This window comes from Apodemus sylvaticus, chromosome X (assembly GCF_947179515.1).
Source record: "Apodemus sylvaticus chromosome X, mApoSyl1.1, whole genome shotgun sequence".
Classification (NCBI taxonomy): domain Eukaryota; kingdom Metazoa; phylum Chordata; class Mammalia; order Rodentia; family Muridae; genus Apodemus; species Apodemus sylvaticus.
In genome coordinates this window covers 93,331,650-93,403,738 of record NC_067495.1, presented here as the reverse complement: position 1 = coordinate 93,403,738, position 72,089 = coordinate 93,331,650, and positions in this window count along the sequence as shown.

Below are 72,089 nucleotides of genomic sequence, written 5' to 3'. Positions count from 1 at the left end.
CTTCAAGTATGTCCTTCATGTGTTCCTGTACTAGCATCATGACCAGTGATTTTAAATCCAAATCTTGTTTTACTGGTGTGATGGGGTATCCAGAACATGCTGGTAAAGGAGAATTGGGTTCAGATGTTGCCATATTGCCTTGATTTCTGTTAGTGACATTCCTGTGTTTGCCTTTTGCCATCTAGGTCTCACTGGTGTTAGTTGGTCTTGTCAATGCTAGACTCACCAGTGCAAGCTGCCCCTTCCCAGTTGGCCTCTGGTGCACAGCTTACCTCCTACACTGCCTGGAGACAGGGTGCTTTTGCCTAGGCTGTTCAGATCCCGAAGCAGACACCTGAGGGCTCCTGCTAGGGCCTGCTGGATTCACCGGAGCACACCGACTTCTCCCTGCTGGCCGCCCGGAAGCCCCTCTTGCCTCTTGCAGGACCTGGAGATGTGGTGTTGCTGCCCAGGCTGATCTGGATCCGGAAACGGAGAGAACTAAGGGCTTCTGACAGAGGCCTCAGGACTCTAACCTAAGCTCCCTGCCACAGGAGCAAGCCTTGTTGTGAGCTCCCAGACTGCCTCTGGGTGCACACCAGGTCTCCCGCACTTCCTGGAGACCGAGTGCCTTGGCCCAGGCTGTTCAGTTCCCAAAGCAGGCAACTGAAGGCTCCTGCTGGGACCCGCTGGATTCACCAGAGCACACGGACTTCTCCCCGCTGGAAACACAGAATCCCCTCTTGCCTCTTTTAGGACCTGGAGATGTGGTGTTGCCGCCCAGGCTGATCACAAGTTTTCTTAAAAAAACAAATTATAAATATTATTTCTGATAAAATTGAAGATTTGCCTGGAAAAAATTGGTATTCTATGTCTGTTTATTGGGGAATTGTGTCCATTCATGTTAAGAGGTTTTAAGGAATGATAGTTGGCTCCTCTTACTTTTGATGTAATTTCTATATTTGTGTGGTTAATCTTCTGTATGCTTTGTTGGAAGATTACTTTCTTGCTTTTTCTTGGGTATAGTTTCCTTCTTCGTGTTGGCATTTCCCTCCTATTATGATTTGTATTGCTGGACTATTGGAAAGTAAATTGTGTAAATTTTGTTTTATCATGGAATATCTTGGTTTCTCAGTCTGTGGTGATTGAGACTTTTTCTGGGTATAGTAATTTAGGCTGGCATTTGTGGTATCTCTGTGTCTGTATGATTTCTTGCGAGGAACATTGAGCTTCCATAGATTCTTGAGAGAATGCTGAGGTAATACTGATAAATCTGAATTTATATGTTACTTGATCATTTTCGGTTACTGCTCTTAATATTTATTTGTTTACTGCATTTGATGTTTTGATTATTTTGTGCCAGGAATACTTTCTGTACTGGTCCAGTATGTTTGAAGTATATTCATTGTCATCTCTCTCTTTAGGTTAGGGCAGTTTCCATCTTTAATTTTGTTGAAGGTATTTCCTGTCCAAATAAGGTGTAAATCATCATTCTTTTCTACACCTATAATCTGTAGGTTTGGACTTTTCATTGTATCCTGGATTTGCTGGTTCTTTTGGCTTACAAACTTTTCACATGTTGCATTTTTTGACTGTTGTGACAATGCTTTCTATATATCTTCAACAACTCAGATTCTTTCTTCTATCACTTGTATTCAATTGCTGATGTTTGCATCTATGACTCCTGATTTCTTTCCAAGGGTTTCTATCTCCAATCGTTTTCTCCCTTTCAGTTTGCTTAGTTTTATGTACTGCTGTTTGTAGATCCTCGATGGTTTTGTTCACTTTCTTCCCTTATTTCTGTATTCATGTAATAATTTAACCGTTTTTTTTTTTTCATTGCTGTTTGCTGTGTAAGGGCTTCTGCATGTTGACCCATGTTCTCCTGTATTTCTATGAGGGATTATTGGGTTTCCACTTAAAGGGCTTCTACCTGTTGACATATGTTCTCCTGTATTTCTTTAAGTGATTTTGTTTTTCCTCTTTAAGGAATGCTACCTGTTGACCCATGTTGTCCTGTAATAATATAAGGGATTCATATTTGTTTTCTCCTTAAGTGCTTCTTCCTATTGACCCATGTTCTACTTTACTTTTTAATGTGAATTTTGTGTTTCCTTTTTACAGGCTTGTAACTGTTGACTCAGGTTTTCCTGTACTTCTTTAAGGGAGTGATTCATGTACTTATTGAAATCTTCTATCAGCATAATGAGATGTGATTGTATATTCAGATCTTGCTTTTTTGTTGTGTTTGGGAATCGAGGACTTGCTGTTGTTGGAGAACTTGGTTCAGATAATGGTATGTTTCCTTGTTTTCTGTTGGTAATGTACTTGCATTTGCTCTTTGCCATCTGTTTTTCTCTGGTGTTAACTGGTATTGCTGTCTCTGACTGTGGCTGATGTATCATGTTTCCTCTGTATTATTGCTCTTCAGAACCCTGTTCTCTCTGTGTATACAGGTATTTATATATTCTTGTTACATCAGCTTTCTTGTGGTTGTATTTCTCTATGTAATTCTGTGGACAATCAGGTCTGTGTGCAGATGGAAATGGGAATTCCCCTGGCCAAGGCTGTTCCTAGCTTCTAATATCCTCAGGGCTTCAGTCTATTTTCTCTGATTAGTGGAAGTGATCCTGCCTGTTTTATCAGTCCTCTCTGCCCTCATTAGTGGTTTAATACAACTTTGTACCACTTGGATATGGCCCACTTTGGCAAAGGATATTTCAAAAACAGAGAGAGAAAGAAGAAGCGATGGATCTTGTTTTAAAGGTCCGAAATTGTTAGCCACCAAATAAATTCTCATGCTTCCATACACTGAAATACAATCTTAAGTTGCTGCTGTTTACTGTGTTAAATACCGTTTATTTTCCCTCCAGTTTACCCCACCCAATTTCATGTCATATTTCATGGTTGGTAATTTACTAAGGTCAATTCATGCTGCCCATGTGATCTTGGATATGAGTCTATACACTAGAATAGAGAAAAGCTGCTCATTAGTTAGAACAGCCCTCCGAACAGCTTCCAACTGACACTTTATCCTCCTAAGAGGTAGAGCATGAAGAACACATCCCCTTAATTATTTGCATAATTCTGAATGCCTTGTCTTACATGGATAACTAGATAAACACAGGTGGTATATGTTCATGACCTAAGTGCCCATATTTGTGTACTGAAGTGTGCATTTCAGAGCAATGCTCATTTTGTGTCCCTTACACTGTACTTCTCTTTTCCATTTTTATCCTGATACTTAGGATTTGCATGGCGGAGACGTGTCATTATTGTATACTTTTGTATTTCACTTTCACTGTCACTTAATCTCTAAACACTGAAAAGGTATACACCTCAAAAGAAACTTTTGGACTAAGGTTCCTAGCAATCTATGTATATAAACATAAACATAAAAGGAAATGCTACACCATCCCCATGAGCAAAATTATAGTAGGCTCTATGCTATAACCTATGAACTTCCTATCCAGAAGCCTTTACCTCCAATTTCAGTACCAGCTGTTAAAATCCCTCATGTTAACCAGGCCTCAAACCCACTAAGAGAGTGATGTTTACATCCTATTGGTTGTATAACCATGGCAACATTGGAGTAGCTCATGACTATAAAGGCTTTCTCAGAGCATGCTATTTTCATCAGTGTAAGAACATGGTTAAGATTTTTTTCCTCTAAAGCCTAGAAGTAGTCTCCTCTGACTATGGAAATGCTAGCCAGATGGAACAATTTTTTTTTATTAACTTTTAGATTGAGTTTTTTTTTTTTTTTTTTTGTCTTTAGTTAAAGGGTGTGGTGCTTTTATAATTAGTGTTTTCCATGTGGGTGAGTTAGTTAACCAAGGACAATGGCCAAGTTGTTTATTTTTAGACTACCTGGAACATTAAGGTAAGGTATCTTCTTCTTAACATTGTAACATTCATTAAATACCCCATGGTTCTGTGGGTTCAAGTATTTATTCCTTCCTATTAATGCAGTACAGATTTTAAACTTTGCGTTTTTTCTTTTTCTTTATACAAAGGAAGTAAAAATCTTTTTATCGTAAAATTGAAGATTTACATTGAAAATATTTCCAGTAATTTTGAAGAGATATGTAGAAAAACATGTCCATTGTGAAAATATTTTTAGAATATTAGTGAGAAAAATGGTAGACAAAAAATCATTGTTTAATTGATTTTAAAAAGAAGTAGCAATATGTTTTGACAAGACTGAAGAATTACATGATAAATACATTTAATACAATTGTAGAAAAATATAGAATAACTTGATAAACTTGAAGATAATCATGGAAAATTTAACAGATTATCTGGTAGGCATAAAAATGTTTCTCTCTTGATGGAAGAATTATATAAATTTTCTACTAAAATTGATGTTTTAGTAGATGGAAATGCTACTAAATACTAAATTTGTAAAATTCGGGCTGTCTGGTCTTATATGAGTTTAGTAAAATTGGGAAGTATTTCTGATAAAATTCAGGAATATGAAGAAAAGCATGTTAAATTTGACTATATCATAGAAAAGTATACAAATAGATTGATAGGCATAAACTATTGCCATATTGAGTAAAAGTATAATTACAAACATTTCTGATGGAGATATCTGTCTCTGAATATGGCTAATCAATCATATAACCTCTCTGTCTTTGATCCTGGTAGCCCTGTTCTCTCCATGTAGACAGGTAAGTGCATACACTTGCTAGACCAGATCTGTGGTTTTTCTATTTGCCTATGTAGTTCTATGGCCCTATCAGGTCTGGGTACAGATGGAAATGGTAAGTCTCCTGTCTCAGGCTGCTCCAAGAATGTTATGACCTCAGGGATTCATTCTGTTTCACTGAGTAGTATGGGTGCTAATACATATTTCATATGGCCTCTCTGTACTCCTGATTGGTTAGCTGCCTCTGTGCACCACTTGGATATGGCCAACTCTGGAAGAGGATATTAACAAGCCACAGACAGAAAGAAGAAGCAATAGTTCAGGGTTTAAATGATTTAAATTTGCTAGCTCCCATATAAATATTCATGCCTCCATACACTGAAATAAAATCTTAACATACAACTATTTACTCTGTTAAACAGCATTTATTTTTGCTCTAATATGCCCCTCCCAATTTCATGTCATCTTTCATATGTGATAATTCCCTACGGTCAATTACTGCTGCCCATGTGAACTTGGATATGAGTCTATCACCTAGAACACAGAAAAGCTGCTCATTAGTTAAAACACAACAACTTCCAACTGCTACATTATCCTCTTAAGAGGAGAAGGATGGAGAACACTTCCCATTATGAATTTGTAAAATTCGGGCTGTCTGGTCTTATATGAATATCTATATAATCACAGTTGCTGTGAGTTCATGAACTAAGTGCTCATATTCCTGTATGGAAGTAAGCATTTCACACCATTGCTCATTTAGCATCCCTTACATTGTTCTTCCCTTGTCCTATTTGTGCTTATCTCTATGATTTGGACGGTGTGACAAGTGGCATTGTGGTTTCCTTTGGGATTTCACTTTCACTGTCATTGAATCTTGAAACACTTTAAAGTTGATGGTCTTTCCAAAGATTGATGTACCCTTCAAAAGAGACATTTTGTAATAAGTTTCCTAACATTCTTTGTGTATATAAATATAGAAGGAAATGTTGCACCATGTCCATGAGCAAAATAATAGTGGGTTCTGTTCTATAACCTATTATCACCATATCCTCGTGACTTTAACAACAATTTCATGATCATACATTAAAATTCCTCATGATAATCAGGTATCAAACCCACGAAGAGAGTGCATGTTTACCTCATAATAGTTGTACAAGCATGGCAACAACAGAGAAGCTCTTGAATGTAAAGGGTGTGTCATAGAATGCTCTTTCCATCATAGAATGCATGATTGCCATGTAAGAACATGTATAAGTTTTTTATTCTATTCTGACTATATAAAAGCTAGTCAGATGAAACATAATTTCTAGAAACTTTGAGATTGAGTTTTCTGTGTCTTTAGTTAAAGGGTGTGGTGCCTTTGTCATTAGGGCTTTCAATGAGGTTGAGTTTCTTAAACAAGGACAATGACCAAGTTGTGTTATTTTGGAAACTACTTGGAAATTCAAAGTGTGGTATCATATTCTTAGCTATGTGATTTTCATTTAATAACACTTGGTTCTGAAGCATGCTTGATAATTCAAAACACACTTTAAACTTTGGGTTTTTTAAACTTCCTTTTCATTATTTCCTTTGAAAAGGGAAGTGAAATATTTTATGATGAAATTGAAGATTTGCATGTGTAATATTTCTGAAAATATTGAACAAATATATAGAAAAACACATCAAATATGAAAATATTCTTCGAATATTAAAGAGAAAATGGTAGATAAATAATCATTGCTAAATTGATTTAAGAAAGAAGCAAAATGTGTTATGACAGGATTGAAGATTTACATGATATATATTTACAATAAAATTGTAGAAAAATATATAATAACATGACAAACATGAAGATTATCATGGAAAATATACAGTTGAAATGGTAGGCATGAAATAATTCTTTGTTCATTGATGGTGGTAATATATTTTCTGATAAGATTGATGGTTTTAATGGAAAATAATTCTAATAAAAACTCAAGAAATATGTAGTTCATTTGACTTTATCTAAGAAAATTATAGACATAGTTTCATAGGAATAAACTATTTCCAAATGACTGAAAGTGGAATATCAAATATTTTTGATATTAAAGTTGAAGATTCTTTTAGAAATTTTACTGACAAATTTCAAAAACTGTATAGAAAATCATGTTAAAATGACTATTTCTTGTAAAATTCTACAGATAAAATGTTAGGCTTAAATATTTCCAATTTGATTGAAAGTAAAATTGCAAATATATTTTGATAAATTTGAATATTCTCATGGAAAATTATTCTGATAAAAGTGAAGAAACATGAAGACAACATGTTAAAAGTGAACATTATCATGGAAAATTGTAAGGATAAAGTGGTAGACAAAGAGGTGAGACAGCTTATGGGAATTTAGGGGGGTGGGGCTGGAAAGCCAGCAATAGGGACAACATTAGAAAGGTGAATGAAGAACATATCTAATAAAAAAGAGCACAAAAACACTTTGACATATAATACATTACAAGTTTTCTTAAAAATCAAATTATAAACATTATTTCTGATAAAAACGAAGATTTATCTGGAAAAAAATTTGGTATTCTATGTCTGTTTATTGGGGAATTGTGTCTATTCACGTTAAGAGGTTTTAAGTAATGATTGATGGCTCCTCTTACTTTTGATGTAATTTCTACATTTGTGTGTTTAATCTTCTGTTTGCTTTGTTGGAAGATTACTTTCTTGCTTTTTCTTGGGTATAGTTTCCTTCTTTGTGTTGGCATTTCCCTCCTATTATGATTTGTATTGCTGGACTATTGGAAAGTAAATTGTGTAAATTTGGTTTTATCATGGAATATATTGGTTTCTCTGCCTATGGTGATTGAGACTTTTGCTGGGAATAGTAACCTAGGCTGGCATTTGTGTTATCTCTGGGACTGTATGAGATCTTCCCAGGAACTTTGAGCTTTCATAGATTCCTGTGAGAATGCTGAGGTAATACTGATAAGTCTGACTTTTTAGGTTACTTGATCATTCTCTGTTACTGCTCTTAATATTTCTTTGTTTACTGCATTTGATGTTTTGATTATTTTGTGCCAGGAATACTTCCTGTACTTGTCCAGTATGTTTGAAATATTTTCATGGTCATCTCTCTCTTTAGGTTAGGGCAGTTTCCTTCTATAATTTTTTAAAGGTATTTCCTGTCCCCATAAGGTGTAAATCATCATTCTTTTCTACACCTATAATCTTTAGGTTTGGACTTTTCATTGTATCCTGGATTTGCTGGATCTTTTGGCTTACAAACTTTTCACAATTTGCATTTTTTGACTGTTGTGACAATGCTTTCTATATAATCTTCAACACCTCAGATTCTTTCTTCTAACACTTGTATTCTATTGCTTATGTTTGCATGTATGACTCATATTTTCTTTCCAAGGGTTTCTATCTCCAATAGTATTTTCCCTTTCAGTTTGCTTAGTTATATATATTGCTGTTTTTAGATCCTCGATGGTTTTGTTCGTTTTCTTCACTTATTTCTGTATTCATATAATAATTCAACCGTTTTTTTTTTTCTGTTGGTGTTTGCTGTGTAAGTGCTTCTGCATGTTGACCCATGTTCTCCTGTTTTTCTATGACTGATTATTGGTTTCCCCTTAAAGGGCTTCTGCCTGTTGACACATGTTCTCCTGTATTTCTTTAATTGATTTTCTTTTCCCTCTTGAAGGAATGCTTCCTGTTGACCCAGGTTGTCCTGTAATGATTTAAGGGATTCATATTTGTTTTCTCCTTAAGGGCTTCTGCCTGTTGACCCATGTTCTACTTTACATTTTAAAGAGAATTTTGTGTTTCCTTTTTACAGGCTTCTAACTATTGACTCAGGTTTTCCTGTACTTCTTTAAGGGAGTTCTTTATGTACATATTGAAATCTTCTAACAGCATAATGAGATTTGATTTTATATTCAGATCTTGCTTTTTGGGGTATTGGGTAATCTAGGACTTGCTGTTGCAGGAGAACTTGGTTCAGATGATGCTATGTTTCCTTGTTTTCTGTTGGTAATGTACTTGCATTTACTCTTTGCCACATGGTTTTCTTTGGTGTTAACTGGTATTGCTGTCTCTGACTGTGGCTAATGCATCATGTTTCCTCTCTATCATTGCTCTTCGGAGCCCTCTTCTCTCTGTGTATACAGGTATTTACATATTCTTGCTAGATAATGGTTGTATAACCATGGCAACATTGGAGTAGCTCTTGATTATAAAGGCATTGACAGAGCATGCTATTTTCATCAGTGTATTAATATGGGTAAGATTTTTTTCCTCTAAAGCCTAGAAGTTATCTCCACTGACTGTGGAAACGCTAGCCAGATGGAACAATTTTTTTTATTAACTTTTAGATAGAGATTTTTTTTTTGTCTTTAGTTAAAGGGGGTGGTGCTTTTATAATTAGTGTTTTCCATGTGGGTGAGTTAGTTAACCAAGGACAATAGCCAAGTTGTTTTCTTTTAGAAACTACCTGGATATTTAAGGTAATGTATCTTCTTCTTAGCATTGTAATTTTCATTAAATAGCCTATGGTTCTGTGGGTTCAAGTATTTATTCCTTCCTGTTAATTCACAACAGACTTTAAACTTTGTGTGTTTTCTTTTTCTTTATACAAAGGAAGTAAAAACATTTTATGGTAAAATTGAATATTTACATTGAAAATATTTCTAGTAATATTGAAGAATTATATAGAAAAACATGTCCATTGTGAAAATATTTTTAGAATATTAGTGAGAAAAATGGTAGACAAAAAATCGATGCTTAGTTGATTTTAAAAGGAAGTAGCAATATGTTAGAACAAGACTGAAGAATTACATCATAAATACATTTAATACAACTGTAGAAAAATATAGAATAACATGATAAACTTGAAGATTATCATGGAAAATTTTACAGGTAATCTGTTAGGCATAAAAATGTATCTCTCTTTCTTGATGGAAGAATTATATACTTTTTCTAATAAAATTGATGTTTACTTGGGAAGTATTTCTGATAAAAGTCAGAAATATGAAGAAAAGCATTTTAAATTTTACTATATTATAGAGAAGTATACAAATAGAAAGATAAGCAAAAACTATTGCCAAATTGATTAAAACTGTAATTACAAACAATTCTGATATAGATAGCTATCTTGGAATATGGCTAATCTATAATATAAACTCTCTGTCTGTGATCCTGGGAGCCCTGTTCTCTCCGTGTAGACAGGTATGTGCATGCTCTTGCAAGAGCAGCTCTGTTGTTTTTCTATTAGCATATGTAGTTCTATGGCCCTATCAGGTCTGGGTACAGATGGAAATGGGAAGTATCCTCTCTCAGGCTGCTCCAAGGCTCTTATGAGCTCAGGGATTCATTCTCTTTCACTGAGTAGTATGGGTGGTAATACCTGTTACATCTGGCCTTTCTGCATTCCTGAGTGGTTAGCTTCCTCTGTGCACCACTTTGATATGGCCAACTCTGGAAGAGTATATTAGCAAGCCAGAGATAGAAAGAAGAAGCAAAGTTTCTGGGTTTAAATGATTTCAATTTGCTAGCTCCCATATAAATTTTCAATCCTCCATACACTGAAATAAAATCTTAATGTGCAACTATTTACTCTGTTAAACACCATTTATTTTCACTCTAATATGCCCCTCACAATTTCATGTCATCTTTAATATGTGATAATTCCCTAAGGTCAATTACTCCTACCCATGTGAACTTGGATATGAGTCTATCACCTAGAACACAGAAAAGCTGCTCATTAGTTAAAACAAACCTCCAAACAGCTTCCAACTGCCACTTTATCCTCTTAAGAGGTGAAGCATGGAGAACATATCCCATTAAGTATTTGCAAAATTCTAGCTTTCTTGCCGAGTGGATGAACTAATTGCTCATATTCCGGTATGGAAGTAAGCCTTTCACAGATTGCTCATTTAGCATCCCTAACATTGTACTTCCCTTGTCCTCTTTGGTACTAATCTCTACGATTTGGACGGTGTGACAAGGGGCATTGTGGTTTTCTTTGGGATTTCACTTTCACTGTCATTGAATCTCAAAACACTTGAAAGTTGATGGTCTCTCCAAAGATTGATGTACCCTTCAAAAGAGGCATTTTGTAATAAGGTTCCTAACATTCTTTGTGTATATAAATATAGAAGGAAATGTTACACCATCTCCATGAGCAAAATTACAGTGGGTTCTGTCCTAGAACCTATTATCACCATATCTACATGACTTTATCAACTATTTCACGATCATACATTAAAATTCCTCATGTTAATCATGTTTCAAACCCACTAGGAGAGTGAATGTTTACGTCATAATAGTTGTATAACCATGGCAAGTGCAGAGAAGCTCTTGACTGTAAAGTCAGTGTCATAGAATGTTGTTTCCATCATAGAATGCATGTTCAACATGTCAGAAAAAGGATAAGTTTTTTATTCTATTCTGACTATGTAAAAGCTAGCCAGATGAAACATAAATTCTAGCAACTTTGAGATTGAGATTTCTGTGTCTTTAGTTCAAGGGTGTGGTGCCATTATCATTAGGGCTTCAATGAGGTTGAGTTTGTTAAACAAGGGCAATGACCAAGTTGTGTTATTTTGGAAAATACTTGGAAATTCAAAGTGTGGCATCATATTTTTAGCTTTGTGATTTTCATTTAATAACCATTGTTTCTGATGCATGCTTGTCAATTCAAAACACACTTTAAATGTTGGGGTTTTTAAATTTCCTTTTCATTCTTTCCCTTCAAAACGGAAGGAAAATATTTTATGATGAAACTGAAGATTTGCACGTGTAATATCTCTGAAAATATTAAACAAATATATAGAAAAGCTCATCAAATATGAAAATATACTTCGAATATTAAAGAAAAAATGGTACATAAATAATCATTGCAAAATTGATTTAAAAAAGAAGCAAAAACGTGTTATGACAGGATTGAAGATTTACATGATATATATTTCCAATAAAATTGTAGAAAAATATATAATAACAGGACAAACTTTAAGATTATCATGGAAAAATATACAGTTAAAATGGTAGGCATGAAATAATTCTTTGTTCATTGATGGTGGTAATTTATATTCTGATAAAATTGATGTTTTTCATGGAAAAGAATTCTGATAAAAACTCAAGAAATATGTAGAAAACACGTTTAATTTGACTTTATCTAACAAAATTATACACATAGTTTCATAGAAATAAACTATTTCCAAATGACTGAAAATGTAATATCAAATAGTTATTGATATTAAAGTTCAAGATTCTTTTGGAAATTTTTCTGACAAATTTCAAAAACTATATAGAAAATCATGTTAAAATGACTATTTCTTGTAAAATTCTACAGAAAAAAATGTTAGGCTTAAATATTTCCAATTTGAAAGTAGAATTGCAAATATTTTCTGATAAAATTGAATATTCTCATGGAAAATTATTCTGATAAAAGTGAAGAAACTTGGAGACAATCATGTTAAAAGTGAATATTATCATGGAAAATTGTACGGATAAAATGGTAGACAAAGAGGTGAGACCGCTTATGAGAATTTAGGGGGGTGTGGAATACCAGGAATAGGGACATTAGAACTGTTTATGAAGAATGTATCTAATAAAAAAGAGCAAAAAATGCTTTGACATATAAAACAATACAATTTTTCTTATAAAACAAATTAGAAACATTATTTCTGATAAAATTGAAAATTTACCTGGAGAAAAAGAGGTATTCTATGTCTCTTTACTGGGGAATTGTGTCCATTCATGTTAAGAGGTTTTAAGGAATGATTGTTGGCTCCTCTTACTTTTGATGTAATTTCTATATTTGTGTGGTTAATCTTCTGTTTGCTTTTTTGGAAGATTACTTTCTTGCTTTTTCTTGGGTATAGTTTCCTTCTTTGTGTTGGCATTTCCCTCCTATTATGATTTGTATTGCTGGACTATTGGAAAGTTAATTGTGTAAATTTTCTTTTATCATGGAATATCTTGGTTTCTCTGCCTATGGTGATTGAGACATTTGCTGGGTATAGTAATCTAGGCTGGCATTTGTGGTATCTCTGGGTCTGTATGAGATCTTTCCAGGAACTTTGAGCTTCCATAGATTCGTGTGAGAATGCTGAGGTAATACTGATAAGTCTGACTTTATATGTTACTTGATCATTCTCGGTTACTGCTCTTAATATTTCTTTGTTTACTGCATTTGATGTTTTGATTATTTTGTGCCAGGAATACTTTCTGTACTGGTCCAATATGTTTGAAGTATATTCATGGCCATCTCTCTCTTTAGGTTAGGTCAGTTTCCTTCTATAATTTTGTTGAAGGTATTTCCTGTCCCAATAAGGTGTAAATCATCATTCTTTTCTACACTTATAATCTTTAGGTTTAGACTTTTCATTGTATCCTGGATTTGCTGGATCTTTTGGCTTATAAACTTTTCACATTTTGTATTTTTTGACTGTTGTGACAATGCTTTCTATATAATCTTCAACACCTCAGATTCTTTCTTCTATCACTTGTATTCTATTGTTGATGTTTGCATCTATGACTCCTGATTTCTTTCCAAGAGTTTCTATCTCCAATAGTTTTCTCCCTTTCAGTTTGCTTAGTTATAGGTATTGCTGTTTTTAGATCCTCGATGGTTTTGTTCGCTTTCTTCACTTATTTCTGTATTCATGTAATAATTTAACCGTTTTTTTTTTCGTTGCTGTTTGCTGTGTAAGGGTTTCTGCATGTTGACCCATGTTCTCCTGTATTTCTATGAGTGATTATTGGGTTTCCCCTTAAAGGGCTTCTACCTGTTGACACTTGTTCTCCTGCATTTCTTTATGTGATTTTGCTTTTCCTCTCTAAGAATGCTACCTGTTGACCCATGTTGTCCTGTAATAATTTAAGGGATTCCTATTTGTTTTCTCCTTAAGGGCTTCTGCCTGTTGACCCATGTTCTACTTTACATTTTACAGTGAATTTTGTGTTTCCTTTTTTCAGGCTTGTAACTGTTGGCTCAGGTTTTCCTGTTCTTCTTTAAGGGAGTGATTTATGAACTTATTGAAATCTTCTATCATCATAATGAGATGTACATTTATATTCAGATCTTGCTTTTTTGGGGTGTTGGGGAATCGAGGACTTGCTGTTGTTGAAGAACTTGGTTCAGATGATGCTATGTTTCCTTGTTTTATGTTGGTAATGTACTTGCATTTGCTCTTTGCAATCTGGTTTTCTGTGGTCTTAACTGGTATTGCTGTCTCTGACTGTGGCTGATGTATCACATTTCCTCTGTATCATTGCTCTTCGGAGCCCTGTTTTCTCTGTGTATACAGGTATTTACATACTCCTGCTATATCAGCTTTCTTGTGGTTGTATTTCTCTATGTAATTCTGCGGACAATAAGGTCTGTGTGCAGATGGAAATGGGATTTCTCCTGGCCCAGGCTGTTCCTAGCTTCTTATATACTCAGGGCTTCAGTCTATATTCTCTGATTAGTGCAAGTGGTCCTGCCTGTATTATCTGTCCTCTCTGCCCTCATGAGTGTTTTACTACCTCTTTGTACGACTTGGATATGACCTACTTTGGCAAAGGATGTTTCAAAGCCAGAGACAGAAAGAAGATGCGATGGTTCTTGTCTTAAAGGTCTGAAATTGTTAGCCACCAAATAAATTCTCATGCTTCCATACAGTGAAATACAATCTTAACTTGCTGCTCTTTCCTGTGTTAAACACCATTTATTTTCCCTCAAATTTACCCCACCCTATTTCATGTCATATTTCATAGTTGGTAATTCTCTAAGATCAATTCTTGCTGCCCATGTGAACTTGGATATGAGTCTATACACTATAATACAGAAAAGCTGCTCATTAGTAAGAACAGCCCTCCAAATAGGTTCCAACTGCCACTTTATCCTCCTAAGAGGTAGAGCATGAAGAACACATCCCCTTAATGATTTGCATAATTCTGGATGTCTTGTCTTATATGGATAACTAGATAAACACAGTTGGTATGTGTTCATGAACTAAGTGCCCATATTTCTGTACTGAAGTGCGCATTTCAGAGAATTGCTCATTTTGTATACCTTACACTGTTCTTGCCTTGTCCATTTTTTTCCTGATCCCTGAGATTTGGATGTTGGAAAGGTGTCATTGTGGTATCCTTTTGTATTTCACTTTCACTGTCACATAATCTCTAAACACTGAAAAGGTATATACTTCAAAAGAAAGTTTTTGGACTAAGTATTCTAGCAATCTCTGTGTATAAACATAAACATAAAAGGAAATGCTACACCATCCCCATGAGCAAAATTATAGCAGGCTCTATGCTATAACCTATGAACTTCCTGTCCCCAAGCCTTTACCTCCAATTTCAGTAGCAGATGTTAAAATCCCTCATGTTAACCAGGCCTCAAACCCACTAAGATAGTTGATGTTTACATCATAATGTTGTATAACCACGGCAACATTGGAGTAGCTCTTGACTATAAAGGCATTGTCAGAGCATGCTATTTTCATCAGGGTATTAACATGGGTAATATTTTTTTCCTCTAAAGCCCAGAAGTAATCTCCACTGACTGTGGAAACGCTAGCCAGATGGAACAATTTTTTTTTTTATTAACTTTTAGAGAGAGGTTTTTTTTTTTTTTTTTTTTTTTTTTTGTCTTTAGTTAAAGGGTGTGGTGCTTTTATAATTTGTGTTTTCCATGTCGGTGAGTTAGCTAACCAAGGACAATGGCCAAGTTGTTTTCTTTTAGAAACTACCTGGAACTTTAAGGTAAGGTATCTTCTTCTTAGCATTGTAATTTTCATTAAATAGCCCATGGTCCTGTGGGTTCAAGTATTTATTCCTTCCTGATAATTCAGAACAGACTTTAATCTTTGTGTGTTTTCTTTTTCTTTATACAAAGGAAATAAAACATTTTATTGTAAAATTGAAGATTTACATTGAAAATATTTCCAGTAATATTGAAGAAATATGTAGAAAAACATGTCCACTGTGAAAATATTTTTAGAATATCAATGAGAAAAATGGTAGAGAAAATCGTTGCTTAATTGATTTTAAAAAGAAGTAGCAACATGTTATGACAAGACTGAAGATTTACATGATAAATCCATCTACTACAATTGTAGAAAAATATAGAATAATGTAGCCGCCTGCGGTCTCATGTGAACCGGAATACCTGGAAGAGAATTCTGGGGGTAACGGGAAGGGGGCGAAAGTCTAATTGAGTGGAGGAGACAGTTGCTGGTCAGGACTGACATCAATATTATTTTGCCAAGATATATAGTCTTTAGGAAAAACCCTGCCCCTCCCCAACATCAAAGGGCTGGCCGAGAACACATTGGCTCCATTTTCTCAGTGGGTTGCCTGCTTCCAGTCTGGCGGGATTTTGCTGGCTTCCAGGAGAGACTGCCCTGAGGTCGTCAAGGTGAAAGTGCCTTATTGTTCCAAGGAACAAAGGCTGGAGATAACACCAGAGGAAGAGTGGGAGCTGCCAGCTAGCTCAATGCTGTGGGGGAAGGGACAATTCCCCCTTAATTATTAATTTTAACTACTCAGTGGGTATAAATATATTCGTCCAATTGATTACGGGCCTTTACCAGTGAGGGAAAACAGAGGTCCGACTGCCTGAAACATTAACAACATTTTTTTCAGGGGAGGGGAAATAGACTGCCTTAATAATTTAAGGACAGTCTCTTAATGTCAACCCCCATGCAGCCGTATGTGCTTTTCAGGGAAATTCGGAGACAGGATTTTTTTCTTTTTCCCTTGCAGTGCCTCTCCTTGCTCCTCAAACTGATGCCCATGTTTGTTATATTAACAAACATGTATAGTTCCGAATACTATGTAGCCTCATTTTTGAGGATCCACTGGTAAAGTAAATGCTCTGTGGATACGAGCTGGCTGGCTGGCTATTATAACCACCCATCCTCATCCTGGCGGCCATTGCTGGAGAGGCTGATCTTCTGAGTGTTGAATCTGAGAGATACCTGCTACAAAGGGAGATTAAGTGAATAAACCTATTTGGTCAGTATCTGAAGGCCCAAGACATTTAATTTGATTGCAAATTTATGACTTCAGGCAAGAGGCCTGGCTTGCAACTTAACTGCAAGAACACAAAGGAACCTTTCTTCCCAAGTAAGTGAGAAGCAGCTTAGGGAATGCCTTTGTGAATTAATTATACTTATCAGCAGCTTTAGGGTGTGCTTACCTGCCTCACCAATCTCTCTGGCAGCCAACGTGCCCCATCTTCTCCTTGAGAGAAAATACAGATGGACCCTCTCTCCCAGATTAAAATGGGGTCTGGACCATTCTATGTATTAGGTAAAGGGTCCCGCCACTTAACCATGGCATAGGAATTGGAAGTAACTGGGTGCCAATGTCAGTCTGCTGCAGACTGACCTTTAGCATCAGTTTGCAGAAAATTCAAAACAAATAAGACAAAGGCAAGATGTGCTTTGGGGGACCTGGGGGGGTATAGATTCCCCTTCTTTGTTTTAAGAAGCCAGTTTTTGAGGGTGCGCTGAGCATGCTCTACGAATCCTTGACCCATTGGATTATAAGGAATTCCAGTTTTATGCTTAATATTAAATTCTTTACAAAATGAGATAAAGTTCTTACCAGAATAGGCTGGTCCATTGTCTGTCTTAATGACCTTGGGTAATCCCATGGTATTAAAGGCTTGTAAACAATGATCGATTATATTTTTAGAGGCTTCTCCTGAATGCAGGGAGGCAAAAAGGAGTCCTGAGCACGTATCAATGCAAACATGTATAAATTTTAATTTTCCAAATTCTGCATAGTGAGTTACATCCATTTGCCATATTTGATTGGGCATAAGGCCACGTGGATTAACCCCTAAGTGGGGCACTGGTGCTAAAGTAAGACAATTAGGGCATTGTTTTACAATCATTCTTGCTTGCTCCTTTGTGATCTTATGACGGAGTCTTAATGTATGGCTAGAAAGATGAAATTTATCATGATCACGTCTAGCCATTTCTACAGGTTCTAAAATTAACGCCTCTCCTATGAGAGCCTTGTCAATGCACTCATTACCATGAGCCAAAGGTCCAGGATGACCTGAGTGAGCTCATATATGGCCAATATAAAAGGGATTTTTCCTAGCAAGAATGATACTTTGCAATTGTGAAAACAAGGATCCAGCTGGCGTATTAAAATTAAATGTGCCACAGGTTTCTAATTGTGGTATAGAAAATGCAACGTAAGCACTGTCAGTAAAGAGATTAAAAGTTCTATCTTTAGATTGAAAGACACACAACACCGCTGTCAGTTCTGATAACTGAGCAGAAAGCCCAGGGGTCTCTATGACCACCTGTTGATTATTAGTAAGATATCCGGCTCTTCCTTTGGAAGAGCTGTCTGTGAAAATTAAAAGAGCATTATGCAACGGCTGTAAAGATGTCATTTTTGGAAATACAACCTAATGCATATTTAAAAACTTTATCAATTTGTCTTGAGGATAATGGTTATCTATAGTCCCTTTAAAGCCTATTTGAGCAAGCAACCAATCTGTGCTATGCTGTTTTAACCAAGCATCTTGATCTACATTATAAGGCTGTAGTCCCTTTAAAGCCTATTTGAGCAAGCAACCAATCTGTGCTATGCTGTTTTAACCAAGCATCTTGATCTACATTATAAGGCTGAATAATAACATATGTTTCTTTGCCAAAATAAGTTAGCACCTGCTTTCTTCCAAGCACAATTACTTGGGCTACTGCCTCATAATATGGCAAGATATTACACCTTGAAGACACCCTCAAATGAATCCACATCAGAGGATCCTTTTGCCATAATAAACCTGTAGGCGAATGAGTCGTACTTAAAATTAGCAGATGCAAAGGTAAAGAATAATTTATATAGGTAACAAATTGATTTTCAATAACTTTCTCCACTATCTGTAAAGCCGAAAGTCCTTCTGAAGTTAATAATGTAGGGGATGTAGGATCAGCATTCTCCTTTAGAATATCAAATAAAGGTCATAATTCTCCTGTAGTAAGCTTTAAATATGGCCGAAGCCAGTTAATATCACCCAATAACTTCTGAAAATCATTTAAAGTTTTTAAATTGCCCTGCGAATAATTATCTTCTGGCAAAAAATAGCTTGATCTGTAAGTTCAAAACCCAGATAATTATACAGATCCTGGATTTGAACCTTCTCTGGAGCTATTTGCAATCCTTTAGCGGTAAAGCTTGCTGTAAATTTTTAAAACATAAAAGCAAAGTCTGAGTATTTTTTCTTGCAATCAGAAAGTCATCTGTGAAATGGATAAAGTAAATATCTGGCCACTTTTGTCTTACAGGCTGAATGGCCTGTGCCACAAACTTCTGACATAAAGCCCGGCTGTTAGCCATGCCCTGAGGAAGAACTGTCAATTGATATCTTTTCATAGGTTCTATGTAGTTAATAGAAGGGACACTGAAAGCAAATCTTTTGCAATCCTCAGGATGCAATGGAATAGTAAAGAAACAATCTTTTAAATCTCTATTTTATGAAATCCTTTAGGAATAGCTACTGGAGATGGAAGACCAGCTTGTAAAGTTCCCATGGGCAACATAGTTTCCTTAACCTTTCTTAAATCTTATAGCAAACTCCATTTACCGGATTTTTTCTTAATAACAAATATTGGGGTATTCCATGGAGATAAAGACTCTCTTAAATGTCCTGCCTTTAATTGCTCCTGCACTAGCAAAGATGCGGCTTCCATTTTTTCTTTAGATGAGGACCACTGATCAACCCACACAGGATTATCATTAAGCCACTGAATTTTATCGGCGGTGGATGCAGGCAAGATAGTGGCCATTACTGAAAATGCCCCAAACTTCTAGAGTAAGGGTTTGGCTGGGGGCTTTTAAACTTTCTAGTGCCTTGCCCTTCTTTCCGAAGCCCCTGAGCGGTCAAGGATTCTTGCTCTATCTTTTGCCTAGAGGCAGTTTCGTTAGGACTACACATAACCAGATTCATTTGTGACAAAATGTCTCTTCCCCAAAGGGTAGTAGGCAAGTTTTGCATAACATAAGGCTGGATTTGCCCTGACTTTCCCTCTTTATCTTTCCAAATTAGAAGTCTCACGCTCTGTTTTGGATTATTAGCATATCCGATGCCTTGGAGATGCGTAAGTGTCTCCGTCAAGGGCCAGCTACATGGCCAGTCTTGTCCTTTAATAATTGTTACATCAGCTCCCGTATCTATTAATCCTTCAAAACCAAGTCTGATATTGTCTAATCACATTTTCCTGGTCTGCGATTTCAAGGACAGGAAAGGCTAAGAGTTCTGACATATCCTGCCCTTCTCCACGAGCCTGGCTTATCGCTCTTTCTAGTGGCAATTGGCACATCTCAGGATCATAGTTCTCTCTAGTATTTGATACCCTTTTGAGCTCCTGTAATTCATTAGTCAATTTCTGAAATTTAATTTCAAACGCCAACTTTTGTAACTGCATATCTCTCTGGATCTCTCTCCTGCCATCAAAGTCATAGGTGGAGCAGATGGCACAATGGTGGCCCATTCTTCCCCATGAGATTCAGCTGTTCTCTTTTTGGGATGAGCTGCCTTTTTTACAATTAGCTCATCAGAACTATCTCTGTGTTTTTGTAACTTAGAGTGGGGGGAGGTCCTGCTTTGCAGAGGTCCGCTCCGACAGGCTTTCTTCTTGAGATTCCTCAAGTTCTTCAATAATATCTAATTCCTCCAAGCCTCCTTCATCTATAATATCCTTTATAAGTGTCCAGAGGCAGAGGGTAATATTATCTGCCTTGGCTGCATTTAGCGACTTACCAATTCTTTCCCAAGTTCTCTCGTTTAATGTTCGATTTTCCTTGAACCAAGGACAGCAAAAATATATTTGGTCCAAGAAATCTTCCAACCTTCCTTCTTCAAACCCTATCCCTTTTGCCTGAAGCAACTCTTGTTGTGGGCACAAATTTCACGCAAACTTTCCTGTCCCATTTTCCCCTATCTATCTATCCCAAGCAGCCACTGTGCTGGGTCAGCACAATTTTGCTTGCTAAACCGTATCCCTGTGCACACACAACAATAGTTTCAAAGGATAAAATTTTAGACTAGTGCTAGCATTTGACTCCTATGGTTGTTTACCGTGCGGATACCATCTTCTTTCCACTTTTTCTGCGAAGCTTGGCCTGATAGGGACACCTCAGGAAATTCTCCCTTATCAGGTCTGTCCCTGTTCGGGCGCCATTATGTAGCTGCCCATGGCTACATGCGAACCGGAATACCTGGAAGAGAATTCTGGGGGTAACAGGAAGGGGGCGAAAGAGAAATTGAGTCGAGGCGACAGTTGCTGGTCAGGACTGACTTTAATATTATTTTGCCAAGATATATAATCTTTAGGAAACAACCCTGCCCCCCTCAAAATCAAAAGGCAGGCCGAGAACTCCTTGGCTCCATTTTCTCAGCGGGTCACCTGCTTCCAGTCTGGCGGGTCTTTGCTGGCTTCCAGGAGAGACTTCACTGAGGCAGTCTTGGTCATCAAGGTGAAAGCACCTTATTGTTCCAAGGAACAAAGGCCGGAGATAACATGAGCAGAAGATTGGGGGCTGCCAGCCAGCTCATTGCTGTGGGGGAAGAGAAAGAATAACATGATAAACTTGAAGATTATCATGGAAAATTTTACAGATAATCTGGTACGCATAAAAATGTTTCTTTCTTGATGGAAGAATTATATACATTTTCTAATAAAATTGATGTTTACTTGGGAAGTATTTCTGATAAAATTCAGGAATATGAAGAAAAGCATCTTAAATTTGACTATATCATAGAAAAGTATACAAATAGATTGATAGGCATAAACTATTGCCAAATTGATTAAATGTGTAATTACAAACATTTCTGATATAAATAGCTGTTTCTGAATATGGCTAATTTATCATATAAACTTTCTGTCTGTGATCCTGGGAGCCCTGTTCTCACTGTGTAGACAGGAATGTGCATACTCTTGCTAGACCAGCTCTGTTGTTTTTCTATTTGCCTATGTAGTTCTATGGCCCTATGAGGTCTGGGTACAAATGGAAATGGGAAGTGTCCTGTCTCAGGCTGCTCCAAGACTCTTATGACCTCAGGATTCATTCTGTTTCACTGATTAGTATGGGTGGTAATACCTGTTTCATCTGGCCTCTCTGCACATCTGATTGATTAGCTACCTCTGTGCACCACTTGGATATGGCCAACTCTGGAAGAGGATATGAACAAGCCAGAGACAGAAAGAAGAAGAAATGGTTCTGGGTTTAAATGATTTCAATTTGCTAGCTCCCATATAAATTTTCATGCCTCCATACACTGAAAGAAAATCTTAACATGCAACTATTTACTCTGTTAAACATCATTTATTTTGCTCTAATATGCCCCTCCCAATTTCATGTCATCATTCATATGAGATAATTCCCTAAGGTCAATTACTGCTACTCATGTGAACTTGGATATGTGTCTATCACCTAGAACACAGAAAAGCTGCTTGCTCATTAGTTAAAACACACCTCCAAACAGCTTCCAACTGCCACTTTATCCTCTTAAGAGGAGAAGTATGGACAACACATCCCATTAAGTATTTGCCAAAATTCTAGCTGTCTTGTCGTATATGAATATCTATATAATCACAGTTGCTGTGAGTTCATGAACTAAGTGCTCATATTTCTGTATGGAAGCAAGCATGTCACAGCATTGCTCATTTAAAAACTCAAGAAATATGTATAAAACCACGTTTAATTTGACTTCATCTAAGAAAATTATACACATAGTTTCACAGGAATAAACTATTTCTAAATAATTGAAAGTGGAATATCAAATATTTTTTGATATTAAAGTTGAAGATTCTTTTGGAAATTTTTTCAAACAAATATCAAAAACTATATAGAAAATCATGTTAAAATGACTATATCTTGTAAAACTCTACAGATAAAATGTTAGGCTTAAATATTTCCAATTTGATTGAAAGTAAAATTGCAAATATTTTCTAATAAATTTGAATATTCTCATGGAAAATTATTCTGATAAAAGTGAAGAAACATGGAGACAATCATGTTAAAAGTGAACATTATCATGAAACATTGTACGGATAAAATGGTAGACAAAGAGGTAAGACAGCTTATGAGAATTTAGGGGGGGGGGGCTGGAAAACCAGCAACTGGGACAACATTAGAAATGTGAATAAATATATATCTAATAAAAAAGAGCAAAAAACACTTTGACATATAAAACATTACAAGTTTTCTTAAAAAACAAATTATAAGCATTATTTCTGATAAAATTGAAGATTTACCTGAAAAAAAATGGTATTCTATGTCTGTTTATTGGGGAATTTTCTCCATTCATGTTAAGAGGTTGTAAGGAATGATTGTTGGCTCCTCTTCCTTTTGATGTAATTTCTATATTTGTGTGGTTAATCTTCTGTTTTCTCTGTTGGAAGATTACTTTCATGCTTTTTCTTGGGTATAGTTTCTTCCTTTGTGTTGACATTCCCTCCTATTATGATTTGTATTGCTGGACTATTGGAAATTTAATTGTGCAAATTTGGTTTTATCATGGTATATCTTGGTTTCTCCATCTCTGGTGATTGAGACTTTTGCTGGGTATAGTAATCTAGGCTGGCATTTGTGGTATCTCTGGGCCTGTATGAGATATTCCCAGGAACTTTGAGCTTTCATAGATTCTTGTGAGAATGCTGGGGTAATACTGATAAGTCTGGCTTTATATGTTACCTGATAACTCTCGGTTACTGCTCTAAATATTTCTTTGTTTACTCTATTTGCAGTTTTGATTATTTTGTGCCAGGAATACTTTCATATTCATTTCACAGCATTGCTCATTTAGCATCCCTTACATTGTTCTTCCCTTGTTCTCTTTGGTGCTTATCTCTATGGTTTGGACTCTGTGACAAGTGGCATTGTGGTTTCCTATGTGATTTCACTTTCACTGTAATTGAATCTCAAAACACTTGAAAGTTGATGGTATGTCCAAAGATTGATGTAGCCTTCAAAAGAGGCATTTTGTAATAAGGCTCCTAACATTCTTTGTGTGTGTGTGTGTGTGTGTGTGTGTGTGTGTATAAATGTTACACCATCTCCATGATGAAAATTATAGTGGGTTCTGTCCTATAACCTATTATCACCATATCCACGTGACTTTAACAACAGTTTCAGGATCGTACATTAAAATTCCTCATGTTAATCAGGTCTCAAACCCACTAGGAGATTGCATGTTTACCTCATAATAGTTGCATAACCATGGCAACAGAAGATCTTAGCAGAGAAGATCTTGACTGTAAAGGCAGTATCATAGAATGCTGTTTCCATTATAGAATGCATGTTTTCTATTTAGAACATGGATACGTTTTTTATTCTATTCTGACTATGTAAAAGCTAGCCAGATGAAATCTAATTTCTAGAAACTTTGAGATTGAGTTTTCTGTGTCTTTAGTTAAAGGGTATGGTGCCATTATCATTAGGGCTTTCAATGAGGTTGAGTTTGTTAAACAAGGACAATGACCAAGTTGTGTTATTTTGGAAAATACTTGGAAATTCAAAGTGCGGAATTATATCCTTAGCTTTGTGATTTTCATTTAATAACCCTTGGTTCTGATGCATGCTTGATAATTCAAAACACACTTTAAACTTTGGGTTTTTTAAATTTCCTTTTCATTCTTTCCCTTGAAAATGGAAATAAAATATTTTATGATGAAATTGAAGATTTGCATGTGTAATATTTCTGAAAATATTGAACAAATATGTAGAAAAACTCATCAAATATGAAAATATTCTTCGAATATTAAAGAGAAAATTGTAGATAAATAATCATTGCTAAATTGATTTAAAAAAGAAGCAAAAACATGTTATGACAGGATTGAAGTTTTATATGATATATATTTCCAATAAAATTGTAGAAAAATATATGATAACTTGAAGATTATCATGGAAAAATATACAGTTAAAATGCTAGGCATGAAATAATTTTTTGTTCATTGATGGTGGTAATATATTTTCTGATAAAATTGATGGTTTTCATAAAAAATAATTCTGACAAAACCTCCAGAAATATGTAGAAAAAACATGTTTAATTTGACTTTATCTAAGAAAATTATACACATAGTTTCATTGGAATAAAGTATTTCCAAATGATTGAAAGTGTAATATCAAATATTTTTTGATATTAAAGTTGAAGATTAAGTTTCCTATGTGATTTCACTTTCATTGTCATTGAATCTGGAAACACTTGAAAATTGATGGTCTTTCCAAATTTGTTGTACCCTTCTAAAGAGGCATTTTGTAATATGGTTCCTCACACTCTTTGTGTATATAAATATAGAAGGAAATGTTACACCATCTCCATGAGCAAAATTATAGTGGGTTCTGTCCTATAACCTATCATCACTATGTCCACATGATTTTAACAACAATTTCAGAATCATACATTAAAATTCCTCATGTTAATCAGGTCTCAAAACCACTAGAAGAGTGCATGTTTACCTCATAATAGTTGTATAACCATGGCAACAGCAGAGAAGCTCTTGACTTCTAGGGGAGGGGGGGTACAAAACCAGAAATAGAGACAACATTAGAAAGGTGAATGAAGAATATATATTATAAAAAGAGCAAAAAAGCACTTTGGCATATAGAACATTACAAGTTTTCTTACAAAACAAATTATAAACATTATTTCTGATAAAATTGAAGAATTACTTGGAAAAAAATTGATATTCTATGTCTGTTTATTGGGGAATTGTGTCCATTCATGTTAAAGGTTTTAAGGAATGATTGTTGGCTCCTCTTACTTTTGATGTAATTTCTATATTTGTGTGGTTAATCTTCTTTTTTTGTTCTTTTTTTCTATTTTTTTAATTTATTGATATATTTATTTACATTTCAAATGGTTTCCTCTTTTCTAGAACCCCACTCCCCGAAAGTCCCATCAGTCCCCTTCCCTCCCCCTTTTTTACCACAAAACTATTCCCACTTTCCTGTTCTGGTTTGTTCTATACTGCTTCACTGAGTCTTTTCAGAACAAGGGACCACTCCTCGGTTCTTCTTGTACCTCATTTGATGTGTGGATTATGTTTTGGGTATTCCAGTTTTCTTGGTTAATACCCACTTATTAGTGAGTGCATACAATGATTCATCTTTTGACTCTGGGTTACCTCACTCAGTAGGATATTCTCCAGCTCCATCCATTGCCTAAGAATTTCAAGAATTCATTGTTTCTAATGGCTGAATAGTACTCCATTGTGTAGATATACCAAATTTTTTGCATCCACTCTTCTGTTGATGGATACCTGGGTTCTTTACAACTTCTGGCAATTATAAATAGGGCTGCTATGAACATAGTGGAACATGTATCCTTATTACATGCTGGGGAATCTTTTGGGTATATGCCCAGGAGTGGTATAGCAGGATCTTCTGGAAGTGAGGTGCCCAGTTTTCAAAGGAACCACCAGACTGATTTCCAGAGTGATTGTACCAATTTGCAACCGCACCAGTAGTGGAGGAGTGTTCCTCTTTCTCCACATCCTGGCCAACACCTGCTGTCTCCTGAATTTTTAATCTTAGCCATTCTGACTGGTGTAAGGTGAAATCTCAGGGTTGTTTTCATTTGCATTTTCCTAATGACTAATGAAGGTGAGCATGTTTTAAGGTGTTTCTCTGCCATCCGAAGTTCTTCAGGTGAGAATTCTTTGTTTAACTCTGTTCCACATTTTTTAATAGGGTTGTTTGGTTTTCTGGAGTCTAACTTCTTGGGTTCTTTATATATATTGGATATTAGCCCTCTATCTGATGTAGGATTGGTGAAGATCTTTTCCCAATTTTTTGGTTGCTGATTTGTCCTTTTGATGGTGTCCTTTGCCGTACAGAAACTTTGTAATTTTATGAGGTCCCATTTGTCAATTCTTGATCTTAGAGCATATGCTATTGGTGTTCTGTTCAGAAACTTTCTCCCTATACCGATGTCGTCAAGGGTCTTCCCCAGTTTCTTTTCTATTAGCTTCAGATTGTCTGGCTTTAAGTGGAGGTCCTTGATCCTTTTCCATTTGAGCTTAGTACAAGAAGACAAGGATGGATCAATTCGCATTCTTCTGCATGCTGACCTCGAGTTGAACCAGCACCATTTGTTGAAAAGGCTATCTTTTTTCCATTGGATGTTTTCAGCCCCTTTGTCGAGGATCAAGTGGCCATAGGTGTGTGGGTTCATTTCTGGAACTTCAGTCCTGTTCCATTGATCTGCCTGCCTGTCATTGTACCAAAACCATGCAGTTTTTATCACTATTGCTATGTAGAATTGCTTGAGGTCAGGGATACTGATTCCCCCAGAATTTCTTTTGTTGCTGAGTATAGTTTTAGCTATTCTGGTTTTTTTGTTATTCCAGATGAATTTGATAATTGCTCTTTCTAACTCTGTGAAGAATTGAGTTGGGATTTTGATGGGTATTGCACTGAATCTGTATATTGCTTTTGGAAGAATGGCCATTTTAACTATATTGATACTGCAGATCCATGAGCATGGGAGGTTTTCCCATTTTTTGAAGTCTTCTTCCATTTCCTTCTTCAGAGTCTTGAAGTTCTTGTCATGCAGATATTACACATGGTTGGTAAGAGTCACCCCAAGGTACTTTATACTGTTTGTGGCTATGGTGAAGGGGGTCATTTCCCTAATTTCTTTCTCAGCCTGCTTATCCTTTGAGTATAGGAAGGCCACTGATTTGCTTGAGTTGATTTTATAACCTGCCACTTTGCTGAAGTTGTTTATCAGCTGTAGGAGCTCTCTAGTGGAGTTTTTTGGGTCACTTAGGTAGACTATCATGTCATCTGCAAATAATGATAGTTTGACTTCTTCCTTTCCAATTTGTATTCCTTTGACCTCCTTATGTTGTTGAATTGCCCGAGCTAGTACCTCAAGTACAATATTGAAAAGATAAGGAGAAAGGGGGCAGCCCTGTCTAGTCCCTGATTTTAGTGGGATTGCTTCAATATTCTCTCCATTTAGTTTGATGCTGGCTACCGGTTTGCTGTATATTGCTTTTACTATATTGAACCATCCTTGCATTCCTGGGATGAAGCCTACTTGATCATGGTGGATGATCATTTTGATGTGTTCTTGGATTCGGTTGGCAAGAATTTTATTGAGTATTTTTGCATCGATGTTCATAAGGGAATTTGGTCTGAAGTTCTCTTTCTTTGTTGGATCTTTGTGTGGTTTTGGTATCAGTGTAATTGTGGCTTCATAGAAGGAATTGGGTAGGGTTCCTTCTGTTTCTATTTTGTGGAATAGTTTGAAGAGTATTGGTGTTAACTCTTCTTTGAAGGTCTGATAGAATTCTGCACTGAATCCATCTAGTCCTGTGCTTTTTTTTTTTTGTTGGAAGACTTTCTATGACTCCTTCTATTTCTTTAGGCATTATGGGACTGTTTAGATGATCTATTTGGTCCGGATTTAAGTTTGGTATTTGGTATTCTATGTCTATTTATTGGGGAATTGTGTCCATTCATGTTAAGAGGTTTTAAGGAATGATTGTTGGCTCCTATTACTTTTGATGTAATGTCTATATTTGTGTGGTTAATCTTCTGTTTGCTTTGTTGAAAGATTACTTTCTTGTTCATTCTTGGGTATAGTTTTTTTCTTTGTGCTGGCTTTTCCCTTCTCTTATGATTTGTATTGCTGGATTATTGGAAAGATAATTGTGTAAATTTGTAAAATTTATATATATCATATAAATCCTGTAATAATTTAAGGGATTCATATTTGTTTTCTCCTTAAGGGCTTCTGCCTTTTGACCCATATTCTACTTTACTTTTTAAAGTGAATTTTGTGTTTCCTTTTTACAGGCTTGTAACAGTTGACACATATTTTCCTGTACTTCTTGAAGGGAGTTATTTACGTACTTATTGATGATTTCTATCTGCATAAAGAGATGTGATTTTATATTCAGATCTTGCTTTTTTGGGGTGTTGGTGAATCTAAGACTTGCTGTTGTTGGAGAACTTGGTTCAGATGATGCTATTTTTCCTTGTTTTCTGTTGGTTATGTACTTGCATTTGCTCTTTGCCATCTGGTTTCCTCTAGTGTCAACTGGTAATGCTCTCTCTGACTGTGGATAATGTATCATGTTTCCTCTGTATGATTGCTCTTCAGAGCCCTGTTCTCTCTGTGTATACAGATATTTACATATTCATGCTAGATGAGCATTCTTGTGGTTGTATTTGTCTATGTAATACTGTTGACAATCGTTTCTGTGTGCAGATGGAAATGGGAATACTCCTGACCCAGGCAGTTCCTAGCCTTTTATGTCCTCAGTTCTTCATTCTATTTTCTCTGATTAGTGGAAGTGGTCCTGCCTGTGTTATTTGTGCACTCTGCCCTCATGAGTGTTTTGCTACCTCTTTGTTCCACTTGGATTTGACCCACTTTGGAAAAGGATGTTTCAAAGCCAGAGAATGAAAGAAGTAGCAATGGTTCTTGTGTTTAAGGTCTGAAATTATTAACCACTAAGTAAATTCTCTTGATTCCTGAAATACAATCTTATCTTGCTGCTATTTACTGTGTTAAACACCATTTATTTTCCCTCACATTTACCCCACCCAATTTCATGTCATACTTCATAGTTGGTAATTTACTAATGTCAATTTAAGTACAAGATATTAAAATCCATCATGTTAACAAGGCCTCAAACCCACTAAGAGAGTGGATGTTTACATCATAATGGTTGTATAACCATGGCAACATTGGAGTAGCTCTTGACTGTAAAGGCATTGTCTGATCATGCTATTTTCATCACAATGTAAGAACATGGGTAAGATTTTTTCTCTTAAGCCCAGAATTAGTCTCTTCTGACTAAGAAAACGCAAGCCTCATGGAACAAATATTTTTATTAACTTTTAGAGGTTTTTTTTGTCTTTAGTTAAAGGGTTTGGTGCTTTTATCATTATTGTTTTCCATGTGGTTGAGTTAGTTAACCATGGACAATGGCCAAGTTGTTTTCTTTTAGAAACTACCTGGAACTTAAGGTGTAGTATCTTCTTCTTAGCTTTGTAATTTTCATTATATAGCCACTGATTCTGTGGGTGGAAGCATTTATTCCTTCCTGCTAATTCAGAATAGACTTTAAACTTTGTGTGTTTTCCTTTACTTTAGACAAAGGAAGTAAAAACATTTTATGGTAAAATTGAAGATTTACTTTGAAAATATTTCCGATAATATTGAAGAAATACATAGAAAAACATGTCCATTGTGAAAATATTTTTTGAATATTTGTGAGAAAAATGGTAGACATAAAAATCGTTGCTTAATTGATTTTAAAAGGAAGTAGCAATATGTTATGACACGACTGAAGATTTACATGCTAAATCCATCTAATACAATTTTAGAAAAATATAGAATAAAATGATAAACTTGAAGATTATCATGGAAAATTTTACAGATAATCTGGTAGGCATAAAAATGTTTCTCTCTTCCTTGATGGTGGAATTATATACCTTTTCTAATAAAAGTGAAGTTTCCTTGGGAAGTATTTCTGATAAAATTCAGGAAATATGAAGAAAAGCATGTTAAATTTGACTATATCATAGAAAAGAATGTAAACTTGGATATGATTCTATCACCTAGAACACAGAAAATCTGCTCATCAGTTAGAACACACCTCCAAACAGCTTCCAACGGCCCCTTTGTCCTCTTAAGAGGAGAAGGATGGAGAACACATCCCATTAAGTAGTTGCAAAATTAGGGGGGTGTCTGGTCTTATATGAATATCTATATAATCACAGTTGCTGTGAGTTCATGAACTAAGTGCTCATATTCCTGTATGGAAGTAAGCATTCCACAGCATTGCTCATTTAGCATCCCTTACATTGTGCTTCCCTTGTCCTCTTTTGTGCATATCTCTCTGATTTAGACAGTGTGAAAAGTGGCATTGTGGTTTCCTTTGGGATTTCACTTCAACTGTCATTGAAACTCTAAACACTTGAAAGTAGATGGTCTTTCCAAAGATTGATGTAACCTTCAAAACAGGCATTTTGTAACAAGGCTCCTAACATTCTTTGTGTCTATAAATATAGAAGGAAATGTTACACCAACACCATGAGCAAAATAATAGTGGGTTCTGTGCTATAACCTATTATCACCATATCCATCGTGACGTTACCAACAATTTCAGAATCAGACATTAAAATTCCTCATGTTAATCAGGACTCAAACCCATGAGGAGTGTGCATGTTTACCTCATAACAGTTGTATAACCATGGCAACAGTAGAGAATCTCTTGACTGTAAAGGCAATTGTCAAGAATGCTGTTTCCATCATAGAATGCATGTTTTCCATGTAAGAACATGGATAAATTTTTTATTCTATTCTGACTATGTAAAAGCTAGCCAGATGAAACATAATTTCTAGAAACTTTGAGATTGAGTTTTCTGTGTCTTTAGTTAAAGGGTGTGGTGACTTTATCATTAGGGCTTTCAATGAGGTTGAGTTTGTTAAACAAGGACAATGACCAAGTTGTGTTATTTTGGAAAATACTTGGAAATTCAAAGTGTGGTATCTTATTCTTAGCTTTGTGATTTTCATTTAATATCCCTTGGTTCTAATGCATGCTTGATAATTCAAAACACACTTTAAACTTTGGGTTTTTTTAAATTTCCTTTTCAATCTTTCCCTTGAAAATCGAAGTAAAATATTATATGATGAAATTGAAGATTTACATTTGTTATATTTCTGAAAATATTGAAAAATATATAGAAAAACACATCAAATATGAAAATATTCTTCGAATATTAAAGATAAAATGGTAGATAATCATTGCTAAATTGATTTAAAAAAGAAGTAAAAATGTGTTATGACAGGTTTGAAGATTGACATGATATATATTTCCAATAAAATTGTAGAAAAATATATAATAACATGACAAACTTGAAGATTATCATGGAAAATATACAGTTAAAATGGTAGGCATGAAATAATTCTTTGTTCATTGATGGTGGTAATATATTTTCTGATAAAATTGATGGTTTTCATGGAAAATAGTGTTGATAAAAACTCAAGAAATATGTAGAAAAACACGTTCAATTTGACTTTATCTAAGAAAATTATATACATATTTTCATAGGAATAAACAATTTCCAAATGATTGAAAGTGGAATATCAAATATTTTTTGATATTAAAGTTGAATATTCTTTTGGAAATTTTTCTGAAAAAAATTCAAAAACTATATAGAAAATCAGGTCAAAAATGACTATTTCTTGTAAAATCTACAGATAAAATGTTAGGCTTAAATATTTCCAATTTGATTGAAAGTAGAATTGCAAATATTTTCTGATACATTTGAATATTCTCATGGAAAATGATTCTGATAAAAGTGAAGAAACATGGAGACAATCATGTTAAAAGTGAATATTATCATGGAAAATTGTATGGATAAAATGGTAGCAAAGAGGTGAGACAGCTTATGGGAATTTAGGGGCGGGGGGGTTGGAAAACCAGCAATAGGAACAACATTAGAAAGGTGAATGAAGAATATATCTAATAAAAAAGACCAAAAACCACTTTGACATATAAAACATTCCAAGTTTTCTTATAAAACAAATTATAAACATTATTTCTGATAAAATTGATGATTTACCTGGAAAAATAGTTATTCTATGTCTGTTTATTGGGGAATTGTGTCCATTCATGTTAAGAGGTTTTAAGGAATGATTGTTGGCTCCTCTTACTTTTGATGTATTTTTTCTATATTTGTGTGGATAATCATCTGTTTGCTCTGTTGGAAGATTACTTTCTTGCTTTTTCTTGGGTATAGTTTCCTTCTTTGTGTTGGCATTTCCCTCCGATTATGATTTGTATTGCTGGACTATTGGAAAGTTAATTGTGTAAATTTGGTTTTACCATGGAATATCTAGGTTTCTCCGTCTATGGTGATTGAGTCTTTTGCTGGGTATAGTAATCTAGGCAGGCATTTGTGTTATCTCTGGGTCGGTAAGAGACCTTGCCCGGAACTTTTAGCTTTCATATATTCATGTGAGAATGCTGATGTAATACTGATAAGTCTGACTTTATATGTTACTTGATCATTCTCAGTTACTGCTCTTAATATTTCTTTGTTTACTGCATTTGATGTTTTGATTATTTTGTTCCAGGAATACTTTCTGTACTGGTCCAGTATGTTTGAACTATATTCACTTGCATCTCTCCCTTGGGTTAGGGCAGTTTCCTTCTATAATTTTGTTGAAGGTATTTCCTGTCCCAGTAAGGTGTAGATCATCATTCTTTTCTACACCTATAATCTGTAGGTTTGGATTTTCAATGTATCCTGGATTTGCTGGATCTTTTGGCTAACAAACTTTTCACATTTTGCATTTTTTGACTGTTGTGACAATGCTTTCTATATAATCATCAACACATCAGATTCTTTTTTCTTTCACTTGTACTCTATTGCTGATGTTTGCATCTATGACTCCTGATTTCTTTCCAAGGTTTTCTATCCCCAATAGTTTTCTCCCTTTCAGTTTTCTTAGTTGTATGTATTGCTGTTTGTAGATCCTCGATGGTTTTGTACAATTTCTTCACTAATTTCGGTATTCATGTAATAATTTAAGGCTTTTTTTGGTAGTTTTTTTTTTTTTTTTTTTTTTTTTTTTTGCTGTTTGCTGTGTAAGGGCTTCTGCATGTTGACCCACGTTATCCTGTATTTGTAGGAGTGATTATTGTGTTTCCCCTTAAAGTGCTTCTACATGTTGACACATGTTCTCCTGTATTTCTTTAAGTGATTTTGTTTTTCATCTTTAAGGAATGCTACCTGTTGAGCCATGTTCTCCTGTAATAATTTAAGGGATTCATATTTGTTTTCTCGTTAATGGCTTCTGCCTGTTGACCCATGTTCTACTTTACTTTTTAAAGTCAATTTTGTGTTTCCTTTTTACAGGCTTGTATCTGTTGACTCAGGCTTTCATATACTTCTTTCAGGGAGTGATTTACGTACTTATTGAAATCTTCTATCAGCATAATGAGATGTGATTTTATATTCAGATCTTGCTTTTTTGGGGTGTTGGGGAATCTAGGACATGCTGTTGTTGGAGACCTTGGTTCAGATGATGCTATGTTTCCTTGTTTTCTGTTGGTAATGTACTTGCATTTGCTCTTTGCCATCTGGTTTTCTCTGGAGTTAACTGGTATTGCTGTCTCTTACTGTGGCTAATGTATAATGTTTCCTCTGTATCATTGCTCTTCAAAGCCCTCTTCTCTCTGTGTATACAGATTCTGTGTTTACATATTCTTGCTAGATCAGCTTTGTTGTGTTTGTATTTCTCTACGTAATTCTTTGGACAATCAGGTCTGTGTGAAGAGGGAAATGGGAATTCTCCTGGCCTATGCTATTCCTAGCTTCTTATGTCCTCAGGGCTTCAGTCTATTTTCTCTGATTAGTGGAAGTGGTCCTGCCTGTGTTATCTGTCCTCTCAGCCCTCCTGAGTTGTTTACTATCTCTTTGTACCACTTGGATATGACCCACTTTGGCAAAGGATGGTTCAAACCAGAGACAAAAAATAGAAGCAATGGTTCTTGTTTTAAAGGTCTGAAATTGTTAGCCACCAAATAAATTCTCATGCTTCCATACACTGAAATACAATCTTAACTTGCTGCTGTTTACTGTGTTAAACACCATTTATTTTCCCTCAAATTTACCCCACCGAATTTCATGTCATATTTCATAGTTGGTAATTCACTAAGGTCAATTGGTGCTGCCCATGTGAACTTGGATATGAGTCTATACTCTAGAATATAGAAAAGCTTCTCATTAGTTAGAACAGTTCTCCAAACAGCTTCCCACTGACATTTTACCCTCCTAAGAGTTAGAGCATGAAGAACACATCCCCTTAATTATTTGCATAATTCTGGATGTCTTGTCTTATATGGATATCTAGAACAAAACACAGTTGGTATGTGTTCATGAACTAAGTGCCCATATTTCTGTATTGAAGTGTTAATTTCAGAGCATTGCTCTTTTTTTGTCCCTTTCACTATCCTTCCCTTGTCCATTTTTTTCCTGATCCCTGAGATTTGGATGGAGGATACGTGTCATTGTGGTATCCTTTTGTATTTCCCTTTCACTATCACTTAATCTCTAAATACTGAAAAGGTATATACTTCAAAATCAATTTTTTGGACTAAAGTTCTTAGCAATCTATGTGTATAAACATAAGCATAAAAGTCAATGCTACACCATCCCCATGAACCAAATTATATTAGGCTCTATGCTATAACCTATGAATTTCCTATCCACAAGCCTTTACCTCCAATTTCAGTACCAGATGTTAAAATCCCTCATGTTAACCAGGCCTCAAACCCACTAAGAGAGTTGATGTTTACATCATAATTGTTGTATAACCATGGGAACATTGGAGTAGCTCTTGACTATAAAGGCATTGTCAGAGCATGCTATTTTCATCAGAGTAAGAACATGGGTAAGATTATTTTCCTCTAAAGCCTAGAAGCAGTCTCCTCTTTATCTGGAAACGCTAGCCAGATGGAACATTTTTTTTATTAACTTTTAGATAGAGTTTTACATTTTTGTCTTTAATTAAAGTGTGTGGTGCTTTTATAATTAGTGTTTTCCATGTGGGTGAGTTAGTTAACCAAGGACAATGGCTAATTTGTTTTCTTTTAGAAACTACCTGGAACATTAAGGTAAGGTATCTTCTTCTTAGCACTGTAATTTTCATTAAATAGCCATGGTTCTGTGAGTTCAAGTATTTATTCCTTCCTACTAATTCATAACATACTTTAAACTTTGTGTGTGTTCTTTTTTTTTTTATACAAAGGAAGTAAAAACATTTTATGGTAAAATTGAAGATTTACATTCAAAATATTTCCAGTAATATTGAAGAAATATGTAGAAAAACATGTCCATTGTGAAAATATTTTTAGAATATTAGTGAGAAAATGGTAGACAAAAAATCGTTGCTTAAATGATTTTAAAAGGAAGTAGCAATATGTTATGACAAGATTGAAGATTTACATGATAAATACATTTAATACAATTGTAGAAAAATATAGAATAACATGATAAACTTGGAGATTATCATGGAACATTTTACAGATAATCTGGTAGGCATAAAAATGTTTCTCTCTTTCTTGATGGAAGAATTATATACAATTTCTAATAAAATTGATGTTTACTTGGGAAGTATTTCTGATAAAATTCAGGAAAATGAAGAAAAGCATGTTAAATTTGACTATATCATAGAAAAGTATACAAATAGACTGATAGGCATAAACTATTGCCAAATTGATTAAATGTGTAATTACAAATATTTCTGATATAGATAGCTGTCTCTGAATATGGCTAATCTATCATATAACCTCTCTGTTTGTGATCCTGGGAGCCCTGTTCTCTCCGTGTAGACAGGTATGTGCATATTCTTACTAGACCAGCTTTGTTATTTTTCTATTTGCCTATGTAGTTCTATGGCCCTATCAGGTCTGGGTACAGATGGAAATGGGAAGTCTCCTGTCTCAGGCTACTCCAAGACACTTATGACCTCAAGGATTCATTTTGTTTCACTGATTAGTATGTGTGGTAATGCCTGTTTCATCTGGCCTCTCTGCACTCCTGAGTGGTTAGCTATATCTGTGCAACACATGGATGTGGACAACTCTGGAAGAGGATATTAAAAAGCCAGAGACAATAAGAAGAAGCAATGGTTCTGTGTTTAAATTATTTCAATTTGCTAGCTCCCATATAAATTTTCCTGCCTCCATACAGTGAAATAAAATCTTAACATGCAACTATTTATTCTGTTAAACACCATTTGTTTTTGCTCTAAAATGCCCCTCCCAATTTCATGTCATCTTTCACATGTTATAATTTCCTAAGGTCAATTACTGCTGCACATGTGAACTTAGATATGAGTCTACCACCTAAAACACAGAAAAGCTGCTTGCTCATTAGTTAAAACACACCTCCAAACAGCTTCCTACTGCCACTTTATCCTCTTAAGAGGAGAAGCATGGAGAACACATCCCATTAGGTATTTGCAAAATTCTAGCTCTCTTCTCCTTTATGAATATTTATATAATCACAGTTGCTGTGAGTTCATGAAGTAAGTGCACATATTCCTGTATGGAAGTAAGCATTTCACAGCATTGTTCATTTAGCATCCCTTACATTGTTCTTCCCTTGGCCTCCTTGGTGCTTATCTCTATGATTTCGACGGTGTGACAAGTGCCATTGTGGTTTCCTTTGGGATTTCACTTTCACTGTCATTGAAATTCGAAACACTTGAAAGTTGATGGTCTTTCCAAAGATTGATGTACCCTTCAAAAGAGGCATTTTGTAATAAGGTTCCTAGCATTCCTTGTGTATATAAACATAGAAGCATAGAAGGAAATGTTATACTATCTCCATGAGCAAAAATAGAGTGTGTTCTGTCCTATAACCTATTATCCCCTTATCCATGTGACTTTATCAACTATTTCAGGATCATACATTAAAATTTCTCATGTTAATCAGGTCTCAAACCCACTAGGAGAGTGAATGTTTACCTCATAATACTTGTATAACCATGGGAAGAGCAGAGAAGCTCTTGACTGTAAAGGCAGTGTCATAGAATGCTGGTTCCATCATAGAATGCATTTTTAACATGTCAGAACAAGGATACGTTTTTTATTCTATTCTGACTATGTAAAAGCTAGCCAGATGAAACATAATTTCTAGAAAATTTGAGATTGAGTATTCTGTGTCTTTAGTTAAATGTTGTGGTGCCATTATCATTAGGGCTTTCAATGAGGTTAAATTTGTTACCCAAGGACAATGATCAAGTTGTGTTATTTTGGAAAATACTTGGAAATTCAAAGTGTGGTATCATAATCTTAGCTTTTTGATTTTCATTTAATAACCCTTGGCTCTGATGCATGCTTAATAATTAAAAACACACTTTAAATTTGGATTTTTTAAATTTCCTTTTCATTCTTTCCCATGAAAATGGAAGTAAAATATTATATGAAGAAATTGAAGATTTACATTTGTAATATTTCTGAAAATATTGAACAAATATATAGATAAACACATCAAATAGGAAAATATTCTTCGACTATTAAAGATAAAATGGTAGATAATCATGGATAAATTGATATTTTATGATGAAATTTAAGATTTGCACGTGTAATATTTCTGAAAATATTGAACAAATATATAGAAAAACACATCAAATATGAAAATATTCTTCGAATATTAAAAGAAAATGGTAGATAAATAATCATTGCTAAATTAATTTAAAAAAGAAGCAAAAACCTGTTATGACAGTATTGAAGATTTACATGATATTTATTTCCAATAAAATTGTAGAAAAATATATAATAACATAACAAACTTGAAGATTATCATGGAAAAATATACAGTTAAAATGGTAGGCATGAAATAATTCTTTGTTCATTGATGGTGGTAATATATTTTCTGATAAAATTGATGGTTTTCATGGAAAATAATTCTGATAACTCAAGAAATATGTAGAAAAACACGTTTAATTTGACTTTATCTAAGAAAAGTATACACATAGTTTCATAGGAATAAACTATTTCCAAAGGATTGAAAGTAAAATATCAAATATATTTTCATATTAAAGTTGAAGATTCTTTTGGAATTTTTTCTGATAAATTTCAAAAGCTATGTAGAAAATCATGTCAAAAATGACTATTACTTGTAAAATTCTATAGATAAATTGTTAGCCTTAAAGATGTCCAATTTGATTGAAAGTAGAATTGCAAATATTTTCTGATAAATTTGAATACAATCATGGAAAATTATTCTGATAAAAGTGAATTATCATGGAGACAATCATGTTAAAAGTGAACATTATCATGGAAAATGGTACGGATAAAATGGTAGACAAAGAGGTGAGACAGCTTATGAGCATTTAGGTGTGGGGGCTGGAAAACCAGCAAAAGGGAAAACATTAGAAAGGAAAAATATTAGATTAAAGAATATTTGTAATAAAAAAGAGCAAAACACATTTTGCCATATGAAACATTACACGTTTTTTAAAAAACAATTTATAAACATTATTTCTGAAAAAATTGAAGATTTACCTGGAGAAAAAATGGTATTCTATGTCTGTTTATTGGGGAATTGTGCCCATTCATGTTAAGAGGTTTTAAGGAATGATTTTTGGCTCCTCTTACTTTTGATGTAATTTCTATATTTGTGTGGTTAAACTTCTGTTGGCTTTGTTGGAAGATTACTTTCCTGCTTTTTTTGGGTATAGTTTCCTTCTTAGTGTTGGCATTTCCCTCCTATTATGATTTGTATTGCTGGAGTATTGGAAAGTTAATTGTGTAAATTTGGTTTTATCATGGAATATCTTGGTTTCTCCGTCTATGGTGACTGAGACTTTTGATAGTTATAGCAATCTAGGCTGGCATTTGTGGTATCTCTGGGTCTGTAGGAGATCTTTCAGGGAACTTTGAGCTTTCATAGATTCTTGTGAGAATGCTGAGGTAATACTGATAAGTCTGACTTCATATGTTACTTGATCATTCTCAGTTACTGCTCTTAATATTTCTTTGTTTACTGCATTTGATGTTTTGATTATTTTGTGCCAGGAATACTTTCTTTACTGGTCCAGTATGTTTGAAGTATATTCATGGCTATCACTCTCTTTAGGTTGGGGTAGTTTCCTTCTATAATTTTGTTGAAGGTATTTCCTTTCCCAATATGTTGTAAATCATCATTCTTTTCTACACCTATAATCCTTAGGTTTCGACTTTTCATTGTATCGTGGACTTGCTGGATCTTTTGGCTTACAAACTTTTTACATTTTGCATTTTTTGACTGTTGTGACAATGCTTTCTATATAATCTTTAACACCTCAGATTCTTTCTTCTATCACTTGTATTCTATTGCTGATGTTTGTATCTTTGACTCCTGATTTCTTTCCAAGGGTTTCTATCTCCAATAGTTTTCTCCCTTTCACTTTGCTTAGTTGTATGTATTGCTGTTTTTAGATCCTCAATGGTTTTGTTCAATTTCTTCATTTATTTCTGTATTCATGTAATAATTTAACCGTTTTTGTTGTTGTTGTTGCTGTTTGCTGTGTAAGGCTTCTGCATGTTGACCCATGTTCTCCAGTATTTCTATGAGAGATTATTGAGTTTCCCCTTAAAGGGCTTCTACCTGTTGACACATGTACTCCTGGATTTCTTTAAGTGATTTTGTTTTTCCTCTTTAAGGAATGCTACCTGTTGACCCATGTTGTCCTGTAATAATTTAAGGGATTCATATTTCTTTTCTCACTAAGGGGTTCTGCCTGTTGACCCATGTTATACTTTAATTTTTTAAAGTGAATTTTGTGTTTCCTTTTTACAGGCTTGTAACTGTTGACTCAGGTTTTCCTGTACTTCTGTAAGGGAATGATTTATGCACTTATTGAAATCTTCTATCAGCATAATGAGATGTGATTTTATATTCAGATCTTGCTTTTTTGGGGTGTTGGGGAAGCTAGGACTTGCCATTGTTGGAGAACTTGGTTCAGATGATGCTATGTTTCCTTGTTTTATGTTGGTAATGTACTTGCATTTGCTCTTTGCCATCTGGTTTTCTCTGGAGTTAACTGGTATTGCTGTCTCTGACTGTAGATATTTTATCATGTTTCCTCTGTATCATTGCTCTTCGGAGCCCTGTTCTCTCCTTTGTATAGAGGTATTTACATATTCTTGCTAGATCAGCTTTCTTTTGGTTGTATTTCTCTATGTAATTCTGTGGACAATCAGGTCTGTGTGCAGATGGAAATGGGAATTCTCCTGGCCAAGGCCCATCCTAGCTTCTTATATCCTCAGGGCTTCAGTCTATTTTCTCTGATTAGTTGAAGTGGTCCTGCCTGTGTTATATGTCCTCTCTGCCCTCATGAGTGGTTTACTACTACTTTGTACCACTTGGATATGACCCACTTTGGCAAAGGATGTTTCAAAGCCGGAGACAGAAAGAAGAAGTGATGGTTATGTTTCAAAAGAGGCATTTTGTAATAAGGTTCCTAACATTCTTTGTGTATATAAATATAGAAGCAAATGTTACAACATCTCCATGATCAAGATTATAGTGGGTTCTGTTCTATTACCTATTATAACCATATCCACGTGACTTTAACAACAATTTCAGGATCATACATTAAAATTCCTCATGTTAATCAGTTCTCAAATCCACTAGTTGAGTGCAGGTTTACCTCATAATAGTTGTAAAACCATGGCAACAGCAGAGAAGTTCTTGATTGTAAAGGCAGTGTCATAGAAGGCTGTTTCTATATAAGAATTCATGTTGTCCATGTAAGAAAATGGATATGTTTTGTATTCTTTTCTGACTATGTAAAAGGTAGCCAGAGGAAGCATAATTTTCTAGTCAATTTGAGAATGTGTTTTCTGTGTCTTTAGTTAAAGGGTGTGGTGCCATTATCATTAGGGCTTTCAGTGATGTTGAGTTGGTTAAACAATGATAATGACGAAGTTGTGTTATTTTGGAAAATACTTGGAAATTCAAAATGTGGTATTTTATTCCTGGCTTTGTGATTTTCATTTAATAACCCTTGATTCTGAGGCATGATTGGTAATTCAAAACACACTTTAAACTTTGGGTTTTTTTTAATTTCTTTTTCATTCTTTCCATTGAAAACGGAAGTAAAATATTTTATGAAGTAATTGAAGATTTACATTTGTAACATTTCTGAAAATATTGAACAAATATATAGAAAAACACATCAAATATGAAAATATTCTTCGAACATTAAAGAGATAATGGTAGATAAATAATCATTGCTAAATTGATTTTAAAAAAGAAGTAAAAAACATGTTATGACATGATTGAAGATTTACATGATATATATTTGCAATAAAATTGTAGAAAAATATATAATAACATGACAAACTTGAAGATTATCATGTAAAAATATACAATTAAATTGGTAGGCATAAACTATTTCTTTGTTCATTGATGGTGGTTATATATTTTCTCATAAAATTGATGGTTTTCATGGAAAATAATTCTGATAAGAACTCAAGAAATATGTCGAAAAACAGGTTTGATTTGACTTTATCTAAGAAAATTATGCACATAGTATCATAGGAATGATCTATTTCCAAAGGATTGAAAGTGTAATATCAAATATTTTTTGATATTAAAGTTCAAGATCCTTTTGGAAATTTTTCTGATAATTATCAAATACTATATAGAAAATAATGTTACAAATAACTATTTCTTGTTAAATTCTAAAGATAAAATTGTAGGCTTTAATATTTCCAATTTGATTGAAAGTAGAATTTCAAATATTTTCGGATAAATTTGAATATTCTCATGGAAAATTATTCTGATAAAAGTGAAGAAACCTGGAGAGAATCATGTTAAAAGTGAACATTATCATGGAAAATTATACAGATAAAATGGTAGACAAAGAGGTGAGACAGCTTATGAGAATTTGTGGGGGGCTGGAAACCCAGGAATAGGGAAAACATTAGAAATGTGAATAAAGTATATATCTAATAAAAAAGAGCAAAAAACACTTTGATATATAAAACATTACAACTTTTCTTAAAAAACAAATTATAAACATTATTTTTGATAAAATTGAAGATTTACATGGAAAAAATTGTTATTCTATGTCTGTTTATAGGGGAATTGTGTCCATCATGTTAAAAAGGTTTTAAGGAATGATTGTTGGTTCCTCTTACTTTTATGTAATTTCTATATTTGTGTGGTTAATCTTCTGTTTGCTTTGTTGGAAGATTACGTTCTTGCTTTATCTTTTGTATAATTTCCTTCTTTGTGTTGGCATTTCCTTCCTATTATGATTTGTATTGCTGGACTATTGGAAATATAATTGTGTAAATTTGGATTTATCATGGAATATCTTGTTTTCTCCGTGTATGGGGATTGAGACTTTTGCTGGGTATAGTAATCTAAGCTGGCATTTGTAGTATCTCTGGGTCTGTATGAGATCTTCCCAAGAACTTTCAGCTTTCATAGATTCTTGTGAGAATGCTGAGGTAATACTGCTAAGTCTGACTTTATATGTTACTTGATCATTCTTGGTTACTGCTCTTAATATTTCTTTGTTTAGTGCATTTGATGTTTATCTCTTCTTTTCTCTATCGCTTTTTTTTGAGCAGTCATTGCTTTTAATTTATTTTTTATTTACATTGCAAATGATTTCCCCATTTCTGTGTCCCCACTCCCCGCAAGTCCCATAAGCCCTTTTCCGTCCCCCTGTTCTTCCATCCACCCCTTCCCATTTCCCTGTTCTGGAATTCCCTTATACTCTTGCACTGAGTCTTTCCAGAACCAGTGGCAGCTCCTCCATTCTTTTTGGACATCATTTAATTTGTGGATTATGTCCTCCAGTATTCATAATTTCTATGCTAATATCCACTTATAAGTGAGTGCATACCATGATTGATCTTTTGAGACTGGATTACCTCAATTAGTATGATGTTCTCCAGCTCCATTCATTTGTCTAAGAATTTCATGAATTCATTGTTTATAATGGCTGAATAGTACTCCATTGTGTAAATATACCACATTTTTTATATCCATTCCTCCTTTGAAGAACATCTAGATTCTTTCCAGCTCCTGGCTACTACAAATAGGGCTGCTATGAACAAAGTGGAGCATGTGTCCTTATTGCATGCTGAAGAATCCTCTGGATATATGCCCAGTAGTGGTATAACAGGGTCCTCAGGAAGTGACATGCCCAGTTTTCTGAGGAACTGCCAGACTGTTTTCCAAAGTGGCTGCACCATCTTGCAATCCCACCAGCACCGGAGGAGTGTTCCTCTTTCTCCACATCCTTGCCAAAACCTGCTGTCTCCTGAGTTTTTGACCTTAGCCATTCTGACTGGTGTGAGGTGAAAACTCAGGGTTGTTTTGATTTGCATTTCCCTAATGATTAATGATGTTGAACATTTCTTAAGGTGTTTCTCAGCTCTCTGAAGTTCTTCATGTGAAAATTCTTTGTTTAGCTCCATACCCCACTTTTTAATGGGGTTATTTGGATCTCTGGGTTCTACTTTCTTGAGTTCTTTGTATATATTAGATATTAGCCTTCTGTCGGATTTAGGGTTGGTGAAGATCCTTTCCCAGTCTGTCAGTTGACGTTTTATCCTTTTGATGGTGTCCTTTGCCTTATAGAAACTTTGTAGTTTTATGAGGTCCCATTTGTCAATTCTTGATCTTAGAGCGTAAGCTATTGGTGTTCTATTCAGGAACTTTTCCCCTGTGTCCATGTCCTCCAGGGTCTTCCCCAGTTTTTTCTTTTCAATTAGCTTCAGTGTGTCAGGTTTTATGTGGAGGTCCTTGATCCATTTGGAGTTGAGCTTGGTACAAGGAGATAAGAATGGATCGATGCACATTCTTCTGCATGCTGACCTCCAAATGAAGCAGAACCATTTGTTAAAAAGACTATCTTTTTTCCACTGGATGCTTTCAGCCCCTTTGTCAAAGACCAAGTGACCATAGGTGTGTTGGTTCATTTCTGGGTCTTCAATCCTATTACATTGATCTGCTTGCCCGATATTGTGCCAATACCATGACGTTTTTATCACTATTACTCTGTAGTAGAGTTTAAAGTCTGGGATATTGAATCCCCCTGAAGTTCTTTTACTGTTGAGAGTAGTTTTAGCTGTCCTGGGTTTTTTGTTATTCCAGATGAATTTGAGAATTGCTCTTTCTAGCTCTATGAAGAGCTGGGTTGGGATTTTTATGGGGATAGCACTGAATCTGTAGATTGCCTTTGGCAAGATGGCCATTTTAACTATATTAATCCTGCCAATCCATGAGCATGGAAGGTTTTTCCATTTTCTGAGATCTTCTTCGATTTCCTTCTTCAGATATCTGAAGTTCTTGTCATATAGTTCTTTCACTGTTTGGTTAGAGTCACCCCAAGATACTTTATGCTGTTTGTAGCTATTGTGAAGGGGGTCATTTCCCTAATTTCTTTATCAGTCTGCTTATCCTTTGAATATATAAAGGCTACTGATTTGCTTGCATTGATTTTGTAGCCACCCACTTTGCTGAAGCTGTTTATCAGCTGTAGGAGTTCTCTAGTAGAGTTTTTTGGGTCACTTAACTATACAATCATATCATCTGCAAATAGTGATAAGTTGACTTCTTCCTTTCCAATTTGTATCCCTTTGACTTCCTTCTGTTGTCTAATTGCTCTAGCTAGGAATTCAATAACTATATTGAAAAGATATGGAGAGAGGCAGCAGCCTTGTCTAGTCCCTGATTTTAGTGGGATTGCTTCAAGTTTCTCTCCATTTAGTTTAACGTTGGCTACCGGTTTGCTGTATATTGCTTTTACTATGTTTAGATTTGGGCCTTGATTTCCTGTCCTTTCCAAGACTTTTAGCATTAAAAGATGCTGAATTTTGTAAAATGCTTTTTCAGCATCTAATGAAATGATCATGTGGTTTTTTTCTTTGAGTTTGTTAATATAGTGGATAGCATTTATGGATTACCTTATATTGAACCATCCCTGCATCCCTGGGATGAAGCCTACTTGATCATGGTGGATGATCATTTTGATGTGTTCTTGGATTCAGTGGGCAAGAATTTTATTTAGTATTTTTGCATCGATATTCATAAGGGAAATTAGCCTGAAATTCTCTTTCTTAGTTGGATCTTTGTGTGGTTTTTGTATCAGCGTAATAGTGGCTTCCAAGAAGGAGTTGGGTAGTGTTCCCTCTGTTTCTATTTGGTGGAAAAGTTTGAAGAATATTGGTGTTAAGTCTTCTTTGAAAGTCTGATAGAATTCTGCACTGAAACCATCTGGCCCTGTGCTTTTTATTGGTTGGAAGCCTATCTATGAACCCTTCTATTTCTTTAGGGGTTATGGGTCTGTTTAGATGGTCTATTTGATCCTGGTTTAATTTTGGTAATTGGTATCTGTCTAAGAAGCTGTCCATTTCCTCCAGATTCTCCAGTTATGTTGAGTACGGTTTTTTCTAGTAGGATATGATGATTTTTTGAATTTCTTCGGTTTCTGTTGTAATATCTCCCTTTTCATTTCTAAGTTTTTTAATTTGGATACTTTCTCTGTGCCCTCTGGTTAGTCTGGCTAAGGGTTTATCTATCTTGTTGACTTTTTCAAAGAACCAGCTTTTGGTTTTGTTGATTCTTTGTATGGTTCTTTTTGTTTCTACTTGATTGATTTCAGCCCTGAGTTTGAGGATTTCCTGTCTTCTTCTCCTCCTGTGTGAATTAGCTTCTTTTTGTTCCAGGGCTTTCAGTTGTTCCATTAGTCTTCTAGTGTATGCTCTCTCCGATTTCGTTTTGGAGGCACTCAAATCTATGAGTTTTACTCTTAGCACTGCTTACATTGTGTTCCATAGATTTGTGTATGTTGTGCCTTCATTTTCGTTAAATTCTAAGAAATCTTTGATTTCTTTCTTTATTTCTTCCTTGACCAAGGTATCATTGAGTAGAGTATTATTCAGTTTCCATGTGTATGTGGACTTTCTTCTGTTGTTAATGTTACTAAAGTCCACTTTTACTCCATAGTGACCATATAGGATGCATGGGATTATTTCAATCTTCTTATATTTGTTGAGGTCTGTCTTGTGACCAACTATATGATCTATGATCTTTGATGTTTTGATTATTTTGTGGCAGGAATACTTTCTGTACTGGTCCAGTACGTTTGAGTTTCTGTAGTCTTCTTGTATATTCATGGGCATCTCTCTCTTTATGTTAGGGCAGTTTTTTTCTATAATTTTGTTGAAGGTATTTCCTGTCCCTATAAGGTGTAAATCATCATTCTATTCTACACCCATAATCTTTAGGTTTGGACTTTTCATTGTATCCTGTGTTTGCTGGATCCTTTGGATTACAAACTTTTTACATTTTGCATTTTTTGACTGTTGTGACAATGCTTTCTATATAATCTTCAACACCTCAGATTCTTTCTTCTATCACTTGTATTCTATTGCTGATGTTTGCATCTATGACTCCTGATTCCTTTCCAAGGGTTTCTATCTCCAATATTTTTCTCCCTTTCAGTTTGCTTAGTTGTATGTATTGCTGTTTTTAGATCCTTGATGGTTTTGTTCACTTTCTTCACTTATTTCTATATTCAAGTAATAATTTAACAATTTTTTTGTTGCTGTTTGCTGTGTAAGGGATTCTGCATGTTGACACATGTTCTCCTGTATTTCTATGAGTCATTATTGGGTTTCCCCTTAAAGGGCTTCTACCTGTTGACACATGTTCTCCTGTATTTCTTTAAGTGATTTTGTTTTTCCACTTTAAGGAATACTACCTGTTGACCCAAGATGTCCTGTAATAATTTAAGGGATTCATATTTGTTTTCTCCTTAAGGACTTCTGCCTGTTGACCCATGTTCTACTTTACTTTTTAAAGTGAATTTTGTGTTTCCTTTTTGCAGTCTTGTAACTTTTGACTCATGTTTTCCTGTACTTCTTTAAGGGAGTTGTTTATATATTTATTGAAATCTTCTATTAGCACAATGAGATGTGATTTTATATTCAGATCCTGCTTTTTTGGGGTGTTGGGGAATTTAGGACTTGCTGCTGTTGGAGAACATGGTTCAGATGATGCTATGTTTCCTTATTTTCTGTTCATAATATACTTGCATTGGCTTTTGCCATCTGGTTTCCTCTGCTGTTAACTGGTATTGCTGTCTCTGACTGTGGCTAATGTAACATGTGTCCTCTGTATAATTTCTCTTCGGACCCTTGTTCTCTAAGTGTATACAGGTATTTACATATTCTTGCTAGATCAGCTTTTTTGTGGTTGTATTTGTCTATGAAATTCTGTGGACAATCAGGTCTGTGTGCAGATGGAAATGGGAATTCTCCTGGCCCAGTCTGTTTCTAGCCTCTTATAGCCTCAGGACTTCAGTCTATTTTCTCTGATTTGTGGAATTGGTCCTGCCTGTGTTATCTGTACTCTCTGTCCTCATGAGTGGTTTGCTACCTCTTTGCACCAGGTGGACATGACCCACTTTGTCAATGGATAATTCAAAGCCAGAGACAGAAAGAAGAAGTGATGGTTCTTGTTTTAAAGGTATGAAATTGTTAGCCACCAAATAAATTCTCATGATTCTATACAATGAAATACAATCTTAACTTGCTGCTGTTTACTGTACTAAACACCATTTATTTTCCCTCCAATTTACCCCACCCAATTTCATGTCATATTTCATAGTTGGTAATTCACTAAGGTCAATTCGTTCTGCCCATGTGAACTTGGCTATGAGTCTATACACTAGAATATAGAAAAGCTGCTCATTAGTTAGAACAGCCCTCCAAACATCATCCAACTTACACTTTATCCTCCTAAGAGGTAGAGCGTGGAGAACACATCCCCTTAATTATTTGCATAATTCTGGATGTCTTGTCTTATATGGATGAATAGATAAACACAGTTGGTGTGTGTTCATGAACTAAGTGCCCATATTTCTATACTGAAGTGCGCATATCAGAGCATTGTTCATATTGTGTCTCTTACATTGATCTTGCCTTGTCCATTTTTTGCTGATCCCTGAGATTTGGATGGTGGAAAGGTGTCATTGTGGTATCCTTTGGTGTTTCACTTTCACTCTCACTTAATCTCTAAACTCTAGAAAGTTATACACTTCAAAAGAAACTTTTTGGAAAGGTTCCTAGCAATCTAAGTGTACAAACATAAACGTAAAAGGAAATGCTACACTATCCCCGTAGAGCAAAATTATAGTCGGCTCTATGCTATAACCTATGAACTTCCTATCCACTAGCCTTTACCTCCAACTGTCCTCATGAGTGGTTTGCTACCTCTTTGCACCAGGTGGACATGACCCACTTTGTTTTAACATCAGTACCAGATGTTAAAATCCCTCATGTGAACCAGGCCTCAAACTCACTAAGAGAGTGGATATTTACATCAAAATGGTTGTATAACCATGGCAACATTGGAGTAGCTCTGTACTGTAAAGGCATTGTCAGAGCATGCTATGTTCATCACAGTGTAAGAACATGGGTAAGATTTTTTCCTCTAGAGTGCAGAAGTAGTCTCTTCTGAATGTGGAAACTCTAGCCAGATGAAACATTTTTTTTGTTAATTTTAGATAGAGGTCTTTGTTGTTGTTGTTGTTGTCCTTAGTTTAAGGGTGTGGTGCTTTTATCATGAGTGATTTCCATTTGGTTGAGTTAGTTAACCAAGGACAATGGCCAAGTTGTTTTCTTTTAGAAACTACCTGGAACTTTCAAGGTGTGATATCTCCTTCTTAGCATTGTAATTTTCATTAAATAGCCAATGATTCTATGGGTGGAAATATTTATTCCTTCCTGGTAATTCAGAAAAGACTTTAAATTTGTGTGTTTACCTTTTCTTTATAATAAGGAAGATAAAACATTTTATGGTAAAATTGAAGATTTACATTGAAAATATTTAAGATAATATTGAAGAAATATATATAAAAATGTATCCATTGTGAAAATGTTTTTAGAATATTAGTGAGAAAAATGATAGACATAAAAACATAAACATACTTTCATAGCAATAAACTATTTCCAAACTGATTAAAAATGGAATATCAAATATATTTGATATGAAAGTTGAAGATTCTTTTGGAAATTTTTCTGATAAATTTCAAAAAGTATATAGAAAATCATGTTAAAAAATGACTATTTCTTGTAAAATTCTGCAGATAAAATGGTAGGCTTATATACTTCTAATTTGATTGAGAGTAGAATTGCAAATATTTTATGATAAATTTATATATTCTCATGGAAAATTATTCTGATATAAGTGAAGAAACATGGAGACAATCATATTAAAAGTGAACATTATCACAGAAAATTATACGGATAAAATGGTAGACAAAGTGGTGAGACAGCTTTTGAGAATTTGTGGGGGGCTGGAAACCCAGGAATAGGGACAACATGAGAAAAGTGAATGATGAAAATATCTAATTAAAAAGAGCAAAAAACACTTTGAAATATAAAACATTGCAACTTTTCTTAAAAAACAAATTACAAACATTATTTCTGATAAAATTAAAGATTTACAAGGAAAAAATGTTATTCTATGTCTGTTTATTGGGGAATTTTGTCCATTCATGTTAAGGGGTTTTAAGGAATGATTGTTGGCTCCTATTACTTTTTTTTATTCAATATATTTTTAATTTACATTTCAAATGATTTCCCCTTTTCTAGCCCCCCACTCCCCGAAAGTCCCGCAAGACCCCTTCTCTCCCCCTGTCCTCCCACCCAACCCTTCCCACTTCCCCATTCTGGTTTTGCTGAATACTGCTTCACTGAGTCTTTCCAGAACAGGAAGCCACTCTTCCTTTCTTCTTGTACCTCATCTGATGTGTGGATGATGTTTTGGGTATTCCAGTTTTCTAGGTTAATATCCACTTATTAGTGAGTGCATACCATGATTCACCTTTTGAGTCAGGGTTACCTCACTTAGTATGATGTTCTCTAGCTCCATGCATTTGCCTAAGAATTTCAAGAATTCATTGTTTCTAATGGCTGAATAGTACTCCATTGTGTAGATATACCACATTTTTTGCATCCACTCTTCTGTTGAGGGATACCTGGGTTCTTTCCAGCATCTGGCAATTATAAATAGGGCTGTTATGAACATAGTAGAGCATGTATCCTTATTGCATGGTGGGGAATCCTCTGGGTATATGCCCAGGAGTGGTATAGCAGGATCTTCTGGAAGTGAGGTGCCCAGTTTTCGGAGGAACCGCCAGTCTGATTTCCAGAGTGGTTGTACCAATTTGCAACCCCACCAGCAGTGGAGTAGTATTCCTCTTTCTCCACACCCTCTCCAACAGCTGTTGTCTCCTGAATTTTTAATCTTAGCCATTCTGACTGGTGTAAGGTGAAATCTCAGGGTTATTTTGATTTGCATTTCCCTAATAACTAATGAAGTTGAGCATTTTTTAAAATGCTTCTCCGCCATCTGAAGTTCTTCAGGTGAGAATTCTTTGTTTAACTCTGTACCCCATTTTTTAATAGGGTTGTTCAGTTTTCTGGAGTCTAACTTCTTGAGTTCTTTATATATATTGGATATTAGCCCTCTATCTGATGTAGGATTGTTGAAGATCCTTTCCCATTTGTTGCTTGCCGATTTGTCCTCTTCATGGTGTCCTTTGCCTACAGAAACTTTGTAATTTTATGAGGTCCCATTTGTCAATTCTTGATCTTAGAGCATAAGCTATTGGTGTTCTGTTCAGAAACTTTCTCCCTGTACCAATGTCCTCAAGGGTCTTCCCCAGTTTCTTTTCTATTAGCTTCAGAGTATCTGGCTTTATGTGGAGATCCTTGATCCATTTGGATTTGAGCTTAGTACAAGGAGACAAGGATGGATCAATTCTCATTCTTCTGCATGCTGACCTCCAGTTGAACCAGCACCATTTGTTGAAAAGGTTATCTTTTTTCCATTGGATGTTTTCAGCTTCTTTGTCGAGGATCAAGTGGCCATAGGTGTGTGGGTTCATTTCTGGATCTTCAATCCTGTTCCATTGATCCTCCTGCCTGCCACTGTACCAATATCATGCAGATTTTAACACTATTGCTCTGTAGTATTACTTGAGATCAGGGATACTGATTTCCCCAGACCTTCTTTTGCTGCTGAGAATAATTTTAGCTATCCTGGGTTTTTTGTTATTCCAGACGAATTTGATAATTGCTCTTTCTAACTCTGTGACTAATTGAGTTGGGATTTTGATGGGCATTGCATTGATTCTGTATATTGCTTTTGGCAAAATGGCCTTTTTAACTATATTGATTCTACCGATCCATGAGCATGGGAGGTTTTCCAATTTTTTGAGGTCTTCTTCCATTTCCTTCTTCAGAGTCTTGAAGTTCTTGTCTATATAGATGTTTCACATGTTTGGTAAGAGTCACCCCAAGATACTTTATACTGTTTGTGGCTATTGTGAAGAGGGTCATTTCCCTAATTTCTTTCTCAGCCTGCTTATCCTTTGAGTATCGGAAGGCCACTGATTTGCTTGAGTTGATTTTATAACCTGCCACTTTGCTGAAGTTGTTTATCAGCTGTAGGAGCTCTCTAGTGGAGTTTTTTGGGTCACTTAGGTAGACTATCATGTCGTCTGCAAATAATGATAGTTTGAATTCTTCCTTTCCAATTTGCATCCCTTTGACCTCCTTATGTTGTCTAATTGCCCGAGCTAGTACCTCAAGTACAATATTGAAAAGATAAGGAGAAAGGGGGCAGCCTTGTCTGGTCCCTGATTTCAGTGGGATTGCTTCAAGTTTCTCTCCATTTAGTTTGATGCTGGCTACCGGTTTGCTGTATATTGCTTTTACTATGTTTAGGTATGGGCCTTGAATTCCTGTTCTCTCCAAGACTTCAAGCCTGAAAGGATGCTGAATTTTGTCAAATGCTTTTTCAGCATCCAATGAAAGGACCATGTGGTTTTGTTCTTTGAGTTTGTTTATGTACTGGATTGCATTGATAGATTTCCGTATATTGAACCAACCCTGCATTCCCGGGATAAAGCCTACTTGATCATGGTGGATGATCGTTTTGATGTGTTCTTGGATTCGGTTGGCAAGAATTTTATTGTGTATTTTTGCATCGATGTTCATAAGGGAAATTGGTCTGAAGTTCTCTTTCTTTAATGGATCTTTGTGTGGCTTTGGTATCAGCGTAATTGTGGTTTCATAGAAGGAATTTGGTAGTGTTCCTTCTGTTTCTATTTTGTGGAATAGTTTGAAGAGTGTTGGTGTTAACTCGTCTTTGAAGGTCTGATAGAATTCTGCACTGAAACCATCTGGTCCTGTGATTTTTTTTTTTTTTTTTTTTTTTTTTTTTTTTTGGTTAGAAGACTTTCTATGACTCCTTCTATTTCTTTAGGCATTATGGGACTGTTTAGATGGTCTAGTTGGTCCTGATTTAATTTTGGTATTTGGTATCTGTCAAGGAAATTGTCCATCTCCTCCAGATTCTCCAGTTGTGTTGAATATAGACTCTTGTAGTAGCATCTGATGATTTTTTGGATTTCCTCAGTTTCCGTTGTTATATCTCCCTTTTCATTTCTAAGTTTGTTAATTTGGATACTTTCTCTGTGTCCATAGGTCAGTCTGGCTAAGGGTTTATCTATCTTGTTGATTTTCTCAAAGAAACAGCTCCTGGTTTTGTTGATTCTTTGTATGGTTCTCTTTGTTTCTACTTGACTGATTTCGGCCCTGAGTTTGATGATTTCCGGCCTTCTACTCCTCCTGGGTGAAATAGCTTCTTTTTGTTCCAGGGCTTTCAAGTGTGTCATTAAGCTGGTAATATATGCTCTCTCCATTTTCTTTTTCGAGGCAATCAGGGCTATGAGTTTTCCTCTTAGCACTGCTTTCATTGTGTCCCATAGGTTTGGGTATGTTGTGTCTTCATTTTCATTGTGTTCTGAAAAGTCTTTATTTTTTTTCTTTATTTCTTCCTTGATCAAGTTATCATTGAGTAGAATATTGTTCAGTTTCCACATGTATGTGGGTTTTCTGCTGTTTTTGTTGCTATTGAAGACCACTTTTACTCCATAGTGATCTGATAGGAGGCATGGGATTAGTTCGATCTTCTTATTTTTGTTGAGGTCTGTCTTGTGACCAATTATATGGTCGATTTTGGAGAACGTACCATGAGGTGCTGAGAAAAGGGTATATTCTTTTGCTTTAGGATAGAATGTTCTATATATATCTGTTAAATCTAATTGGTCCAAAGCTTCAATTAGTTTCATTGTGTCCCTATTTAGTTTCAGTTTTCCTGATTGGTCCACTGAAGAAAGTGCAGTGTTGAAGTCACCCACAATTATTGTGTTAGGTGCAATGTGTGCTTTGAGCTTTAATAAAGTTTCTTTTATGAAAGAGGGTGCCCTTACATTTGGAGCATAGATGTTCAGGATTGAGAGTTCTTCTTGTTTTATTTTTCATTTGACAAGCAAGAAGTGTCCCTCAGAGTCTATTTTGATAACTTTGTGTTGAAAGTCAATTTTATCTGATATTAAAATGGCTTCTCCAGCTTGTTTCCTGAGATCAGTTGCTTGTAAAATTGTCTTCCAGCCTTTTACTCTAAGGTAGTGTTTGTCTTTGACCCTAAGGTGTGTTTCCTGTAAGCAAAAAAATGTAGGGTCCTGTTTACATATCCAGTCAGTTAGTCTATGTTTTTTTATTGGGGCATTGAGTCCATTGATGTTAAGAGATATTAAGGAATAGTAATTGTTACTTCCTGTCATTTTTGATATTATTTTTTAAATTTGATTGGTTAACTTCTTTTGGGTTTGATGAAAGGTTGCTATCTTGCTTTTTCCAGGGTGAAGTTTCCCTCCTTTTATTCGTGTTTTCCTCCTATTATCCTTTGTAGGGCTGGGTTTGTGGATAGATATAGGGAAAACTTGGTTTTGTCATGGAATATCTTAGTTTCTCCATCTACGGTGATTGAGAGTTTTGCTGGATATAGTAGTTTTGGCTGAATTTCTGTTCTCTTAGAGTCTGTATGAGATCTGCCCAGGATCTTCTAGCCTTCATAGTCTCAGGTGAAAAGTCTGCTGTGATTCTGATAGGTCTTCCTTTATATGTTACTTGGCCTTTTTCTCTTACTGCCTTTAATAATCTTTCTTTGTTTAGTACATTTGGTGTTTTGATTATTATGTGACAGGAGGTATTTCTGTTCTGGTCCAGTCTGTCGGGAGTTCTGTAGGCTTCTTGTATATCTATGGGAATCTCTCTCTTTAGGTTAGGGAAATCTTCTTCCATAATTTTATTGAAGATATTTGCTGGCCCTTTAACTTGTAAATCTTCACTCTCATCTATGCCTATAATCCTTAGGTTTGGTCTTCTCATTGTGTCCTGGATTTCCTGGATATTTTGGGTTACAAGATTTTTGCATTTTGCATTTTCATTAACTGTTGAGTCCATGGTTTCTATGCTATGTTCAGCATCTGAGATTCTTTCTTCTATTTCTTGTATTCTGTTGTTGATATTTGCATCTCTGTCCCCTGATTTCTTCCCAAGGCTTTCTATCTCCAAAGTTGTCTCCCTTTGAGTTTTCTTAGTTGTTTCTACTTCTGATTTTAGATCCTGGATGGTTTTGCTTAGCTCCTTCACTTGCTTGTTTGTGCTTTCCTGTAATTCTTTAAGAGATTTTTGTGTTTCCTCTTTCATGACCTCAGCCTGTTGACCAAAGTTCTCCTGTATTTCTTTAAGTGTTTTTTGCGTTTCGTCATTTTTGGCTTTTGTATTCTCCTGGATTTCTTTCAGTGATTTTTGTGTTTCCCTTGCAAGGGCTTCTAACTTTTGTTCCATTTTCTCCTGAATTTCTTCAAGTATGTTCATCATGTGTTCCTGTACCAGCATCATGACCATTGATTTTAAATCCAAATCTTGTTTTACTGGTGTGATGGGGTATCTAGGACATGCTGGTAAAGGAGAATTGGGTTCAGATGTTGCCATATTGCCTTGATTTCTGTTAGTGATGTTCATGCTTTTGCCTTTTGCGATCTAGTTCTCACTGGTGTTAGTTGGTCTTGTCAATGCTGGACTCACCAGTGCAAGCTGCCTCTTCCCAGGTGGCCTCTGGTGCATAGCTTCCCTCCTGGACTGCCTGGAGACAGGGTGCTGTTGCCCAGGCTGTTCAGATCCCGTAGCAGACACCTGTAGGCTCCCGCTGGGGCCCCTGGATTCACCTGAGCACACAGACTTCTCCCTGCTGGCTTCCCGGAATCCCCTCTTGCCTCTTGCAGGACCTGGAGATGTGGTGTTGCCGCCCAGGCTGATCTGGATCCGGAAGTGGAGAGATCTGAGGGCTTCTGACAGAAGCCTCAGGACTCGAACCTAAGCTCCCTGCCACAGGAGGAAGCCTTGCTGTGAGCTCCCAGACTGCCTCTGGGTGCACACCAGGTCTCCTGCACTTCCTGGAGACCGAGTGCCTTGGCCCAGGCTGTTCAGATCCCAAAGCAGGCAACTGAAGGCTCCTGCTGGGGCCCGCTGGATTCACCAGAGCACACTGACTTCTTCCCTCTGGCCACACAGAATCCCCTCTTGCCTCTTTTAGGACCTGGAAATGTGGTGTTGCCGCCCAGGCTGATCACAAGTTTTCTTAAAAAACAAATTATAAACATTATTTCTGATAAAATTGAAGATTTGCCTGGAAAAAAATTGGTATTCTATGTCTGTTTATTGGGGAAATGTGTCCATTCATGTTAAGAGGTTTTAGGAATGATTGTTGGCTCCTCTTACTTTTGATATAATTTCTATATTTGTGTGGTTAATCTTCTGTATGCTTTGTTGAAAGATTGCTTTCTTGCTTTTTCTTGGGTATAGATTCCTTCTTTGTGTTGGCATTTCCCTCCTACAATGATTTGTATCTGGAATATTGGAAAGTTAATTGTGTAAATTTGGTTTTATCATGGAATATCTTGTTTTCTACGTCTGTGGTGATTGAGAATTTTGCTGGGTATAGTAATCTAGGCTGGCATTTGTGGTATCTCTGGGTCTGTATGAGATCTTCCCAGTAACTTTGAGCATTCATAGATTCTTGTGTGAATGCTGAGGTAATACAGATAAGTCTGAATTTATATGTTACTTAATCATTCTCGGTTACAGCTCTTAATATTTCTATGTTTACTGCATTTGATGTTTTGATTATTTTGTGCCAGGAATACTTTCTGTAATGGTCCAGTATGTTTGAAGTATATTCATGGTCATCTCTCTCTTTAGGTTAGGGCAGTTTCCTTCTATAATTTTGTTGAAAGTATTTTTTGTCCCAATAAGGTGTAAATCATCATTCTTTTCTACACCTATAATCTTTAGGTTTGGACTTTTCATTGTATCCTGGATTTGCTGGATCTTTTGGAATACAAACTTTTCACATTTTGCATTTTTTGACTGTTGTGACAATGCTTTCTATATAATCTTCAACACCTCAGATTCTTTCTTCTATCACTTGTATTCTATTGCTGATGTTTGCATCTATGACTCCTGATTTTTTTCCAAGGGTTTCTATTTCCAATAGTTTTCTCCCTTTCAATTTGCTTAGTTGTATGTATTGCTGTTTTTAGATCCTCGATGATTTTGTTCACTTCTTCACTTATTTTTGTATTCATGTAATAATTTAACCGTTTTTTTTTTTTCATTGCTGTTTGCTGTGTAAGGGCTTCTGCATGTTGACTCATGTTCTCCTGTATTTCTATGAGTGATTATTTGGTTTCCACTTAAAGGGCTTCTAACTGTTGACACATGTTCTCCTGTATTTCTTTAAGTGATTTTGATTTTCCTCTTTAAGGAATGCTACTTGTTGATGGTTGTTGTCCTGTAATAATATAAGGGATTCATATTTGTATTCTCCTTAAGGGCTTCTTCCTGTTGAGCCATTTTCTACTTTACTTTTTAATGTGAATTTTGTGTTTCCTTTTTACAGGCTTGTAACTGTTGACTCAGGTTTTCCTGTACTTCTTTAAGGGAGTGATTTATGTACTTATTGAAATCTTCTATCAGCATAATGAAATGTGATTTTATATTCAGATCTTGCTTTTTTGGTGTGTTGGGGAATCTAGGACTAGCTGTTGTTGAAGTACTTGGTGCTGATGATGCTATGTTTCCTTATTTTCTGTTGGTAATGTCCTTGCATTTGCTCTTTGCCATCTGGATTTCTCTGCTGTTAACTGGTATTGCTGTCTCTGACTGTGGCTAATATATCATGTTTCCTCTGTATCGTTGCTTTTCGGAGCCGTGTTCTCTCTGTGTATACAGGTATTTATATATTCTTGCGAGATTAGATTTCTTGTGGTTGTATTTCTGTGGACAATCAGGTCTGTGTGCAGATGGAAATGGGAATTCTCCTGGCCCAGGCTGTTCCTAGCTTCTTATATCCTCAGGGCTTCAGTCTATTTTCTCTGATTAGTGGAAGTGGTGTTGCCTGTGTTTCTGTCCTCACTGCCCTCATGAGTGGTTTACTACCTCTTTGTACCACTTGGATATGACCCACTTTGGCAAAGTATGATTCAAATCCAGAGACAGAAAGAAGAAGCAATGGTTCTTTTTTTAATGGTCTTAAATTGTTAGCCAACAAATAAATTCTCATGCTTTCATACACTGAAATAAAATCTTAACTTGCTGTTGTTTACTGTTTTAAACACCATTTATTTTCCCTCCAATTTACCCCCACCCCATTTCATGTCATATTTCAGATTTGGTAATTCACTAAGGTCAATTCGTGCTGCCCTTGTGAACTTGGATATGAATCTATACACTAGAATACAGAAAAGCTGCTCATTAGTTAGAACAGCCCTCCAAAGAGCTTCCAACTGCCCCTTCATCCTCCTAATAGGTAGAACAGGAAGAACACATACCCTTAATTATTTGCATAATTCGGGATTTCTTGTCTCATATGGATAACTAGATAAACACAGTTGGTATGTGTTCATGAACTAAGTTCCCATATTTCTGTACTGATGTGTGCATTTCAGAGCATTGCTCATTTTGTGTCCCTTACACTGTTCTTCTCTTGTACATTTTTTCCTGATCCCTTAGATTTAAATGGTGGAAAGGTGTCATTGTGGTATACTTTTTATTTAACTTTCACTGTCACTTAAACTCTAAACATTGAAAAGTTATGAACTTCAAAAGAATCTTTTTGGACTAAGGTTCCTTGCAATCTATGTGTATAAACATAAACATAGTAGGAAATGCTGTACCATCTTCATGAGCAAAATTATAGTAGGCTCTATGCTATAACCTATGAACTTCCTATCTACAAGCCTTTACCTCCAATTTCAGTGCCAATGTTAAATCCCTCATGTTAACCAGGCCTCAAACCCACTAAGAGAGTTGATGTTTACATCATAATGGTTGTATAACCATGGCAACATTGGGGTAACTCTTGACTGTAAAGGCCTTGTCAGAGCATGATATTTTCATCAGTGTAAGTACATGGGTAAGATTTTTTTCCTCTTAAGCCCAGAATTAGTCTCTTCTGACTGTGAAAACGCAAGCCTGATGGAACAAATATGTTTTTATTAACTTTTAGAGGGTTTTTTTGTCTTCAGTTAAAGGGTGTGGTGCTTTTATCATTAGTGTTTTCCATGTGATTGAGTTAGATAACCATGGACAATGGTCAAGTTGTTTTCAAGTATATATTCCTTCCTGCTAATTCAGAACTGACATTAAATTTTGTGTGTTTTCCCTTTCTTTATACAAAGGAAGTAAAAACATTTTATGGTAAAATTGAAGATTTACATTGAAAATATTTCCGATAATATTGAAGACAAATATAGAAAAACATGTCCATTATGAAAATATATTTAGAATATTAGTGAGAAAAATGGTATACATAAAAATCATTGCTTAATTAATTTGAAAAGAAGTAGCAACATGTTATGACCAGACTGAAGATTTACATGATAAATCCATCTAATACAATTGTAGAAAAATATAGAACAAAATGATAAACTTGAAGATTATCATGGAAAAATTTTCAGATAATCTGGTAGGCATAAAAATGTTTCTCTCTTCCTTAATGGTGGAATTATGTACATTTTCTAATGAAAATGAAGTTTTTCTGATAAAATTCAGGAAATATAAAGAAGAGCATGTTAAATTTGACTATATCATAGAAAAGAATACAAATAGATTGATAGGCTTACACTATTGCCAAATTGATTAAAAGTGTAATTACAAATATTTCTGATATTGATAGCTGTCTCTGAATATGGCTAATCTATCATATATCCTCTTTGTGATCCTGGGAGCCCTGTTCTCTCCGTGTAGACAGATATGTGCATACTCTTGTTAGAACAGTTCTGTTGTTGTTCTATTTGCCTATGTAGTTCTATGGCCCTTTCAGGTCTGGGTACAGATGTAAATGGGAAGTCTCCTGTCTCATGCTGCTACAAGACTCTTATGACCTCAGAGATTCATTCTGTTTCACTGAGTAGTATGGATGGTAACACATGTTTTATCTGGCCTCTCTGCACTCCTGAGTGGTTAGTTACCTTTGTGCACCATTTGGATATGGCCAAAACTGGAAGAGGATATTAACAATCCAGAGACAGAAAGAAGAAGCAATGGTTCTGGGTTTGAATGATTTCAATTTGCCATCTCCCATATACATTTTCATGCCTCCATACACTGAAATAAAATCTTAACATGCAACTATTTACTGTGTTAAACACCATTTATTTTCGCTCTAATATGTCCCTCCCAATTTTATGTCATCTTTCACATGTAATAATTCCCTAAGTTCAATTACTGCTGCTCATGTGAACTTGGATATGAGTCTATCCACTGCAACACAGAAAAGCTGCTCATTATTTAGAACTCACCTCCAAACAGCTTCCAACGGCCACTTTATCCTCTTAAGAGGAGAAGTATGGAGAACACATCCCATTAAGTATTTGCAAAATTCGGGCTGTCTGGTATTATATGAATATCTATATAATCACAGTTGCTGTGAGTTCATGAACTACGTGCTCATATTCCTGTATGGAAGTAAGCATTTCACAGCATTGCTCATTTAGCATCCCTTATATTGTGCTTCCCTTGTTCTCTTTTGTGCATATCTCTATGATTTGGACAGTGTGACAAGTGGCATTGTGGTTTCCTTTGGGATTTCACTTCCACTGTCATTGAATCTCTAAACACTTGAAAGTTGATGGTCTTTCCCAAGATTGATGTACCCTTCAAAACAGGCAATTTGTAATAAGGTTCCTAACATTCTTTCTGTATATAAATATAGAACTAAATGTTACACCATCACCATGAGCAAAATTATAGTGGCTTCTGTCCTATAATCTATTATCACCATATCCACGTGACTTTAACAACAATTTCAGGATCAGACATTAAAATTCCTTATGTTAATCAGGTCTCACACCCACTAGGAGTGTCCATGCTTACCTCATAATAGTTGTATAACCATGGCAACAGCAGAGAAGCTCTTGACTGTAAAGGCAGTGTCATAGAATGTTGTTTCCATCATAGAATGCATGTTTTCCATGTATGAACATGGATACGTTTTTTTATTGTATTCTGAGTATGTAAAGGCTAGCCAGATGAAACATAATTTCTAGAAACTTTGAGATTGAGTTTCCTGTGTCTTTAGTTACTGGGTGTGGTGATTTTATAATTAAGGCTTTCAATGAGGTTGCCTTTGTTAAACAAGGACAATGACCAAGTTGTGTTATTTTCAAAAATACTTGGAAATTCAAAGTGTGGTATCTTATTCTTAGCTTTGTGATTTTTATTTAATAACCCTTGGTTTTGGTGCATGCTTGATAATTCAAAACACACTTTAAACTTTGGGTTTTTTTTAATTTCCTTTTCATTCTTTCTATTGAAAACAGAAGTAAAATATTATATGATGAAATTGAAGATTTACATTTGTAATATTTCTGAAAATATTGAACAAATATATAGATAAACACATCAAATATGAAAATATTCTTCGACTATTAAAGAGAAAATGGTAGATAATCATTGCTAAATTGATTTAAAAAAGAAGGAAAAATGTGTTATGACAGGATTGAAGATTTATATGATATATATTTCGAATAAACTTGTATAAAAATATGTAATAACATGACAAAATTGAAGATTATCATTGAAAATTATACAGTTAAAATGTTAGGGATAAATAATTCTTTGTTCATTGTTGGTGGTAATATATTTTCTGATAAAATTGATATTTTTCATGGAAAACAATTCTGATAAAAACTCAAGAAATATGTCGAAAAGCGGGGTTGATTTGACTTTATCTAAGAAAATTATACACATAGTTTCATAGGAATAAAGTATTTCCAAACAGATTGAAAATGGAATATCAAATACTTTTTGATATTAATGTTGAAGATTCTTTTGGAAATTTTCGTGATAAATTTCAAAATCTATATAGGAAATCATGTTAAAAATGATTATTTCTTATAAAAGTCTACAGAAAAAATGGTAAGCTGAAATATTTCTAATTTGATTGAGAGTAGAATTGCAAATATTTTCTGATAAATTTGAATATTTCCATGGAAAATTATTCTGATAAAAGTGAAGAAACATGGAGACAATCATGTTAAAAGTGAACATTATCATGGAAAATTATACGGATAAAATGGTAGACAAAGAGGTGAGACAACTTATGAGAATTTGGGGATGGAGCTGGAAAACCAGGAATAGGAAGAACATTAAAAAGGTGACTGAAGAATATATCTAATTAAAAAAAGCAAAAAAACACTTTGAAATATAAAATATTACCAAGTTTTTAAAAAAATTATAAACACTATTTCTGATAAAATTGAGGGTTTACCTGGAAAAGTTGTTATTCTCTGTCTGTTTATTGGGGAATTGTGTCCATTCATGTTAAGAGGTTTTAAGGAATGACTGTTGGTTCCTCTTACTTTTAATGTAATTTCTATTTTTGTGTGGTTAATCTTCTGTTTGCTTTGTTGAAAGATTACTTTTTTGCTTTTTCTTTGGTATAGTTACCTTCTTTGTATTGGCATTTCCCTCCTATTATGATTTGTATTGCTGGACTATTGGAAAGATAATTGTGAAAAGTTGGTTTTCACATGGAATATCTTGGTTTCTCCATGTACAGTGATTGAGACTTTTGCTGGGTATAGTAATCTAGGCTGGCATTTGTGGTATCTCTTGGTCTGTATGAGATCTTCCCAGGAACTTTGAGCTTTCATAGATTCTTGTGTGAATGCTGAGGTAATGCTGATAAGTCTGACTTTATATGTTACTTGATCATTCTCGGTTACTGCTCTTAATATTTCTTTGTTTACTGCATTTAATATTTGTGGAAAGCCGTGGCAGTATTCGCCATTACAAGATGGTGCTGGCTTCCACTGTGCCATCTCCGCTTTCTTAGTAAACAAGCTATATGTGCATGTACAAGAGTATTTTCGCGCCAAATCTCTGCCCAACCTGGGGCATTCTAATGAGGTGATGAGTGAACAGCCAATTAAGTGCGTACACACTTAGAGAACAACAGGCTGGGAAACTAAAAGAGGGTACGATGCCTCTTTGGAAGCTTGTGAAATCATGTCTTGAGGATGAGTGCCACGAAAACAATCGGGAAGGCTTCAATCACCCCCGCTAATTGAGGAGAGAGGTGGGAGAGATCAAGGCCAAGGCCAAACATGCCTCTTAGAGCCTTACCGTAAATCACTGCAGTTCTGAATCCACCCCATGACCATGACCGAGGAGTCTCCTCGGTGCCAGCGATGATAAGGCTTTTAGTTTCCCAGCCTGTTGTTCTCTAATTAGGACTTTCTCCAGATTCTCCCATGAAACAAGTGTTAGCGACCCGGAACATGCGTACCAGGGTGCCACACGATCCACCTCCCTGACAAAACAATTTAGAGATTTTGTTGCGACCTTCAGATTGCGCTGTCTCAGAAGGGACCACAGCGCCAAGACCACTGAATGTAAAGCCCCCATACTGCTCCTTTATCTACAGGAGAGACGTATGTATCGGGCCGGCACTGTGGCTTATCTACATCCGTCTGACTGTACCCAATAATGATGATTTAACACCACTGCCAGTGGAAGCAATATAAAACCAAAAGAAAAAGGATGAGTGCCATGAAAACAATCTTTATTTCTAATTGGTCTTTAAGGTACAAATGTTTTACATGCCTTGATTATAGAGTATTGACTCATAAGTCATTGGACATGATTTATAAGAAAATATAATAGTGGTAACAAAAGGTAAGTTTAAAAATGATAATTTATGGTTAAAGCTATCTTAAGCAACACTTGGCATGACAGAAGCCAAGAAATACAGGTTTCTAAGATTGTGCCTAGAGGATGAGAATTGCCGTCCATCAGTAAAGGCAGGGCAAGGAGCATTGGAAGAGATTCAGGACAGCATGTCAGAAATAGAGCGGTGTAAAAGGACCGGTGTGGTCAAAAAGAAAAGAGGTGCACCTAAGAAAAAAGGCCCTTCCAAGGACTCTGGATCCGCGGAAGTGAGAGATCGGGAAAAGTACGCCCTGGCGGAGAGTAGTGAAGGAGAAATAAAGAGAAGCAGGCAAGAAAGCCTGTATCCGTTCAAAGACCTGGAGGCTCTAAATCGAGACAACTCAGACTTAGATGATCCTGACACGGATGAGCTAGGTCCCTCTGAAGAGGAGGAATTGGAGGATACTTTATATCCATTAAAAGCAGTCATGCCCCAGGGGATCAAGTACAAGTCACCCGGAGAAAATACTTTGTATCCGTTTAAAGAATATAAATAGCCTTAGATCTGGCTAGCAGTGACTCTGAGCAGGAGTTGTCAGAGTCGGGAGGAGGAAGAGTTAAAAGAGGAAGCAGCTAAATATGAAAAAGTTATGGGCCTGGGTGGATAGCCACCAGCACCACCCCCCACCCCCGCCTTATACAGAAAAAGGAGAGTGTGGCTAGTTAGCCTCTCCCTGCAGATTAAGGCAGAGGGGGGGAGGAAGTTCACGGTGGAACAGAGGAAAGAGGATTTACATAGTAATAAACTAAAAATAAACTTCACAGTTAACTGAGAACTATAAGAAGAGTGCATGTTTACCTCATAATAATTGTATAACCATGGCAACAGCAGAGAAGCTATTGACTTCTGGGGGTGGGTGAAAAACCAGAAATAGGGACAACATTAGAAAGGTGAATGAAGAATATATATGTAATAAAAAGAGCAAAAAACACTTTGACATATAGAACTTTACAAGTTTTCTTACAAAACTGTAGGCCGCCAGCGGCCACATACGAACCGGGTTACCTGGAAGGGAATTCTGAGGTTAACGGGAAGGGGGCGAAAGAGAAATGAGTCAAGAGGACAGTTGCCCATAGAGACCGACTTTACTATCATTAAGCCAATATTTATAATCTAAGGAAAAACCACCCTGCCCCCCAAATTGCCGCCTTCAATTGTTCCTGCACTAGCAAAGAGGCGGCTTCCATTTTTTCTTTAGATAAAGACCACTGATCAACCCACACAGGATTATCATTAAGCCATTGAATTTTATCAGCGTGGGATGCAGGCAAGATAGTGGCCATTACTGAAAATGCCCCAGACTTCTAGAGTTAGGGTTTGGCTGGGGGCCTTTCCCAAGCCCCTGAGCGGGCAAAGATTCTTGGTCTAACTCTTGCCTAGAGACAGTTTCATTAGGACTGCACATAATCAGATTCATTTGTGACAGAAGGTCTCTTCCCCAAAGGGTAGTAGGCAAGTTTTGCATAAAATAAGGCCGGATTTGCCCTGAATTTCCCTCTTTATCTTTCCAAGTTAGAAGTCTCGCGCTCTGTTTTGGTTTATTAGCATATCTGATGCCTTAGAAATGCGTAAGTGTCTCCGTCAATGGCCAGCTACACGGCCAATCTTGTCCTTTAATAATTGTTACATCAGTTCCCGTATCTAGTAATCCTACAAAACTCTTTCCTTCAATAGTCAATTTAAGGTTAGGTCTCTCATTGGTGATAGATTGAACCCAATACACTCCGGAGGAGCCAAAGCTTTCTTTTCCTCTTTTATCTTTAAAGGATTTGGAAGGCAGTGGATGTAAAGGAACCAAGACAAGCTGAGCAATTCTTTGGTTAGCAGGTATAGTTATGACACCATGAGGGGAAGCAGCCATAATTTTTATTTCTCCCTCATAGTCATTGTCTATGACACCTGGATAAATCTGCAGTCCCTTTATGATAGAACTGCTTCGTCCTAGCAGTAATCCCCAAGTTCCTTCAGGTAATGGTCCAAAAACTCCTGTAGGCAGGATCTGGACACCCATTTCTGGGGTTAATACGACATTGAAGATACTGCAGAGGTCCAGCCAAGTTTGTCTTCCCCCTATGAGGTCTGATCGCCTCCCGGCAGGCCGCATTAGCATTTTTGTAGGTTAGTTGAGTAACCAAAGGATTTTCTGCCTGAGAATTTCCAAAAATTCTATTAGTTGTTTTTAGCAATCTATCCACAAAATCCTGAAAAAGCTCATCAGGAGCCTATTTGACACCTGTTAAGTTTCCACTAAGATCTCCCTTTGATGGTAAAAGATTTCAAGCACGGCGGGCAGCCATTGCAATACACTGCGATGGGAAACCCAATCTGGTTAGTATTTCCTTCATATACACCTTCTCCCAGTAACATATCAGTATTCCATTCTGGATGGCCTGCCTGAGTATTTGTGGTGGCAGTTCTTTTGCTAGCCTCACGCCATTCAGAACTCCAAAGCAAGAAATCTCCTCCTGACAAGGTAGCCTTACACAGGATTATCCAATCCTGTGGAGTTAAATTTGACTCTCTCACAGTATCCAATAACGCTTGGGTAAAAGGAGCTGTAGGGCCATACTGGGCTACAGCTAGCTTTAATTCTCTTATCACTTTAAATTCCAAAGTCTGATATTTTCTAATCACATTTTCCTGGTCTTCTATCTCAAGGACCGGAAAAGCTAAGATTTCTGACATATCCTGCCCTTCTCCACGAGCCTGGCTTATCACTCTTTCTAGTGGCGATTGGCAGGTCTCAGAATTATTGTTCTCTCTAGTATTTGACACCCTTCTTAGCTTCTGTAATTCATTAGTCAATTTCTGCAATTTAATTTCAAACTCCAACTTTTGTAACTGCATATCTCTCTGGATCTCGTCTCCTGCCATCAAAGTCATAGGCAGAGCAGATGGCACGATCGGGGCCCATTCTTTCCCATGAGATTCAGTTGCTCTCTCTTTGGGATGAGCTGTCTTTTTTACAATTAGCCAATCAGCACAATCTCTGCTTTTTTGTAACTTAGGGTGGGGAGGGTCCTCCTTTGCAGAGGTCCTCTCCGGCAGGCGTTTTTTTTGAGATTCCTCAAGTTCTTGAATAATATCTAATTCCTCCAAGCCTCCTTCATCTATGATATCCTTTCCAAGTGTCCAGAGGCAGAGGGTAATATTATCTGCCTTGGCTGCCTTTAGCGAATTACCAATTCTTTCCCAAGTTCTCTCGTTTAACGTTCCTTTTTCTTGGAACCAAGGACATCAGGAATATATCTGGTCCAAGAAATCCTCCAATCTTCCTTCTTCAAACCCTATCCCTTTTGCGTGAAGCAACTCTTGAATATTGCGGGCGCAAATCTCACGCGAACTTTCCTGTCCCATTTTTCCCTATCACTCAACCCCAAGCAGCCACTGTGCCGGGTCAGCACAATTTTGCTTGCTAAACCGTATACCTCTGCACTCACAACAATAGTTTCAAGGAATAAAATTTTACAGTAGTGCTAGCATTTGACTTCTATGTTGCTTACCGTGCGGATACCATCTTCTTTCCACTTTTTCTGCGAAGCTTCGCCAGATAGGGTCACCTCAGGAAATTCTCCCATATCAGGTCTGTCTGTGTTCAGGCGCCAATATGTTGGCCGCCAGCGGCCACATACAAACCAGATTACCTGGAAGAGAATTCTGAGGGTAATGGGAAGGGGGCAAAAAGAGAGACTGAGTCAAGGCGACAGTGCCGGTCAAGACTAACTTTAATATTTCTAAGTCAAGATATATAGTCTTAGGGAATAACCCAACCCCTCCCAGAAGCGGGTCACATCAAAGGGCAGGCCGAGAACTCCTTGGCTCCAAATCTCAGCGGGTCACCTGCTTCCAGTCTGGCAGGGTCTCTGCTGGGTCCCAGGTGAAACCGCCTTGAGGCAGTGGTGGTAGTCAAGGTGAAGGTGCCTTATTGTTCCAAGGAACAAAGGCTGGAGATAACCCATCAGAAGAGTGGGGGTTGCCAGCCAGCTTAATGTTGTGGGGGAAGGGACAAGAACCCACTATTATTTTGCTTATGATGATGGTTTAACATTTCCTTCTATATTTATATACACAAAGAATGTTAGGAACCTCGTTACAAAATGCCTGTTTTGAAGGGTATATCAATCTTTGTAAAGACTGTCAACTTTCAAGTGTTTCGAGATTCAATGACAGTGAAAGTGCAGTCCCAAAGGAAACAACAGTGCCTCTTGTCACACCATCCAAATCATAGATATAAGCAACAAATAGGACAAGGGAAGAACAATGTAAGGGTTGTTAAATAAGCAATGCTGTGAAATGCTTACTTCCATACAGGAATATGTGCACTTAGTTTATGAACTCACAGCAACTGTGATTATATACATATTCATATACGACAAGACAGCTAGAATTTTGCAAATACTTAATGGGATGTGTTCTCCATGCTTCTCCTCTTAAGAAGATAAAGTGGCAGTTGGAAGCTGTTGGAGGTGTGTTTTAACTAATGAGCAGATTTTCTGTGTTCTAGGTGATAGACTCATATCCAAGTTCACATGGGCAGCAGTAATTGACCTTAGGGAATTATCACTTATGAAAAATGACATGAAATTGGGAGGGACATATTAGAGCGAAAATAAATGGTGTTTAACAGTAAATTGTTGCATGTTAAGATTTTATTTCAGTGTATGGAGGCATTAAAATTTATATTGGTGCTAGCAAATTGAAATCATTTAAACCTTAACCATTGCTTCTTCTTTCTGTCTCTGTCTTGTTAATATCCTCTTCCAGAGTTGGCCATATCCAAGTTGTGCACAGAGGCAGCTAACCACTCAGGAGTGCAGAGAGGCCAGATGAAACAGGTATTACCACCCATACTACTCAGTGAAACATAATGAATCCCTGAGGTCATAAGTGTCTTGGAGCAGCCTGAGACAGGAGACTTCCCATTTTCATCTGTACCCAGACCTGATAGGGCCATAGAACTACATAGGCAAATAGAAAAACAACAGAGCTGCTCTATCAAGAGTATGCACATACCTGTCGACACGGAGAGAACAGGGCTCCCAGGATCACAGACAGAGAGGTTTTATGATCGATTAGCCATATTCAGAGACAGCTATCTATATCAGAAATGTTTGTAATTACACTTTTAATCAATTGGCAATAGTTTATGCCTATCAATCTATCTGTATACTTTTCTATGTATAGTCAAATTTAACATGGACTTCTTCATATTCCTGAATTTTATCAGAAATACTTCCCAAGGAAACATCAATTTTATTAGAAAAAGTATATAATTCTTCCATCAAGAAAGAGAGAAACATTTTTATGCCTACCAGATTATCTGTAAAATTTTCCATGATAATCTTCAAGTTTATCATGTTTTTCTATATTTTTCTACAATTGTATTAAATGTATTTATCATGTAAACCTTCTGCCTTGTCCTAAGATATTGCTACTTGCTTTTAAAATCAATTAAACAACGATTTTTTGTCTACCATTTTTCTCACTAATATTCTAAAAATATTTTCACAATGGACATGTTGTTCTACATATTTCTTCAATATTATTGGAAATATTTTCAATGTAAATCTTCAATTTTACCATAAAATGTTTTTACTTCCTTCGTATAAAGAAAAATAAAACAAGCAAAGTTTAAAATCTGTTCTGAGTTGTCAGGAAGGAATAAATACTTGAACCCACAGAACCATGGGCTATTTAATGAAAATTACAATTCTAAGAAGAAGATACCTTACCTTAAAGTTCCAGGTAGTTTCTTTTTTTTTTTTAATATTTTTATTTTCTATATTCTTTGTTTACATTCCAAATGATTTCCCCTTTCCCGTGTCCCCTCTCCCCATATGTCCCATAAACTTTCTTCACTCCATCCCTTCTCCAATCACCTCCCTCCTTTTTCTCTGTCCTTATATACCACATTTTCTGTATCCATTCCTCCTTTGAGGGGCATCTGAATTCTTTGAAGCTTCTGGCTATTATAAATAAGGCTGCTATGAACATAATGGAGCATGTGTCTTTATTGCATGCCGGGGAATCCTTTGGGTATATGCCCAGGAGAGTTATAGCAGAGTCCTCTGGAAGTCTCATGTCAAGTTTTCTGAGGAACCTCCAGACTGATTTCCACAGTGGTTGTACCATCTTACAGCCCCACCAGCAGTGGAGGAGTGTTCCTCTTTCTCTGCATCCTTGCCAATACCTGCTGTCTCCTGAGTTTTTGTCCTTAGCCATTCTGACTGGTGTAAGGTGAAATCCCAGGGTTGTTTTGATCTTCATTTCCCTAATGACTAATGATGTTGAGCACTTCTTAATGTGCCTCTCGGCCATCCGAATTTCTTTAGGTGAAAATTCTTTGTTAAGATCTGTACCCCATTTTTTAATAGGATTATTTGTTTCCCTGGGGTCTAACTTCTTGAGTTCTTTGTATATATTGGATATTAGCCCTCTATCAGATGTGGGGTTGGTGAATATCCTTTCCCAATTTGATGGTTGCCATTTTGTCCTTTTAAGAGTGTCCATTGCCTTACAGAAACTTTGTAATTTTATGAGGTCCCATTTGTCAATTCTTTCTTTCTTTCTTTTTTTTCTTTTTTTTTTTTTTTTTGCACTTGTCAATTCTTGATCTTAAAGCATAAGCTATTGGTGATCTGTTCAAGAACTTTTCCCCTGTGCCCATGTCCTCAAGGGTCTTCCCCAGTTTCTTTTTTCTATTAGTTTCAGTGTGTCTGGTTTTACACGTAGTTCCTTGATCCACTTGGAGTGAAGTTTAGTACATGGAGATAAAAATGGATCAATTCGCATTCTTCTGCATGCTGACCTACAATTGATCCAGCACCATTTGTTGAAAAGGCTATCTTTTCCACTGGATGTTTTTGGCTCCTTTGTCGAAGATCAAGTGACCATAGGTGTGGGGATACATTTCTGGATCTTCAATTCTATTCCATTGGTCCACTTGTCTGTCACTGTGCCAATACCACACAGTTTTTAACACTATTGCTCTGTAGTATAGCTTGAAGTAAGGGATAATAATTCCCCCAGAATTTCTTTTGTTGTTGAGAATAGTTTTAGCTATCCTGGGTTTCTTGTTATTCAAGATGAGTTTGAGAATTGTTTTTTCTAACTCTGTGAAGAACTGAGTTGGAATTTTGATGGGGATTACATTGAATCTGTAGATCGCTTTTGGCAAGATGTCCATTTTAACTATATTAATCTTCCCAATCCATGAACATGGTAGATTTTTCCATTTTCTGAGGTCTTCTTCGATTTCCTTCTTCAGAGACCTGAAGTTCTTGTCATATAGATCTTTCACTTGTTTGGTTAGAGTCAGACCAAGATACTTTATAATGTTTGTGGCTATTGTGAAGGGTGTCATTTCCCCAACTTCTTTCTCAGCCTGCTTATCCTTTGAGTATAGGAAGGCAACTGATTTGCTTGAGTTGATTTTATAACCAGCCACTTTGCTGAAGTTGTTTATCAGCTGTAGGAGTAAACACCTTGGCCATTGTCCTTGATTAACTAACTCACCAACAGGGAAAACACTAATTATAAAAGCACCACACCCTTTAACTAAAGACCAAAAAATAAAATAAAAAAAACCTCTATCTAAAATTTAATAAAAAAATTTGTTCCATCTGGCTAGCATTTCCACAGTCAGTGGAGACTACTTCTGGGATTTAGAGGAAAAAAATCTTACCCATGTTCTTACACTGATGAAAATATCATGCTCTGACAATGCCTTTATAGTCAAGAGCTACTCCAATGTTGCCATGGTTATACAACAATTATGATGAAAACATCAACTCTCTTAGTGGGTTTGAGGCCTGGTTAACATGAGGGATTTTAACTTCTGGTACTGAAATTGGAGGTAAAGGCTTGTGGATAGGAAGTTCATAGGTTATAGCATAGAGCCTACTATAATTTTGCTCATGGGGATGGTGCAGCATTTTCTTTTATGTTTATGTTTATACACAAGGATTGCTAGGAACCTTAGTCCAAAAAGTTAATTTTGAAGTGTATACCTTTTCAGTGTTTAGAGATTAAGTGACAGTGAAAGTGAAATACAAAAGGATACAACGATGACATGTTTCCTCCATCGAAATCTCAAGGATCAGGAAAAAATGGACAAGGGAAGAACAGTGTAAGGGACCCAAAATGAGCAATGCTCTGAAATGCGCACTTCAGTACAGAAATATGGACACTTATTTCATGAACACATACCAACTGTGTTTATCTAGTTATCCATATAAGACAAGACATCCACAATTATGCAAATAATTAAGGGGATGTGTTCTTCATGCTCTACCTCTTAGGAGGGTAAAGTGTCAGTTGGAAGCTTTTGGGAGGGCTGTTCTAACTAATGAGCAGCTTTTCTGTATTCTAGTGTATACATTCATATCCAAGTTCACATGGGCAGCACGAATTGAACTTAGTGAATTACCAACTATGAAATATGACATGAAATTGGGTGGGGTAAATTGAAGGTAAAATAAATGGTGTTTAACACAGTATACAGCAGCAAGTTAAGATTGTATTTCAGTGTATGGAAGCATGAGAATTTATTTGGTGGCTAACAATTTCAGACCTTTAAAACAAGAACCATCGCTTCTTCTTTCTGTCTCTGGCTTTGAAACATCCTTTGCCAAAGTGGGTCATATCCAAGTGGTACAAAGAGGTAGTAAACCACTCATGAGGGCAAAGAGAACAGATAACACAGGTAGGACCACTTCCACTAATCAGAGAAAATAGACTGAAGCCCTGAGGATATAAGAAGCTAGGAAGAGCCTGGGCCAGGAGA